Source organism: Stegostoma tigrinum, chromosome 41 (genome assembly GCF_030684315.1).
Source record: "Stegostoma tigrinum isolate sSteTig4 chromosome 41, sSteTig4.hap1, whole genome shotgun sequence".
NCBI lineage: Eukaryota > Metazoa > Chordata > Chondrichthyes > Orectolobiformes > Stegostomatidae > Stegostoma > Stegostoma tigrinum.
The window spans coordinates 7,102,550-7,174,638 of NC_081394.1; the positions used below are offsets into that span (position 1 = coordinate 7,102,550).

Below are 72,089 nucleotides of genomic sequence, written 5' to 3' on the forward strand. Positions count from 1 at the left end.
CAGAATTGGAACTGGCACTTTGGCTCACCATCCCTGTGCTGACCATGAGGCCATTCTAAACTAACCCGATATGTGGTCCATATCCCTCTATTTCCTGCCCATCCTTGTGTCTGACTAAATGCCTCTGAAACATTGTGACTGCATCTGCTCCTACTGCCTCCCCTGGCACTGAGTTCCAGGTTACTATCTACCACCTTCTGCATAAAAAACTTTCCTCGCACATATCTTTTAAAATTTACCCCTCTCACCTTAACCCCGTGCCTCCTGGCATTTGAAGTTGGAGTTGAATAACTACTTTGCATCAGTCTTCCTAGTAGAACATCACTATGTACACATCCCACCTCCCTGCACTAAACTCATCATCTTGACATTTAAGTTTTGAGATCAACTACCCTCCCAGGTAGTACATTCCAGATCATCATCATCCTCTGGGTCAAATTCCTTCTAAACCTGTCCCTCATGTTTAAATGATGTCCCCTTGTTATTGACCTTTTGATTTGGGGAACTGCTGGTTCATATCCACATTGTCTATGCCCTTCATATTCGCAAACGTCGCAAACAGACCTCCTCTGCCCCAAAGAAATCAACTCAAGCTAATCCAGCCTCTCTTCACCGCTAAACGACTCCATCCCAGGCAACAACCTGGTTCACTTCCTCTGCATTCCCCCACCCTAGTGCAATTACAATCACATTCAAATGGTAGCACAGTGACTTAGTGGTTAGCACCGCCTTACACTGCCAGGGATTTGCATTTGATTCCACCTGGAGTGAATAGCTGTACGGAGTTTGCAAGTTCTGCCCCTGTCTGGATCGAGTTCTTTTGGGTTCTCTGGTTCACATTGTTATGGAGGGGAATAAGTGAACTCCTCTGATAATTAAACCAAAACACACACCCCAACCTCTTATAATGAGTCGAGGTTCCCTTCTAATAATTATCCCTGAACAACCCAGAGAAGCCCACCTTTCCCCTCCTAATCTGTTAAAAGAAAGAAATCCCTGAGCTGCATTATAAATAACAAGAAACTGTTTATTTATTTAACCCTAGCAATGAACAAATTAACAGAATTACTAATAAACTGAACAATTCCCACCTAAGCACTAACTACTCCCTAAATGAACTAAAATCTACTGGAATGCTGGACAAATAAACACAAATCCCACTTATAGAAATACAATTAATAAGAGAACAATTAATTAAAACTCAATCCCTCCAAATTCGCACAGAACACTCTGCCTTCTCCATTACACCACGAACGTCTTCATTCTGCTGTCAGGGATGTTTTTTCCTCTGTGAGGACTTTTAGCTAGAAATGCCATGGAAACTTTTTCTCTAATACACAGATGACTGTGAGAGCCAAATTCAAGAGAGAGAGAGAGAGAGAGAGCTGAGAGTTCTTTACCTGGGCAAATCATAGTTAGCTCTGGAGTCTCTGTCCAAGTTGCCCCTTCTGTATACCTGTAATGACATAATAATATTTCTTATGTAGGATTCGTTCAATGTTGTCAACACCATCAGATTTAAATTTGATCGTTTTTTAGTACCTAAGGGCTTGGTTTGTTTTGATTGGCTAAATTTCAAAACTGTTGCCTTGGTAAAAAAAAATGCTGCTTGGTATTTCAATATAAATATTTCAATTTCGCATACTTTCTGTCTCGGCAACCTCTAACTGCTCCTCACAGATGTAAAAGTCTCTGAGCACACAAAAAAACTTACCTCTTAACGCACCCTTTCTCCCTTATTATTTTCATAAACACATTCTTGCTTCCTGCTGTCCAATTCATGGCCATTCTACACAGCTTTGTAATACCATCCACAGTCCAAACATGTGCAGGTATATGTGGATTGGCCGTGCTAAATTGTCCATAGATTCCAGGGATGTGAGATTATCCATGGAAAATGCAATATTATGAAGATAGGGTGGGCCTTGGATCGAATGATCTTTGGAGGATTTGTGTGGACTTGATGGTCTGAATGGCTTCTTTCGACATTTTTGGGATTATGTAATTCTTATCATGCTATGGCAAGAACTGGACATAGTACTCCATCAGTTACCTCATCAAAGTTCTGTACGGCTCCAACATAACCTCCCTGATCTTATAAATTATGCCACGACTGATAAAGGCAAGCAGCCCATATGTTTTCTTAAGTACTCAATTAATCTGTCCCGAAGCCTTCAGTGAAATGTGGACAAGCCTCAACATCCCTCTATTCCTCTGAGCTTCCTCATGACTTGTCAATCCTTGAGTGCACCCTTGCCTTGTTCCTTCTTCCAAAGTGCATCACCTCACACTTATTGGAGTGAAATTCCATCAGTCACTGACCTGCCCATCTGGCCAATGTGTTTATATCCTCCTGTAACCTAACCCCTTTCTGCTCACTGCCAATCACACAGCCAATCTTTGGGTCACACACAAACTTACTTATCAAGCCCAAATATTCTCATTGGTATTATTTATGAAGAGCACAGACGAAGAAGGGGTCCAGCACTGATCCCTGTGGTGCTGATCATTGCATACCAGGCTCCAGTCACGCAAGCAGCCTTCCACCACCAAGATCTGTCTCCTATCAGCAAGCCAATATTGGATCCAGCTTCCCAACTTACCCCCGATCCCATGAGTTTTAACTTTCTTTTCATCCTCCCGTGTGGGCTCTTTTCAAAGGCATTGCTGAAATCCACATAAACTACATCAACCTCCCTACCCTCATCCAAACACATGTTCAACTCCTTGAAAAGTTCCCCTAGATTTGTCAGGCATGGCCTCCCAATGACAACGCCATGTTGATTAGCTCTAACCAAACCTTGTTTGGCCAAATGGAGATTAATTTTCACTAATAGCTTTCCTATCATTGATGTGAGACACACAGATCTATAGCTCCCCGGTCTATCTTGAACACTGTTCTCATAAAAATTGAACTATATTCACTATCCTCCAGTCTTCAGTCACATCCCCTGTGGCCAGAGATGATCTAAAAATTTGGGTCATTGTCCCTGTGCTTTCCTCCGTTGTCTTCCACAACAGACTGGGATGTAACTCCTCTGGACCAGGGAATTTGTCCACTTTTAAATCTGCCAAAACCTCCAATACCTCCTCACTTCTTGTATCAATCTGGTCAAGAATTTCACAGTTCATCTTCTCCAATTCTGTACTTGCATCCTTCTTCTCCCAAATAAATACAGATGTGAAGCATTAATCTAACACTCTACCAATGTCCTGCAACATCACACGTAGTTTGCCCCCTTGGACCCGAAAATGCCCTTGTCTTTCCCTGGTTATTTTCTTCCCTTTGATATACATACAGGATATCTTGGAATTCTCCCTATTATCACCAGCCAATGTTTTGTCATTCTCCCTCTTTGCTCTCCTCATTGCTTTCTTGAGCTCCAACCTGCCCTTTTGATACACTACTCAAGTTGCTATTGATTTGGCCCTTCTGCTGCTGCTATGTGTGTCTCTTTTCCTTTTGATTCTGAATATTCTTAGAGACCCAGGGTTCTTGTTGCTCCTGCGTTTCATCCTCAGGAACATTTTGGGCCTGTTTCTCCTCTAGGATCTCTCACTGCTCTGCTCCAGATTTACACTCAAGTAACTGTTCCCAGTCTATTTTGGCCAGACTCTGGCTTGTTTTAACAGAATCTGGCTTCTACCAATCGAAAACCCTTTTTGGAGACAGTCTCTCTCAAATAACATAACAAACTCAAACTGTACATTGCTGTGATTGCTGCCATTAAAATGGTCCCCTACTGTCACCTCAATCATCTATTCAGTTTCATTTATTTAGAGAATCTATCTATTTTAGTGAGATGTGGGCATCTCTGGCTGGCCAGCATTTATTGCCTGTTCCTAGTGACCCTCCTGAAATTGGTGGCGAGTTTCCTTCTTGAATTACCAGAGTCCACCTTCTCTGGGTTGACCCAAAATGCCATTGGGGAGGAAATTCCAGGATTCTGACTCAGTGACAGTGAAGGTATGCCAATATATTTCCAGGTCAGGATAGTGAATGGATTGGAAGGGATTTTGAAGGTGGTGACACTCCCATACATCTGCTGCCCCCGGTTGTGGGTTTGGAAGGTGCTTTCTGAATTTCTGCAGTGTGCCTTGTCGATAAAACACATGGCTGTTTCTGAGTTTCGATGGAGGGAGTGGATGCTGGTGGATGTAATGCTAATCAAGCAGGCTGCTTTGTCCTGGATGGTGTCAAACTTCTTGAGTATTGTTGGGGCTGCACTCATCCAGGCAAGTGGGGAGTATTCCATCTACATTGTTAATCTCCTTTTGCAGCTTAAATACCTCAATTAGATCACATCCAGGCCTTCCAAACTACTGTGAATATTGGCCGAAACTGCTCAATATCACCTCAGAAGACAAACCCTTCGTCTCTGGAATTAATCCACAGCACCTTCTTGAAAATACCACCAATATAATAACATTCCATCCTGTCCAAATTCCATTGGTTGTTACCACAGGAGAATTATCCAGATGATTGACTAATTGCATATTTTCATTCACATTTGAGAAGAATGATGAGGTTGTTTGAGCTATATATCACATCACATGTCACGATTCTGTTTCAATATAAAGCAGACACTGGGTGAGTACCTGAGGAGTGGAGAGCTGTGATCAGGAAGACAGCAGCAACTCATTAACAGAGATGGAAGTGACTGCTCTGTGTACACAACAGCTGTGACCAAAGCTCAGCAATGAAGCTGTTTCTTGCCTTGGCTATTGTCTGCATATACATTTCTGGGATTTCACTGATGCTGAGCTCAATCCTCAGTTGCCCCCAAAACACTTAAAGTTTTCAACAAGTTGCTATTTACAGCACAGATGGGGGTGTCCAACACCCACTCTCTTCCTGGTGTCAGTTTGTTAACCAGTCAGCAGCAACAAACTGACATATAGAATCTCCATAGTGTGGGAGGGGGCCATTTTGCCCATTCAGTCTTGTACTGACTTTCCAAAGACCCAGACTCCTACCCTAATACTATAACCCCACATTTGTCAATGCTAATCCCCCTAACCTGCACACCCCTGGGTACTATGAGAAATTTAGCATGGTCAAGCCACCCAAATGGCACATCTTTGTAATTTGGGAGGAAACTGAAGCACCCAGAGGAAACACATGGAGACACAGGGAGAATTTTCAAACTCCACACAGACTGTCTGTCCAGGCTGGAATCCCACCTGGGTCCCTGGTGCTGAGAGGCCACAGTGCTAACCTCTGAGCCACTACGTCACCCCAAATGCCTTTCTGTTCAATGAAAAGGTCCCAAGGTGCTCCACAGAAGTATTACAAAGAAGAGGTGACTCCAAGCTCTGAAGAGATTTGGAGTCAGATATTCAAAAGCTAAGTTTTCAGAAGATCTTCAAGAAAAAAAAAGGAAAGTCAAGAGGCAAGGAGGTGGAGGGAGGGATTTCCAGCCCTCAGGGAGCTGAAGACACAGCTACTGTTTGCAGAATGATGACAATAGATCCTCCTCAGGATGTTCAGTGGAGTTTCGCCCGACACCTCTGAGGAGTCACAATCAGAACACAGAGTTCAGAACACCATCCACTCCCATTTGTGAGATGTACCCTGATTTGATGCTGATTCACATTTCCACCCAAATGATGTGCAGGAGTATGTGATTTCTTCTACAGCCTTCAGAGATGGTAGAAAGGTGGAAGTTTGAACAGACGTGAATCTGGGTGGAGTTGGGAAACACAGTTCCTTTCAGGACACTAGCCACTGCAAATTTAAATGAATGAATGAATAGGAAGGCGCATGTGGCAAATGGGGAAGTAGGCAGCTGGTTTGGGTAGGTAGCCACAGTTTTACAGTTATTATCACAGGCTTTTATAGAATAGAAAGAGGCCCTTTGACCCATAGAGTCCATGGTAGTCATCAAGCTACTCTACCCTAACCCTGTTTCCCAGTACTTGGCCCATAGCCTTGTAAGTTACAATACCTCAAGTGATCACCTAAATACTTCTTACAGATTGAAATGATTCTCATCCTCACTACAATGTCAAGGAATAAATGGCTCTTGGCCCATCAATAGTGTGGAAAGGAAAAAGTGAAGTCTGGAGAGTGACAACTCTGATGACCTTTGTTGCATTCCTTTTCTGGAAATAATACCTTTCCTTAGATAAGGGAATCTGAAATGCATATATGACGTAAGATCAAATATGAATTTCAATAATTCAGTTCATTAAAGTTGTGCTGATCAAACCCATCTGTTCTGCAGCCTTCTAATGTCTTTCACCATTTAAATAACATTCAGCTCCTCTATTCCTCTTGCCAAAAAGTGTAAACTCACATTTCTTCATATTATATTTCATCTGCCAAGCTTTTGTCCACACTCTCCACCTGTCTTTATCTCTTGGTATTTTTTTTTACTCTCTGTTAACCTCACCAGTTGTCTTCACCTATTTTTGCAACATCATAAACGTGACTATCTTGCATTTACTTTCCTCATCCATTTCATTCATACATATTGTAAATAATTGTGGCCCCAGCCCTGGTCCTTTTGGTGTTCTCGTGGTTACTGGCAGTCATCCTGTAAATCTCCCCCTTATCCTAACTCTCTGCCTTTTATGAATTAGTCAACTTTTTATCCATGGTAATATCCTGCAATACTGCAATATAGTTCTGGGGAAGGCGGGACCATTACAAATTGGATGGTCTACACCTGAACCGGACTGGAACCAATGTCCTTGGGGGTGCTTTTGCTAATGCTGTGGGGGAGGGTTTAAACTAATGTGGCAGGGGGATGGGAATCAAATATTGGACAGAAAAGAGATAGAAACGATAGCCTGTCGGGAACAAGATAATGGAGTCAGTGTGGCTAGAGGGAATAGTAGTCGGGGAGCAGATGATGAACACAAAGGGACAGGTGGTCTGAGGTGCATTTGTTTTAATGCGAGAAGTGTAGGAGACAAGGCAGATGAGCCTAGGGCTTGGATCGGTACCTGGAGGTATGATGTTATTGCTATTACTGAGACTTGGTTGAGGGAAGGGCATGAGTGGCAATTAGTTGTCCCAGGATATCGATGCTTCAGGCGGGATAGAGAGGGAGGTAAAAGGGGTGGAGGAGTTGCAGTAATGGTCACAGCTGCTCTGAAGGAGGGCCCCATGGAGGACTCAAGCAGTGAGGCAATATGGGTAGAACTCAGAAGTAGGAAGGATGCAGTAACAATGCTGGGGCTGTACTACAGGCCTCCCAACAGCGAGCGTGAGATAGAGGTACAAATATGTAAACAGATAATGGAAAGGTGTAGGAGAAACAGGGTGGTGGTGATGGGAGATTTTAATTTTCCCAACATTGACTGGGATTCACTCAGTGTTAGGGGTCAAGACAGAGCAGAATTTGTAAGGTGTGTCCAGGAGGGTTTTCTAGAGCAGTATGGATGTAGTCCAACTCAGGAAAGGGCCATACTGGACCTGGTGCTGGGGAATGAACCCAGCCAGGTGGTTGATATTACAGTTGGGGACTACTTTGGAAATAGCAACCATAATTCCGTAAGTTTTACAATACTCATGGACAAGGATAGGAGTGGTCCTAAAGGAAGAGTACTAAACTGCGGGAAGGCTGACTATACCAAGATTCGGCAGGATCTGAGGAATGTAGATTGGGCGAAACTGTTTGAAGGTAAATCCACATTTGATATGTGGGAGGCTTTTAAGGAGAGGTTGATTAGAGTGCAGGAGAGACATGTTCCTGTGAAAATGAGGAATAGAAAAGGCAAGATTAAGGAAACATGGATGACAGGTGAAATTGTGAGACTAGCCAAGAGGAAAAAGGAAGCATACATGAGGTCTAGGCGACTGAAGACAGACGAAGCTTTGCAAGAATATTGGGAATGTAGAGCGAATCTGAAAAAAGGGATTAAGAGGGCTAAGAGAGGACATGAGATATTGCTGGCAAACATGGTTAAGGAAAATCCCAAAGCCTTTTATTCATATATATAGAGCAAGAGGGTAACTAGAGAAAGGATTGGCCCACTTAAGGACAAAGAAGGAAAGTTATGCGCTGAGTCAGAGAAAATGGGTGACATTCTTAACGAGTACTTTGCATCGGTATTCACCAAGGAGAGGGACATGACGGATGTTGAGGTTAGGGATAGATGTTTGCTTAGTCTAGGTCAAGTTGACATATGGAAGGAGGAAGTGTTAGGTATCCTAAAAGACATTAAGGTGGACAAGTCCCCAGGTCCGGATGGGATCTATCCCAGGTTACTGGGGGAAGCAAGAGAGGAAATAGCCGGGGCCTTGACAGATATCTTTGCAATGTCCTTAGACACGGGTGAGGTCCCGAAGGACTGGAGACTTGCTAATGTTGTCCCCTTGTTTAAAAAGGGCAGCAAGGATAATCCAGGTAATTATCGACCGGTGAGCCTGCCGTCAGTGGTAGGGAAGCTACTGGAGAACATACTGAGGGATAGGATCTATTCCCATTTGGAAGAAAATAGGCTTATCAGTGATAGGCAACATGGTTTTATACAGGGAAGGTCATGTCTTACCAACTTAATAGAATTCTTTGAGGACGTGACAAAGTTGATTGATGAGGGAAAGGCTGTAGTTGTCATATACATGGACTTCAGTAAGGAGTTTGATAAGGTTCCCCATGGCAGGCTGACGGAGAAAGTGAAGTCACGTGGGGTCCAGGGTGTGCTAGCTAGATGGATAAAAAACTGCCTGGGCAACAGGAGACAGAGGGTGGTAGTAGAAGGGGGTTTCTCAAATTGGAGACCTGTGACCAGTGGTGTTCCACAGGGATCTGTGCTGGGACCACTGTTGTTTGTGACATATGTAAATGATCCGGAGGAAGGTGTAAGTGGTCTGATCAGCAAGTTTGCTGATGACACTAAGATTGGTGGAGTAGCTGACAGTGAAGGGGACTGTCAGAAATTACAGCAGAATATAGATGGACTGGAGAGTTGGGCATATAAATGGCAGATGGAGTTCAATCCGGGCAAATGCGAGGTGATGCATTTTGCAAGATCAAATTCAAGGGCAAACTATACAGTAAATGGAAAAGTCCGAGGGAAAATTGATGAACAGAGAGATCTGGGTGTTCAGGTCCATGTTTCCCTGAAGGTGACAACGCAGGTCAATAGGGTGATCAAGAAGGCATATGGCATGCTTTCTTTCATTGGGCGGGGTATTGAGTACAAGAGTTGGCAGGTCATGTTGCAGTTGTATAGGACTTTGGTTCGGCCACATTTGGAGTACTGTGTACAGTTCTGGTCACCACATGACCAAAAGGATGTGGATGCTTTGGAGAGGGTGCAGAGGAGGTTCACCAGGATGTTGCCGGTATGGAGGGTGCTAGCTATGAAGAGAGGTTGAACAGATTAGGATTATTGTCATTAGAAAGACGGAGATTGAGAGGGGACCTGATTGAGGTCTACAAAATCATGAGGGGTATAGACAGGGTGGATAGCAAAAAGCTTTTTCCCAGAGTGGGGGACTCAATTACTAGGGGTCATGAGTTCAAAGTGAGAGGAGGAAAGTTTAAGGGAGATATGCGTGGAAAGTTCTTTATACAGAGGGTGGTGGGCATCTGGAACGCGTTGCCAGCGCAGGTGGTAGACGCAGACACGTTAGCGTCTTTAAAGATATATTTGGACAGGTACATGGATGGGCAGGGAGCAAATGGACACAGACCGTTAGAAAATAGATGACAGGTTAGACAGAGGATCTTGATCGGCGCAGGCTTGGGGGACCGAATGGCCTGTTCCTGTGCTGTAGGTTTCTTTGTTTCTCTTTGTTTCTTTAGGCTCCCATCTTATGAAGACTCTAGCATGCTGTGCCTTATCAAACATGTTTTGGAAATTCCTGTTGAATCTTACAATCTTTCCTCATCAGAAACTGTATTTTGCTGCTTTCCTTGCCCTATTACAATCTCAGAGTCCAATCCTACACAACAATCAAGAAAGCATGTTGGTGATTAATTTCCCAAACAGTGATATTGGATGATTAAGTGTAAACTTGAGTCAGCTCTCACTGAGAAATGAGTGAATGTTTTGAAAACAAAGACCAAGAAACAATGTGGAACTATTGAAGCCAGAATAAGATTCTTATTTGATTTTCACTGCAGGACATGTTCAAGATTTGGAACTAGTCTGTACATTGTACCTGGGAATTTAGTGACATGCCACATAAAGCATTGACTGTATCAATTGGTATTGAAATTGTATTGTAAAGGAAGCTTGTCTCTGGTATTGCAAAGATATTTTATTTATTGCGTTATTTTCTTTTCTTCTCCACTTTTCTGTGATTGTTTGCTTCGGCGATGCCTCAACAATAGTAATGCTGACCAACACATCAACTGCAAATCCTCCAACTCCACCAAATTCAGACTCAAATGAGAACGATGAACAAACATCAGCTAAGCCTTCACCCAATTCTAGTGATGGGGGGTGTGGGGGGGCTGGTGTGGGAGTTCAAACTAAAAGGGAAACAGAGTTGGGGTCAGGTCTGTTCCAGTCAGTGATCATTGCTAGGTTAAGACAGCTAGGTTTTTTGAAGGAGCAAGGCAAAGGTTTATTGCTTTCCAGCCCTTTTAAACTGTCTTAACAAATGTATGCTTTCTTTATATATTAACGTGGTCTACAAGATTCCATCTTGGACTGCGCATTGATCTGTCCAGCAGAACATGCATGAATATTGTTATGCCTTCCTAACTGGCTTGTAACAACTTTAACCCGTAATGAGATAAGGAGAGCAGCAGGGGCAGTGTGGCGTCACTGTGGAAGTGGCCATTTGAATACAGTTGACATGGATATGCCAGGGAATGAATGCAAGTGCCTCAGCTGTGCAGTGAAATGTCCACAGACGACTTGAATTGGTAGATTCAGGGAAAGTAACAGGGTACTGCAAGCCTAATGGGGAATCTTTGAAAGGGTTTTCTGCTGGGGAATGGAACAAACTAACAAAGTCAATGAAGCAATGTCCAATACAATGGAGGCAGAGTGAAAAGGACACAACAACCTTAAAAATCAAGGAAATTAAGTGCACTGCCAACAAGATACCACACAACATGCATAGAGTTGACATTATGGAATAGTTCGTAGTGTTGGTAATGTTCAGAAGCCTGGAACAGAAGACCAGAGTTTGGCTCCCATCTGCTCTGCTCCAGATATGTGCCATATTACTTCTGAAATTGTTGCTTAAAATGATAATGTCCTTATGGTACAGGGGTCTAGCTCGAGGGCTGGAAGTCTAGGTTCGAGTCCTGCCCCTGTGTATCTGATGAGACTTGGAAACATCTACAGCAAAAATTGTTCTATTGATGTCAGCCTGAACTTTGCTTTTATGTCTCAACATTTTCTTTCATTCCCTTAAGAAGAGCACAAGTGAACTCTTAAAATCATCCTGTTGTTTGCAAGTTGATGAAATCTTGACCTGAACTCAAATAGTTTCCACTCATCTCTAATTTGTTCCTTTTGATTTTGTTTTCACTCATAATATCAAATAATACTGGAGTTTTGTTTGTTATCAAGAAAGGAGATGTAGCCCCTGAAGGGTAAGGGGTAGCCCCGAAGGGACCACAGTTGTTTCTCTATTTCATAGAGGGAAATAATCAGAAATGAGAAGCACCACTCCACATCGATGTGTGGGTGAAGGCTGGGAGGCAGAGCTGGCTGAACCAGCACAGCCAGGACGGGGATTGAACCAGTGCTGTTGGTATCAGTCTGCACTGCAATCCAGCCACAAACTGGTTTATCTGTAAAAGACACGCTGATTCTCTCAGAACCACAATGGCCTGAACTTCCCTGGTCAGAGACCTGATGCATGATGAGAGATGTTATTGGCATTCACCAGCACAGATCTTCTGACACATGAGAATTGTGCAGGTCATTTAAACATCAAATGAAGACAAGCTGCAGGTCCTTGCCAAAGAGATTCTAAATGAGAGTCAGAGACATCGAAATGTAACAGCTGGATACTAATGCTAGATGATAAAAATAAGCTTGTTTCACTATTGTTTCATGACTGACAGCCTGGTCACTCATACAGAATACTTCAGCCCCAATACTCTTCTTGACCCCACAGCAATTCCCACCCCTTGCCACCCTGAGCTCCCAACGCCCTCTACTGTTAACCTGATACTGCAGTTGATCTCCATCATATCTGCAGAAGTCCAGACTGCACCCTTTCAAACTGAAACATCATTGTAAGGCCCAACCATCTTTCCAGTGAGACATGACTTGCCCCACAGCCTAACTGACTAACTCTAGGTCGAGCTAATTAGCGCCAGACTTAACCAAGTCCTAACTATACTGTCACCTCACCTACCTGTCTATTGACCTATGTTGTCACTTAACACTCAAACTTGCCACCCACCTGCCCCTTGATCTTCCTACCAACTCACCCCATCTAAACATGTACTAACTCACTCACCTGCCAGCCTACCAGCCCTATCCAAGCACACATTCACTCATTGAAACCTTATAATGCAGATATAGACCCTCCAAATGGCATGCCCTCTTGAAAACCCAAGTTGAAACTGCCTGTTCTACATTTCTAGGCAATTGTGTTCCGCAGGCTAAATACTTGTGATTGAAAAATCTTCTTGCGTCACTCTTGCTTCTTTTGCTCATTATTTCGAAACAAAAATATTTATTTGATATATATTATATGGGGTCAATTTTCACTGTTATCAAATGTAACCTTATAAAAGTTATGAATAAAGTATATAGTGAACGATTGATTCTTATCCAAAATATGAACATTTTGAATGTAAGACATTTGAGAATTGGGAAATGATGGATTTCAGTGATTCTTAGGGTGAGGTGGGAGTGGGATTTAGCGAATCTGACCTCAAACAGCAGAGTTTTGGATCAATTGACATTGATGGGATATGGACAGAGGATAAGTGGCCAGTATTGAGAAAGAAAAACAGAGACAGGAGCTAAGAGAATTTTGATTTGACTGTAATAGCCTAAGTAGAATGAACAGGTGATCACTTTCAGAGAAACGGGCTTGAAAGGGAGGCCAAAAGGAAATCTGTCAAACTTTGCATAATACTCAACTATTACAGGCTGCAATACTAAATGTGGAGTTAATCTTTTTCAATGCAGGGAATCAGAATTGTGAATAGAGAAATACAGCACAAAGAGAAACACTAACGTTGGGGTCCCTGGTAAAGCTAAAGAGGGGAGAAATCTATAACATTAATAATTGAATCAACAATATTGAATTTACTCAGTATAGTTATATGTTATTGGAAAAAAGAAAGTGTTTATTGCTGTTCAGAACTTTTCAGCTTCATTCCTGAGATAGCCCCAAGCAATAGCTTCTGAACCGTGAAATGATTTATCCATCACACCACTTACATCTGAGACAAATCTGGTGAGGTAATGTGTTTGTTCAATTTCTTGTAAATATTCTCTGTGATTGGGGCACAACAATGTCAGTGGAGATTTATTTGCGATATAAAGACCTATCAGAATGAATCTTGTCAGAGTTTTGAATGCAAAGCAAGAGAGATCACTGTCTTTCACTGAAATGGATGAATCTCTACTATTGCAGATAAAACACATTTATTACCCTTTAATTTCAGCTGTTGGAGTTCCAGGTAAGAGATTATCACATTTGATAATAATGTAAAACAATTGTTTGCTCTTCCAGGCATTGTTTGAATGTGTTAGACAGCTACCTACTCTGGTTCTAGTCGGCGTACGATAACTTGTTTGTTGCTGCATCAGTTTTGACAGTACAGTGTAATATCTGAATTGATCTTTCCTGATCGAAAGCTGGTATTACTACAGAGTCATTCTGTTTCCTGTATGTACTGCAATTGGATGTCTGTGTTAAGAACAGGAATCGGAAAGTCAGGAAGTGTTAACAATTTCATTTTGTGGGATTAACTTGTCGGGTAATTTTTTTAAATAAACATTCATTTAGAGATTGATGATGTACCATGTGTTGCATGGATTTCCCAAAACTCTCATTGTCTGCAATAAAGTGCTTTGATAACTGAACCTTCTGCTGTTCATGATGGAGAAGGCGATCATGAGGCATTGTCTAGCTTGACATTTGATTGCAGAAATTCTGGGAAAATGTAGAAATATTTCACTAATTCGAAGGGAGAGGCCTGTCCTGATTTGTGGAGCTGCAGTGATAGATAACATTTCCATCACCCTTGATCATGAATTTTTTGAAGATTGTGGAGGTTGTGAATTATGTTGCAAGATTCACAGACCCGAGTGTGTAAGGGTTCAGAGCAAAGGGTGTAAAAATCCAGAGCTCCCATTCAAGGGAAAGATTATGAGGTGGATCCACAAAATTTGATTTTAATGAGAGATGATGATGGTGATGTTGAAAAATGAAAACCGAAGGATACATACTAGAGCGGGTGATAAGCGAATAGACGTTTTGCACAGTTCCTGTTACTTTAAAACAAATGAGTGCTGTGAATTGGCTCACAGCACACAATGTCTCTACTGACAGCTCAGATTAAGGAGGTCCCAACTGATATATGCAGCCCAGGATGAAGGGGAGGAGATATACCAGCTCTGTGAAATGCGACATTGTGTCAAAGAATGCAAACATGGAACACTATTTAATTTGCATCTGCGCTTTGACATGAATGGGAGGAAAGGAAAGGAGCTAGAATTACACCTGAGAGAAGTTGGAATCTTGACAGACATTATGTCTCTAATTGGTTGGCTATATGCTGAGTGGTCTGCCTTTAACTTAGAGGAATTTTCCATGAATTCATGTTTAATTTATGTCAACTTTGCTTAGACTGTTAGTGTACAAGTTATAAAAAGGAAACCTTGTCTCCTCGCCTTGTATTTTTTTAGGCGTTTTTTTTTGTTTTTGTTTCTTGGCAACAGAAAACATTTGAAAATTCAAGGACAGGGAGTTTATTGGGAGGATATCTTGAAGATACTTTAGATTTTTTTTCATTCCATGGCAGCACAGTTTAAGTGAAAAGTGTGCAGGAACAGGTGGAAACTTGAATTATCTGGAGAAACTCAACAATATTAACCGAGTCTTCACTGTGTTGGCTATGTTTCAATATTGAGCTGGTGAATAGGGTGCAGGATGGGAAGAATTCTTTAAAAATAATTAAATGTGCAGCTGCTGATTTAACCTCTTCTCTCTCTCCTTCACTCTGCTAGTAAACCTGGTGGCTATTGTGATCCTTTACCGAGGAAAGTGTGGCCTCTCGCAATGTATCACTTCCTACCTATTAGGAATGGCAGCCTCTGATCTTCTTGTCGTGATCACTGATCCTTTATTGAGGTGGTCAGCCTCAATTTATTTTGCAAATTCCTTCATATTCATTACTCCTGTGTGCATTGTCATTTATTTTTCGGCTGTGGCAGCCACTGTTGTTTCTGTGTGGCTCACAGTTGCTTTCACTGTGGATCGATTTGTGGCCATTTGTTGTGAGAAGCTGAAAACAAAATATTGCACCAAGAAAACTGCAACTGTGGTGATAGCAACAGTGAGCTTGCTGGGCTGTTTGGAGTCTGTCCCATGGTGCTTTGTAAAGGAACCAGAATATGTAATTAATAATGTTCCCTGGAATTGTGTAACAAAACAGAGCTTCCATACATCCCCTGGATGGGCTGCACTAGAAATGATTCATTACATTTTAACACCTTGCATCCCTTTCTTTTTAATTTTTGTATTCAACGTTTTAACAGTCAGACATATTTCTGTGGCAAGTAAAGTACGAAGAGGACTTCGGAGCAAAAGCTACACAGATGAACACAACGATCCAGAGATGAAGAGTCGCAGAAAATCAGTTATTTTACTCTTAAGCATTTCTGGCAGTTTCATCCTGTTATGGGTGTTACACATAGCGCATATCATCTACCGGCGAATTGCAGACATGCTAACATATTACACATACACTGACCCTAACTTCACCATATACCGCATCTCAAAGATGTTGCAAGTACTCAGCACCTGCACGAACACGGGTATTTATGTTGTAACCCAGAGTAAATTCAGAGAGGAGCTGAAGAATGGGGTGAAATACCCATTCAATCTCATTGTTAAACATCTGTCAACAGTCACACAGAAACACCTGTAACATTCTCAATTTTTTTGTCCCTCTCAGCATCAAACAGTCTCGACCAATACATGAATAATTTCTCTCGGTCGGAACCTCTCTGCACTGTGCACTGTGTATATGCACACACACACGCACAGGCGCGCGCGCGCACACACACACACACACACACACACACACACACACACACACACACACACACACACACACACACACACACACACACACACACATGGATTGAACAGTGGAGTAATATAAACACAGAAAGTAGGATTGGGGGTAGTGCATTCAGTGCTTCAAGCCCACTCTGCCATTCATCATCATTATGACTGCTCGTCAAGCTCAGTCCCCTGTGCCTGCTTTCTTCCCCATAGCACTTCTCCACAGTGTTGAAGAGATCTCTCTTTAATATCTTTAAAGTTCTATCTTTAAATCTATCCTCTTCCTGAAAACAGTCGATGTTTTCTTCTTGACAGTTTTCTGTGGCAAAGTACTCCACAGGCTTACCTATTACCTGGTTGAAGAAATTGCTCCTCATCTCAAAATGAAATTATGAAGGAAATGAGTAAAGTAAAGAGAATGCCCACGGAATATACTTATATTGAAAATTAAAGACAATGCCAAGATGTCTCCTCAACATAAATGACCAAGTCTTCCAGTTTTAAGATTGTTAGATAGGGCGTGGGCCACAGGTAGGAATTGGGATCCTGTGGGCACTCCTGATATTCATTTGGGGATCACTGCTGCTGCTGAGCAGATCCAGGTGATTGTCCCAAATCTTCTCACCTCGGGATCATTAGAAATCAGATCCATGGCTGAAAATTTGAATTGGATGACATTGGAATCATTTTCTGTCTCTCGGTCAATTTTTGAGAAGGCTGAAAAACAGCTGGTTGCTGCTTTTTTGTCACATCTCCTTTAAAACAATTGATTCAACCAAAGCTCAGAGAGTTCCTAAGTTCAATCACTGGTCTTGCCATTGTCCTTCTCTTTCCCCAAACTGCTCAAACACGGCATTGCTTCCTTTTCCCCTGCTGACACTCTCCATTTAAAAAGCAGGGAGATGCGTAGGGTTTGGCGAGGGATACTAAATGGTCCCCTAGAATTCCCTACTTTGGGAATACATTGACATTGGTCTTGAGTAGGACCACATCTAATTTCTGACTTGTTCCCCCGTTGGCTTCTGCTGTTGCTGATGTCTGATTTGGTTGTAAACTGGAAAAAGAGAGGCAGACCCTTGCGAAGGGAGTATGGAGAGTCTGTTCAGGCAGACAGCGAGAGAACAGGAGGACAGCCAGAGATTCAAGTACATAGTAGAAGCCCCTGATGCAGAAAGAGAGATAAAGAGCGATAGAAAGAAAAAGAAACACATAGCAGAACCAGTAAGGTAGAAGGGTGAAGAGGGATACCAGGCACAGAGACTGATAACGAGATGAAGACATATTGACTGATTTAGAGAGATGGAAAGGCAGACAAACAGACAGCGAGGGATAGAAAGGCAAAGAGACAGATAAAGTGAGATCAAAGCACATAGGCTGATAGAGAGGAAGAAAGAAAGATGGTTAAAGAGAAATAGGAAGGCAGAGAAACAGAAAAGAGAAATAGAAAAGCAGAGAGTCTCAGCAGGAGAGACAGAATGTCAGAGAGCCTGCTAAAGAGATAGAAAAGGCAGAGACAAGTAAAGAGATAAAAATGTGTGGAGCTGGAGGAACACAGCAGGCCAGGCAGCATCAGAAGAATTGGAAAGTTGACGTTTCAGGTCAGGACCCTTGTTCAGGTCCTACTCCTCTGATGCTGCCTGGCCTGCTGTGTTCCTCCAGCTCCACACTGTGTTATCTCTGATTCTAACATCTGCAGTTCTTAATATCTATAAGAGATAAGAATGTATGGGATTGGCGAAGAGGGATAGAAAGGTATAGAGACAGATAAAGATAGAAATACAGAGATATAGATAAATAGTCAGATAAATGTAGAGACAGGGAATACACAATATAATGGGATGCACAGAGAGAGAGAGATAGACAGAGAAGGCAAAAGCAGAAGTTGCTGAAGGGATGGAGAAACTTCTCAAACTTGCTTCTCTCCTGTTTTGGAAGTGCTTAAACACCGCGCTTTGTTGGCGACCGGACACACTACATGGGCAGCAGCGTCACCTCAACATCAACCCACAAAGGTGCATACATTAACACAGAATCAAGCCCAATGTGAACATTGAGAAATGAGCAGTGATTAGCAATCGGACGTGTTGTTGGAATTTTCGCATTGTCTCTGTCTCTCTCTCTCTCTCTCTGTGTAACTCACTGTCTCTCTTTCTCTCTCTGTGTGCTCACTATTTTTCACTCTCTGTCTGTGTAACTCAATCTCACTCTCTCCCTCTCCATGTAACTCACTGTCTTTCACAGTTGTGTCTGGAGACTTTCTTCCTAACTCAGTGTTTTCGATAGATTCCTCTTTTAAAAGTAAAAACCCTGCTGGGCCCAGAGGAGGCAGGTAGGAAACAGAACTCAGGCCGTTCAGCCCATCGAGGTGGTACCTACCATTCCCCAAGGATCACATGCTGATCTGATGATCACAGGCTCTGGGATTTCTCACCCTGTCCTATCAGTTGTTGTCATGGTGATGTGGTTGTCAATGGGGACCAAATTCTAACAAACCCCTCACGGGCAAAAGGTGTCACGCTCCTGTTTTTGGCAAGATTCAGATGCAGGCCAGAACAAAATAAATAAAGTAAAAGCAAGCAACATCCATTCCTAACCTCCTGTTGAGTGTTTTCATTCCACTGAGATGGTTCCTGTCATTTGGAATTGGGTCACACGCAGGTTTAAAGCCTATCGGCCACACTCTGTAATTAATAAATAAAACCATCACAGGTTCACTGACATCTGGGGCTTTCCTGACTAAATGGCAGGTCACTCACTTTAAAGGGTCACTCCGTGTCCTTTCGCTGCAGATGTTTGAGGCACCAGTTGAGGTATATTATGGCAAATTATTGCAGGTGCTGGAATCTGCACTGAAAACAACAAATGCTTGAGATCACAGCAGGTCAGGCATGGAGAGAGGATGAGCTGATGTTTTGAGTCTAGATGACATTTCTTCAGAGCTGGTGAAGTGCGGAGGGTACAACATTTATGCTGTGGCTGGGGGATCGAGTCAGAGTGCTGGGGGAGAAAGGATGCTGATAGTTCAGATTAAGAGATCAGAATGTGGGAATGGCAGAATAATGGCTTGTCCAACTACCAGGGTGGAAAGAACTGACAGTTCCACTGAGGTGGGGGAATGGGGAAAGAGGACATGATGACAGCGAATGCAACAAGTGAAGCGAAAAGAAAAGGTAGAAATGGGAGGTGGCTCACAATTTGAAGGTGGGGCAGCACAGTGGCTCAGTGGTTGGCACCGCTGCCTCACATCGCCAGGGACCCAGCAGCAATTCCACCCTCAGATAACTGTCTGTGTGGAGTTTGCACGTTCTCCCCATGTCTGCGTGCATTTCTGCCAGATGCTCAAAGATGAGCAGGCGAGGCAGATTGGCGACGCTCACTTACTCATAGTATCCAGAATTGTGTAAATTAGTTGGATGACCCATGGGAAATGCATGGGTTGCAGGGAAAATCTGGAGGGATGGGGATGGATCTGGGTGAGATGCTGTATTGAGGGGTGATGTGGACTTGTGGGCCAAATGGCCTCCTTTTCTACACTGCAAGGGATTCCATATAAAGTCCAGAAGTTGTAAAGTGTGTGTATGAAGAAGAGATGTTGTTCATCCAGTTTTCAGCGAAGGTTTGTAACATCAGACTTTCCAAGTTTCTCTCCCTCTGCTTGCGAGTTTATGATTGGTAGGCCAAGAGAGAGAGATAAAGAGAGACAGAAAAAGAGAGAGTGGACTGTTGGTTGAAGTCAGGTGTGACCAATAGAGAGAGTGGGACAGTGACTGAAGGCCGGTGTGACCAATAGAGAGAGTGGGCCAGTGACTAAAGTTCCGTGTGACCAATAGAGAGAGGGGCCCGGTGACTGAAGGCCGGTGTGACCAATAGAGATAGGGGCCCGGTGACTGAAGGCCGGCGTGACCAATAGAGAGATTGGGCCAGTGACTGAAGGCCCGTGTGACCATTAGAGAGAGGGGCCCGGTGACTAAAGGCCGGCGTAACCAATAGAGAGAGGGGCCCGGTGACTGAAGGCCGGTGTGACCAATAGAGAGTGTGACCGGTGACTGAAGGCGGGTCCAAACTAAACAGAGCGTCGGTGTGCAGGTGGCGAAAGGCAAGTTCAAGTCCCACCTGATCCACAGGTGTGTCATAACCTGTCTCGACAGGCAGTTAAAGTTACTTTAACAGGTAATCTGTGGAAATGCTGTAATTGAGCAGAGTTGAAGCACAAGTTGAACTTGAAACTTACCACTGTATTCATTCACTGGACATGGACATCACAAGCTGGGCCCAGCATTTATGACCCATCTCTAGTTGCATTATTCCTTGTTCCATAGTTACATTGAGAAGGTAATGAAGAGCTGCATCCTTGAACCACTGCAGGCCACTTGCTGTAGATTGATCTAAAATGCCATTCGGGAAAAAATTTCATCATTTTGGTCCAGCAACACTGAAGGAAAGGCGATATATTTTTGAATCAGGATGGTATTTCGAAAGGCAAACTGCATTTCTCTCTGCACAGATGCTGCCAGACCTGTTAAGATTCTCCGGTGGTCTGTCGCAGGTGTTTGGAGATCGTCACGATTCATTTTGACTTCTTTCACTATTGACAATGAACATCAAAATCGAAAATATTCTGCCCAACATTAATTGATAAACAGAGATGGAGGGAACTGCAGATGCTGGAGATTAACTGATAAACACACTGCTTTAATGCCTCTACGTCACTGCTACAGAAGTTGTAAACCCCGTTCTTCCTGTTTGCTTTCATCGGATTGGATTTGAATTTGGATTTGGATTTGGACTCGGGTACAGGAATATAGTGAAAGATGTACAAAGTCGCTGTCCTCCAATGACATCTTACTACACAAAGAACAGGATGAATAAACAGAGACAGAAATAAAAGTCACATAAACTGGACTTTACAGAGTGGTATTGGAAATCACAGATTCCTCACATTGAACATTCACACAGCAGGGTCCTGTCATAATATGTGAAGGCTCCGAGACTAATTTCTGGGATGGGTGAGGACGGGGGCCAGTGTTACATTGACACAATTGCTACATTGTCCTTCAGAGTGAGAGGATTGGAGGACAGGAGCAGGGATATCTTGCTGCAATTGTACAGGGCCTTGGTGAGACCACATTTGGAGTACTGTGTGCAGCTTTGACTTCCTTATCTGAGGAAGAATGTTCTGGCAATGGAGGGAGCGCAACAAAGATTTATCAGAGTGATTCCTGGAGTGGCAGGGCTGACTTATTAGGAGTGATTAGATCAGCTAGGATTATATTGACTGGAGTTAGAAGACTGTGATTTATAGGAGGTGGCTGAATGGGTTGGGACCTCTTTTCCTCTGGATCGTTAGATGCTGAGGGGTCAAATTGTAAAGGTTTATAAAATCATGAGGTGCATGGACAAGCTGAATAGCCAATGGCTTTTTCCGAGGACTGGGGGAATTCAGAACTGGAGGACATAGCTTTAAGTTGAGAGGGGAAAGACTTAAAAGGGATCTGAGGGGCAACTTTTTCACACAGAAGGTCATGCGTGTATTGAATGAGCTCCAGAGGAAGTGGTGAAGGCTGGTACAGTTACAGCATTTAAAAAGCATCTGGATGGGGACATGGATCGGAAGGGTTTAGATGGGTATGGGCCAAATGCTGGCAAGTGGGACTCGTCAGATTAGGGTGAGTATTCAGCGTGGGTGGATTGGAGAGAAGGGCCTGTTTCCATGCTGTGTGGCCCAATCTCATTGAAAATCCAAACAGGATGAGAACAAATAGATACAGGAAAGATATTTTTGATACACAAACAGAAATTGCTGAAAAATCTGAACAGGTCTGGCAGCATTCGTTGAGAGAAATCACAGTCAACTTTTCAGGTCGAGTGATCCTTCCTCAGACCTGAGCATTTTGGGTGCAGGTGAGGAGAAATGCCTTCACCCAGAGAGTGATGACCCTGTGCAATTCTCTGCCATAGAAAGCAGTTGAGATCAAAACATGGAACGTTTTCAAGAAGGGGCTGTATATAGTTCTTAGGGCAACATTGGATTAAAGGGAGGAAGTAGCAATAGGGAATTAATTTGGAAGATCAGATATGACCGCACTGCATGGTGGGATAACCAAGTCCCGTTCTTATAGTCAATGATTTTTCTATGAGGCAGGGTTGAGCAGATTGGTTTTATACACTCTGGTGTTTAAAAGATGATGTTATTACCTTATATAAGATCCGAACCAAGTGTGACAATGTAGATTCTGCGAGGATGCTTCCTCCCAGAAACTAGGGCAAGGGGGTGCAATTAAAAATGAGGGGACATCAATTGAAAACGTGGTCTTTCTCTGACATTCACTCACCTTTGCACTTCTGTTCCCCAAAGCGCTAGGCCATTGAACATATTCAAGGTTGAGTCAGGTTTATGATTTAGGTCAGGACGGTGGCTCAGTGGTTAGCACAGCTGCCTCATAGTGCAGGGAACTGGGTTTGATTCCAGCCTCAGGCAACTGTCTGTGTGGAGTCTTCCGGGAGCTTGTGTGGGTACCCCCTCCCCCCAGGTACTCCTGTTTCCTCCCACAGCCCGAAGATGGGCAGGCTGGGTGGATTGCTAAATTGTCCACAGTGCCCAGGGATAAATAGGCTGGCCATGATAAATCCAGGGTGGGCGTCTGCATGGGAGGGTCAGTGGGCTGGCCAACCTGATGGTCTAAATAGCCTCTTTCAACACTGTCAGGATTCTCTTGATTGTATGACAGAGTTCAGCCCATAATCAGGACTGACTGTGATTGGATCGAAGGGCAGAGCAGACCCGAGGCTGAATGGCCACCATCCTGTGGCTACATCCTGAATTTCCACATGGGGATTCCACCACGATTCTATAATGTGGAGGCGTGATCCAACCTTGTCCGTTTCCATCAGTGGAAAGGGATGTCCACTTGCGGTAATCGGACAATATCACCGACAACTGGGGACAGCCAATCATCATCTTGCTTTCGAAGAGCAGAACTTAACTCTGTTCTGTCTCTCCGCACAATATATTGTGAGGGGTGCAGGCTCAATACTCAACAAGTCGTCACACGCTGTGGGAATTGGCTGTTATTCTTCAATAGAACCATAGCTCCTCCGGCAATCTGAGAATGCGGACAAAGCATTGTTTTAACTTTTCATCCTCTTTTCCATCTCTCTTTTTCTGTTTATCTGCTCTTCTATACATCTACATCAATCTGTCTGCCTTTCTACCTTCCTCTGTCAGGCTTTCTGACTTTCCCTCTTGCCTTTCTTTCTCAGTTTACCTTTAGATGAGATTAGATTAGATTCTAGGCAGAGTGGAAACAGGCCCTTCAGCCCAACAATTCACTCACCGCCCCTTGGAGCATCCCACCCACACCCATTCCCCTATAACCCACACACCCCTGAACACTTTGGGCAATTTATCATGGCCGAACCACCTAGCCTGCACATCTTTGGACTGTGGGAAGAAACCAGAGCACCCGGAGGAAACCATCTCTTCCTCCATATATGTGTCACTCGGGCGGTCCTCTCTCTGTCCCCCACACAGCCGGAAAAAGACCATTGAGTCTGTCTTGGTCTACATGTGTCCCACTTTCCAGCACAAGGCCATAGCCTTAAATGCTGTGCAACTTCAACTGTTCATCCAAGTGTTATTTTAAAGACTAACAAATTGTGGAGCTGGATGAACACAGCAGGCCAAGCAGCATCTCAGGAGCACCAAAGCTGACGTTTCGGGCCTAGACCCTTCATCTGATGTCAGCTTTTGTGCTCCTGAGATGCTGCTTGGCCTGCTGTGTTCATCCAGCTCCACACTTTGTTATCCTGGATTCTCCAGCATCTGCAGTTCCTATTATCACTGATATTATTTTTAAGGTTGCCAGGTTTCCTGCTTCAACTAACTTCCCGCGGAGGGTCTGTGTCTGTCTGTGTGTGTGTGTGCGCGCACGTGTGTCTCTGTGTGTCTGTCTCTGTGTATCTGTGTGTGTGTCTCTGTATATGTGTCTCTGTGTGTCTGTGTGTGTGTGTGTCTCTGTGTCTATGTATGAGTGTCTGTGTGTGTGTTTGTGTGTCCGTGTGTGTGTGTGTGTGTGTGTGTGTATGAGTGTCTGTCTGTGTCTGTGTCCCCGTGTATGAGTGTGTGTGTGTGTGTGTGTGTGTGTGTGTGTGTGTGTCTGTGTGTGTGTCCGTGTATGAGTGTCTGCGTGTGTGGGTATGAGTGTCTCTGTGTCCGTGTCTGTGTGTGTGTGTGTGTGTGTGTGTGTGTGTGTCCCCATGTATGAGTGTCTGTGTGTGTGTGTATATAACATTTATAGCTCCAGCGTAGGCATACCATGCTGTCTCAGCCTGAGTTGTGAAACGTTGAGGAAACTTCTTAAGTTTGCTTCAGTCTTACTTTGCTTGTGTGGAAACACCGCCCTCTCTTGGCGACTGGACACATCTACACAAGCAGAGGACAGCGTCTCGTCGTGTTCCATCCGCAATGGGACATGCTGCTGCACAGCCTCAAGACCAATATGTACATTGAGAAATGAGAGATGATTAGCAAAAAGGCTACTGCCAGAATGTTGACATTGTTATTAAACATTTGCTTCTGTACATGGGCAGCTTCATTTTGATGAAGGATCTGGGCCCAAAACGTCAGCTTTTGCGCTCCGAATATGCTGCTGGGCCTGCTGTGTTCATCCAGCTCTACACCTTGTTATCTCAGATTCTGCAGCATCTGCAGTTCCCATCATCCCTGCTTCATTCAGCTGTTCTTTTTTTCTCCCTCCAGAACAAGAAGCTTTGCTTGTGTTAAGATGTGCAATGAAAGAATGATTGAAAATCTTCGGTACAATGTCATTTGAAATCCAAAACACCAATTTTGTTAAAAATGCTTAAATGTTTAAATTGCATTGATCATGGAAACATACAGTTTCTTTGGCTTCCCTTTTTCTCTCTCCCTGCCTTCCCGTCTATCTTTATCAGGCTGCCTGCTTTTCTGTATCTGTCAGGAGCCGAGTAGGCAGTGTTTAGACTCAGCCTGGAACTTGTCAATGCGCTCAGTTTCTCCACTCCCCTCCCCTCCTTTTTCTTCCTCTTTCGTCTTTTTTTATGATTTTAAAGTGTTTTCTTTTCCTGCCTGGAAAACTTAACTTGGAGCAGGTAAGATCCAAAATGAAGAGGTCTCGGAGCCTGGAGCAGTGCAGAGTCAGCTGGAAGGCCTGGAGCAGTGCAGAGTCAGCTGGAAGCCTGGAGCAGTGCAGAGTGGGCCAGAGGCCTGGAGCAGTGCAGAGTCAGTTGGGAGGCCTGAAGCTGTGCAGATTGGGCTAGAGGCCTGGAGCAGTGCGAAGTCAGCTGGAGGCCTCGAGCAGTGCAGTGTGGGTGGCGGCCTGGACCGGTGCGGTATGGGCTGGAGGACTGGAGCGGCGCAGAGTGGACTGGAGAATTGTTGGGCCGTCTGCGCTTGAGAGGCCAGTCAAACCCTGTTTGGAAATGCTGCACTGAGCTACTACAATGTAATGTTTATCTGTAATTTGTTTATCTGACTGTGATGTTCATCTTTTTAACTATGTTATAGATGATGCAAATATTTCAGCTAGGGGTCTTGTAATTTCCTCCCTGACTTCCAACAATGTTCTGGGATACATTACATCAGCTCCTGAAGATTTATCCACCTTTATATTCTCTGAAACTCCCCAAACTCCCTCTTCTGTAATGTGAACTGTTTTTAAAACATCAAAGTTTATTTCTCTGCATTGCCCAGAATCCATTCCTTTCTCCACAGTAAAATCTGTAGCAAAATATTCAGTTAATATCTCTCCCACTCCTGGGGATTAGCAGAAAGATGATCTGTTCGGTCTTTCAGAGGCCTTACCTTCTCTCGAGTTACCCTTTTGCTCTTAATTATTTGAAGACTCTCTTTGAATTATCCTTAACCATATCTACATTTTTCTTTTATTCATTAATGGAATAAGGATGTCACTGGCTGGGGAGTATTTATTGCCCATCCCTAATTTCCCAGAGGATAGTCGAGCATCAACTACATTGCTGTGGGCCTGGAGTCACATGTAGAGCAGACCAGGTAAGGATAGCAGTTCCCTTGTCTAAAGGACATGAATGAACCAGATGAGTTTATTTTTCCTGACACTTGGCAATGGATTCATGGTGATCATTAAATTCTTAATTCCAGACATTTTATTAAATTCAAATTCCACCATTTGCCACGGTGGGATTTCAACACGAGTCTAGAATGTTATCTGGGTCTCTGCACTAACAGACTCGCGATAATACCACTAGGCCATCGCTAATGCTATCTCACATACCGTTTCTATCCTCCTGATTTCTCTCTTAGGAATGTCCTTTCACCCTTTACATTGATTGAGATATTCAATTGAACCAAGTTGTCTCTTTTATTCTTAATGAGAACCTCAATATCCTTATTTATCCATTGTTTGGAGGGATATGAGCCAGGAGCTGGCAGATGGGACTAGTTTATTTGGGATTCTGTTCAGCATGGACTGGTTGGACAAAAGGGCCTGTTTCTGTGCTGTCTGTCTGAATGACTTTTTGTCTTATCTTCCAACTTGCACTATGAATCACTGAAAGGTAATATTACTTATTTTCTTTTTATTCCTCTTTTTATATCTACGATTTGTATCTCAGATGGTGCCCTGAGCGGTGACATTGTAAACTTTTCACAGTAGTCCTACTCTTGTACTTGAGTGCACATGATAATAAAGGATATTCTAATCCCTATTTACCTCTCTATTTCTATCTTTCTGACTTTCTATCTCTCCTTGTTAATTTCTCTGCCTTTCTGTCTTCCTTCATCAGTCTTTCCTTCATCGGTTTTTCTGCTTTTATTGTTCCTTCCACATATTTATCTCTCTCTCTCTCTCTCTCTCTCTCTCTCTCTCTCTCCCTCTCTCTCTCTCCCCCCGCCCCCTCCCTCTCTCTATCTAACTACGATCGGATCAGACCCGGATAGGATTTGGGCATAGAATAAGTGGCCAGTGTTGAGAAGGACAAGCAGAGGCGGGAGCTAAGAGCATTCTGATTTGACTGTAATAGTCTAAGTAGAATGAACAGGTGATTACTTTCAGAGAAACAGGCTTGAAAGGGAGGCCAAAAGGGAATCTGTCAAACTTCTAACATTGCACTCAACTGATACAGGCTGCAATACTGAATGTGGAGTTAATCTGTTTTCAATGCAGGGAATCAGAACTCTGAATGGAGAACTATAGCACGAAGAAAAACACTAATGTTGGGGTCCCTGGCAAAGCTAAAGAGGGGAGAAATCTGTACCATTAATAATTGTATCAACAATATTGAATTTCTCAGTATAATTATATGTCATTGGAAAAAGAAAGTGTTTATTGCTGTTCAGAACTTTACAGCTTCATTACTGAGATAACCCCAAGCAATAGCTTCTGAACCGTGAAATGATTTATCCACCACATCACTTACACCTGAGAGAAATCTGGTGAGGTCATGTGTTTGTTCAATTTCTTGCAAATATTCTCTATGATTGGGGCACAACAATGTCAGTGGAGACTTATTTGCGATATAAAGACCTATCAGAATGAATCTTGTCAGAGTTTTGAATGCAAAGCAAGAGAGATCACTGTCTTTCACTGAAATGGATGAACTTCTATTTTTGCAGATAAAGAGCATTTATTACCCTTTAATTTCAGCTGTTGGAGTTCCAGGTAAGAGATTATCACATTTGATAATAATGTAAAACAATTGTTTGCTCTTCCAGGCATTGTTTGAATGTGTTAGACAGCTACCTACTCTGGTTCTAGTCGGCGTACGATAACTTGTTTGTTGCTGCATCAGTTTTGACAGTACAGTGTAATATCCGAATTGATCTTTCCTGATCGAAAGCTGGTATTACCACAGAGTCATTCTGTTTCCTGTATGTACTGCAATTGGATGTCTGTGTGAAGAACAGGAATCGGAAAGTCAGGAAGTGTTAACAATTTCATTTTGTGGGATTAACTTGTCGGGTAATTTTTTAAAATAAACATTCATTTAGAGAGTGATAATGTACCATGTGTTGCATGGATTTCCCAAAACTCTCATTGTCTGCAATAAAGTGTTTTGATAACTGAACCTTCTGCTGTTCGTGATGGAGAAGGCGATCATGAGGCATTGTCTCGCTTGACATTTGATTGCAGAAATTCTGGGAAAATGTAGAAATATTTCACTAATTCGAAGGGAGAGGCCTGTCCTGATTTGTGGAGCTGCAGTGATAGATAACATTTCCATCACCCTTGACCATGGACTTTTTGAAGGTTGTGGAGGTTGTGAATTATGTTGCAAGATTCACAGGCCCGAGCGTGTATGAGTTCAGAGAAAAGGGTGTAAAAATCCAGAGCTCCCATTCAAGGGAGGGATTATGAGGTGGATCCATGAAATTTGATTTCCATGAGAGAAGAAGATGGTGATGTTGAAAAATGAAAACAGAAGGCTAGATATTGGAGTAGATGATATGCGAATAGAAGTTTTTCACTGTTCCTGTTACTTTAAAATGAATGAGTGCTGTGAATTGGCTCACAGCACACAATGCCTCTACTGCCAGTTCAGTTAAGGCAGGTCCCAACTGATATATGCAGCCCAGGATGAAAGAGAGGAGACACACGAGCCTCAGTGAAATGTGTCATTGTGTCAAAGAATGCACACATGGAATACTATTTAATTTGTATCTGCTCTTTCACACGAATGGGTACCATATCTTCCTAGGAATGGAGTTTGAATTACACCTGAGGGAAGTTGGAGTCTTGACAGACATTATGTCTCTAATCGATTGGCTATTTGCTGAGTGGTCTGCCTTTAACTTACAGGAATTTTCAACGAATTCATGTTTAGTTTATGTTGATTTTGCTTAGAATGTTAGTCTACACATTAGAAAAAGGAAACTTTGTCTATTGATTTCTTTTTCTCCCCCCTTGGATTTTTTTAGTAGGTTTGCTTTTTTTTTGTTTTTGTCTCTGGGCAACAGGAGTCATAACACAACACATTTCAAAATTCAAGGAGAGGGAACTTATTGGGAGAATATCCAGAAGATACTTTAGATTTTTTTCATTCCATGGCAGCACAGATTAAGTGAAAAGTGTGCAGGAACAGGTGGAAACTTGGAGTATCTGGAGAAACACAGCAGTACTAACAGAGTCTTCACTGTGTTGGCTATGTTTGGATGTTGAGCTGCTTGATAGGGTGCAGGATATGAAGAAATTTTTAAAAAAATGTATACACAGCTGTTGATTTACCTTCTCTCACCTTCACTCTGCTAGTAAACCTGGTGGCTATTGTGATCCTTTACCGAGGAAAGTGTGGCCTCTCGCAATGTATCACTTCCTACCTATTAGGAATGGCAGCCTCTGATCTTCTTGTCGTGATCACTGATCCTTTACTGAGGCGGTCAGTCGCAATTTATTTTGCAGATTCCTTCATATTCATTACTCCTGTTTGTATTGTTATTTATTTTTCATCGGTGGCAGCCACTGTTGTTTCTGTGTGGCTCACAGTTGCTTTCACTGTGGATCGATTTGTGGCCATTTGTTGTGAGAAGCTGAAAACAAAATATTGCACCAAGAAAACTGCAACTGTGGTGATAACAACAGTGAGCTTGCTGGGCTGTTTGGAGTCTGTCCCGTGGTGCTTTGTAAAGGAACCAGAATATGTAATTAATAATGTTCCCTGGAATTGTGTAACAAAACAGAGCTTCCATACATCCCCTGGATGGGCTGCACTAGAAATGATTCATTACATTTTAACACCTTGCATCCCTTTCTTCTTAATTTTTGTATTCAACGTTTTAACAATCAGACATATTTCTGTGGCAAGTAAAGTACGAAGAGCACTTCGGAGCAAAAGCTACACAGATGAACACAACGATCCAGAGATGAAGAATCGCAGAAAATCCGTTATTTTACTCTTGAGCATTTCTGGCAGTTTCATCCTGTTGTGGGTGTTACACATAGCGTATATCATTTATCGACGAATTGCAGACATGCTAACATATTACACATACACTGACTCTAACTTCACCATATACGGCATCTCAAAGATGTTGCAAGTACTCAGTACCTGCACTAACACGGGTATTTATGTTGTAACCCAGAGTAAATTCAGAGAGGAGCTGAAGAATGGGGTGAAATATCCTTTTAATCTCATCATTAAACTTCTGTCAACAGTCACACGGACACACTTGTAATGTTCTTCATTCTTTTTGTCCCTCTCAGCATAAACCCATATGCACAGGCACATATTCACACACACACACACACACACACACACACACACACACACACACAAATATCTTCCATTTGCAAGATTCTCGCAGCACTATCTCAGACTGCAGACCTACAACAGAAAACACATGGTTTACCAGAGACAAGCAGAACGCACAGCGCTGGAGAGACTCAGCGAGTCTGACAGCATTTTGGACACAGAAACAGAGCGACAGTTTTGAGTACACTATCCACCTTTATTCACTTTAAATTTGTTCAACTATATCTGTGTTATAATTACATGTCTTCATTGACTCTCTTTCCGTCTCACTCTCTCACACACACATGGGCTTAAGAATATTGCATGGTCCATTCACACAAACTTTCAATATTCTTTCCTCCGGTTGACTCTCTGCATCAGACATTCTGTCTGTGCATACTCTGAGCCAGGAATGAAAAGACAATTAGATGTACACTATTACACACACACACACACACACACACACACACACACACTCCATATGGATTGAGCAGAGGAGTCATATAAACACAGAAAGTAGGATTGGGGGTAGGCATTCAGTGCTTCAAGCCTGGTCTGCAATTCATCATCATGATGGCTGATAATCAAACTCAGTCCCCTGTTCCTGCTTTCTTCCCCATAGCACTTCCCCACGGTGCTAAAGATGGATCTCTTTAGCTCTAAGGACTATATCTATCCTCTTCCTGAAAACAGTCGATGTTCTCTTCTTGACAGTTTTCTGTGGCAATGCGCAGCGCATTGGCTTCTGCTGTTGCTGATGTCTGATTTGGTTGTAAACTGGCAAAAGAGAGGCAGACGCTTGCGAAGGGAGTATGGAGAGTCTGTTCAGGCAGACAACGAGAGAACAAGAGGACAGCCAGAGCTACAAATACATAGAAGCCCATGAGGCAGAAAGAGATATAAAGAGCGATAGAAAGCAAAGAAACACATAGCAGAACCAGTAAGGTAGAAGGGTGAAGAGGGATACCAGGCACAGAGACTGATAACGAGATGAAGACATATTGACTGATTTAGAGAGATGGAAAGGCAGACAAACAGACAGCGAGGGATAGAAAGGGAAAGAGACAGATAAAGTGAGATAAAAGCACATAGGCTGATAGAGAGGAAGAAAGAAAGATGGTTAAAGAGAAATAGGAATGCAGAGAAACAGAAAAGAGAAATAGAAAAGCAGAGAGACTCAGCAGGAGAGACAGAATGTCAGAGAGCCTGCTAAAGAGATAGAAAAGGCAGAGACAAGTAAAGAGATAACACAGTGTGGAGCTGGAGGAACACAGCAGGCCAGGCAGCATCAGAAGAATAGGAAAGTTGACGTTTCAGGTCAGGACCCTTCTTCAGGTCCTACTCCTCTGATGCTGCCTGGCCTGCTGTGTTCCTCCAGCTCCACACTGTGTTATCTCTGATTCTAACATCGGCAGTTCTTAATATCTATAAGAGATAAGAATGTATGGGATTGGCGAAGAGAGATAGAAAGGTATAGAGACAGATAAAGATAGAAATACAGAGATATAGATAAATAGTCAGATAAATTTAGAGACAGGGAATACACAATATAATGGGATGCACAAAGAGAGAGAGATAGACAGAGAAGGCAAAAGCAGAAGTTGCTGAAGTGATGGAGAAACTTCTCAAACTTGCTTCTCTCCTGTTTTGGAAGTGCTGAAACACCACGCTCTGTTGGCGACCGGACACACTACATGGGCAGCAGCGTCACCTCAACTTCAATCCACAACGGTGCATACATTAACACAGAATCAAGCCCAATGTGAACACTGAGAAATGAGCAGTGATTAGCAATTGGATGTGTTGTTGGAATTTTAGCATTGTTTTTAAATATTTACTTTTGCACACGGGCAGCTTCAAGCATCTGGTTTTTCCTTCTCTTCCAGAAATGAGAAGCTTTTGGAAATCTAAAACTTCCATTTTCTTAAAGAAGCTTAATTGTTTAAATGTTGCAGTGATTATTGAAATATACATAATAGAGGACACCCTTTGGTTTCTGTTTTTCTATCTCTCTTTATGTATCTCTCTCTGCTTTGCTTTCTCTCTTATCAGTCTGCCTGTCTTTATTTCTCTTCTCTTTACCTGTTATTCTGCCTGCCTTTCTGTCTATCCATATTTATCCATCTGCCTTTCTATCTTCCTTTGTCAGTATTTTTGCCATTCTATCTCTCCTTTCTATCTCAGTTCATCAGTTTTGCTGCCTCTGGTTCTCCTTCCATATATCTATCACTCAGTCTGTCCTTTCTTTCTCTCTCTGTAACTGCTGGAACAGATCATTGATTCAGTCCTGACAAAAATACATGATTACCTACATTAGTGCCACTTTCCAGCACTAGGCCCATAGCTTTCAATGTTGCGCCACTTCAAGTGCTCACCTAAGTATAAATTTAATCTGTTCCAAGTCGTGAAATGGTTCCTGATCATTGTCTTCAGAAAGAAGGGAGGAAGGCACTCTCCCATCCCAACAAAGGTTGAGGAGAGTGGAGAGTGTCATGTTGTTAGGATTAACGATAACCAACAGTCTGCCCTGGACCTACCACGTGGATGTGATGGTCAAGAAGGCACAACAGCGCCCCTTCTTCCTCCGGCAACTCAGGAAATTTGGCATCTCCGTAAAGCCCCTTGCCAACATTCACAGATGCACATAGAAAGCATACTATTCGGCTGCATAATGGCCTGGCATGGCATCTGTCTGCCCAGGAAACCATAGAAGGTGGTGTGCCCAGCCCAGACTGTCACGGAAGCCAACATTACATCCATGGACTGCATTTACACTTCTTATTGTCATGGAAAAGCTGCCAACTCGGTAATGCTGTCCTACAAGCCCTTCTGTCAGGCAGAAGATATAAAGGATTGTGCAGATGCACCAACACCTTCAAGAACAGCTTCTTCTCTGCCAATATTAGACTGATGAATGGACCTCTCTAACTACAAATAATGTTGATTTTGCTTTGTGCATCTCCTGGGCTGTGGAACCTGCAAGCCTCACTTTGTCTAAGCATCTTGTGATCTATATGTCTCTGTTTGTTATGATCTGCCTGTACTGTTTGCAAGATAAAGCTGTACTTGTTTACATGTGACTACAATGAATTAAATCAATTCAAGGTATCTTAGGTTTACACACTGTCTCTTTCTGTGTAACTCATTGTCTCTCTTCCTCTCTGTGTAACACACTGTCTCTCTCGCTCTGTGTAACTCACTGTCTCTCTTTCTCTCTGTGAAACATGCCTTGTCTCTCTTGCCCTGTGTAACTCATTGTCTCTCTCTCTCTCTCTCTCTCTGTCTGTGTAACTCAATGTCTCTCTTTCACTCTCTGTCTGTGTAACTCAATCTCACTCTCTCTCTCCATGTAACTCTCTGTCTTTCTCAGTTGTGTCTGGAGACTTTCTTCCTAACTCAGTGTTTTCGATAGATTCATCTTTTAAAAGTAAAAATCCTGCTGGGCCCAGAGAAGGCAGGTAGGAAACAGAACTCAGGCCATTCAGCTCCTCGAGGTGGTGCCTACCATTCCCCAAGGATCACATGCTGATCTGATGATCACAGGCTCTGGGATTTCTCACCCTGTCCTATCAGTTGTTGTCATGGTGATGTGGTTGTCAATGGGGACCAGATTCTAACAAACCCCTCACGGGCAGCAGGTGTCACGCTCCTGTTTTTGGCAAGATTCAGATGCAGGCCTGAATAAAATAAATAAAGTAAAAGCAAGCAACATCCATGATTTGATGCCTCTCTGGACATTTCCTAACCTCCTGTTGAGTGTTTTCATTTCACTGAGATGGTTCTTGTCATTTGGAATTGGGTCGCAGGCAGATTTAAAGCCTATCGGCCACACTCTGTAATTAATAAATAAAACCATCACAGGTTCACTGACATCTGGGGCTTCCTGACTAAATGGCAGGTCACTCACTTTAAAGGGTCACTCCGTGTCCTTTCGCTGCAGTTGTTTGAGGCACCAGTTGAGGTATATAATGGCAAATTATTGCGGGTGCTGGAATCTGCACTGAAAACAACAAATGCTTGAGATCACAGCAGGTCAGGCATGGAGAGAGGATGAGCTGATGTTTTGAGTCTAGATGACATTTCTTCAGAGCTGGTGAAGTGCCAAGGGGACAACATTTATGCTGTGGCTGGGGGATCGAGTCAGAGTGCTGGGGGAGAAAGGATGCTGATAGTTCAGATTAAGAGATCAGAATGTGGGAATGGCAGAATAATGGCTTGTCCAACTACCAGGGTGGAAGGAACTGACAGTCCCACTGGGGTGGGGGAATGGGGAAAGAGGACATGATGACAGCGAATGTAACAAGTGAAGCTAAAAGAAAAGGTAGAAATGGGAGTTGGCTCACAATTTGAAGGTGGGGCAGCACAGTGGCTCAGTGGTTGGCACCGCTGCCTCATATCGCCAGGGACCCAGCAGCAATTCCACCCTCAGATAACTGTCTGTGTGGAGTTTGCACGTTCTCCCCATGTCTGCGTGCATTTCTGCCAGATGCTCAAAGATGAGCAGGCGAGGCAGATTGGCGACGCTCACTTACTCATAGTATCCAGAATTGTGTAATTTAGTTGGATTAGCCATGGGAAATGCATGGGTTGCAGGGAAAATCTGGAGGGATGGGGATGGATCTGGGTGAGATGCTGTATTGAGGGGTGATGTGGACTTGTGGACCAAACGGCCTCCTTTTCTACACTGCAAGGGATTCCATATTAAGTCCAGAAGTTGTAAAGTGTGTGTATGAAGAAGAGATGTTGTTCATCCAGTTTTCAGCGAAGGTTTGTAACATCAAAACTTGCCAAGTTTCTCTCCCTCTGCTTGCGAGTTTATGATTGGTAGGCCAAGGGAGAGAGATAAAGAGAGACAGAAAAAGAGAAAGAGAGTGGACTGTTGGTTGAAGGCAGGTGTGACCAATAGAGAGAGTGGGACGGTGACTGAAGGTCCGTGTGACCAATAGAGAGAGGGGCCCGGTGACTGATGGACGGTATGGCCAATAGAGAGAGGGGCCCGGTGACTGAAGGCCGGTGTGACCAATAGCGAGTGTGACCGGTGACTGAAGGCGGGTCCAAACTAAACAGAGCGTTCGGTGTGCAGGTGGCTAAAGGCAAGTTCAAGTCCCACCTGATCCACAGGTGTGTCATAACCTGTCTCGACAGGTAGTTAAAGTTACTTTAACAGGTAATCTGTGGAAATGCTATAATTGAGCAGAGTTGAAGCACAAGTTGAACTTGAAACTTACCACTGTATTCATTCACTGGACATGGACATCACAAGCTGGGCCCAGCATTTATTACCCATCTCTAGTTGCATTATTCCTTGTTCCATAGTTACATTGAGAAGGTAATGAAGAGCTGCATCCTTGAACCACTGCAGTCCACTTGCTGTAGATTGATCCAAAATGCCATTCGGGAAAAAATTTCATCATTTTGGTCCAGCGACACTGAAGGAAAGGCGATATATTTTTGAATCAGGATGGTATTTTGAAACGCGAACTGCATTTCTCTCTGCACAGATGCTGCCAGACCTGCTAAGTTTCTCCAGTGGTCTGTCGCAGGTGTTTGGAGATCGTCACGATCATTTTTGACTTCTTTCACTATTGACAATGAACATCAAAATCGAAAATATTCTGCCCAACATTAATTGATAAACAGAGATGGTGGGAACAGCAGATGCTGGAGATTAACTGATAAACACACTGCTTTAATGCCTCTACGTCACTGCTACAGAAGTTGTAAACCCCGTTCTCCCTGTTTGCTTTCATCGGATTGGATTTGAATTTGGATTTGGATTTGGACTCGGGTACAGGAATATAGTGAAAGATGTACAAAGTCACTGTCCTCCAATGACATCTTACTACACAAAGAACAGGATGAATAAACAGAGACAGAAATAAAAGTCACATAAACTGGACTTTACAGAGTGGTATTGGAAATCACAGATTCCTCACATTGAACATTCACACAGCAGGGTCCTGTCATAATATGTGAAGGCTCCTAGACTAATTTCTGGGATGGGTGAGGACGGGGGCCAGTGTTACATTGACACAATTGCTACATTGTCCTTCAGAGTGAGAGGATTGGAGGACAGGAGCAGGGATATCTTGCTGCAATTGTACAGGGCCTTGGTGAGACCACATTTGGAGTACTGTGTGCAGCTTTGACTTCCTTATCTGAGGAAGAATGTTCTGGCAATGGAGGGAGCGCAACAAAGATTTATCAGAGTGATTCCTGGGGTGGCAGGGCTGACTTATTAGGAGTGATTAGATCAGCTAGGATTATATTGACTGGAGTGAGAAGAATGTGATTTATAGGAGGTGGCTGAATGGGTTGGGACCTCTTTTCCCCTGGATCGTTAGATGTTGAGGGGTCAAATTGTAAAGGTTTATAAACTCATGAGGTGCATGGACAAGCTGAATAGCCAATGGCTTTTTCCGAGGACTGGGGGAGTTCAGAACTGGAGGACATAGCTTTAAGGTGAGAGGGGAAAGACTTAAAAGGGAGCTGAGGTGCAACCTTTTCACACACAAGGTCATGCGTGTATTGAATGAGCTCCAGAGGAAGTGGTGGAGGCTGGTACAGTTACAGCATTTAAAAAGCATCTGGATGGGGACATGGATCGGAAGGGTTTAGATGGGTATGGGCCAAATGCTGGCAAGTGGGACTAGTCAGATTAGGATGAGTATTCAGCGTGGGTGGATTGGAGAGAAGGGTCTGTTTCCATGCTGTGTGGCCCCAATCGCATTGAAAATCCAAACAGGATGAGAACAAATAGATACAGGAAAGATGTTTTTGATACGCAAACAGAAATTGCTGAAAAATCTGAGCAGGTCTGGCAGCATTCGTTGAGAGAAATCACAGTCAACTTTTCAGGTCGAGTGATCCTTCCTCAGACCTGAGCATTTTGGGTGCAGGTGAGGAGAAATGCCTTCACCCAGAGAGTGATGACCCTGTGCAATTCTCTGCCATAGAAAGCAGTTGAGATCAAAACATGGAACGTTTTCAAGAAGGGGCTGTATATAGTTCTTAGGGCAACATTGGATTAAAGGGAGGAAGTAGCAATAGGGAATTAATTTGGAAGATCAGATATGACCGCACTGCATGGTGGGATAACCAAGTCCCGTTCTTATAGTCAATGATTTTTCTATGAGGCAGGGTTGAGCAGATTGGTTTTATACACTCTGGTGTTTAAAAGATGATGTTATGACCTTATATAAGATCCGAACCAAGTGTGACAGTGTAGATTCTGCGAGGATGCTTCCTTCGAGAAACTAGGGCAAGGGGGTGCAATTAAAAATGAGGGGACATCAATTGAAAACGTGGTCTTTCTCTGACATTCACTCACCTTTGCACTTCTGTTCCCCAAAGCGCTAGGCCATTGAACATATTCAAGGTTGAGTCAGGTTTATGATTTGGGTCAGCACGGTGGCTCAGTGGTTAGCACAGCTGCCTCATAGTGCAGGGAACTGGGTTTGATTCCAGCCTCAGGCAACTGTCTGTGTGGAGTCTTCCTGTAGCTTGTGTGGGTACCCCCTCCCCCCAGGTACTCCTGTTTCCTCCCACAGCCCGAAGATAGGCAGGCTGGGTGGATTGCTAAATTGTCCATAGTGCTCAGGGATAAATAGGCTGGCCATGATAAATCCAAGGTGGGCGTCTGCATGGGAGGGTCAGTGGGCTGGCCAACCTGATGGGCTAAATGGCCTCTTTCAACACTGTCAGGATTCTCTTGATTGTATGACAGAGTTCAGCCCATAATCAGGACTGACTGTGATTGGATCGAAGGGCAGAGCAGACCCGAGGCTGAATGGCCACCATCCTGTGGCTACATCTTGAATTTCCACATGGGGATTCCACCACGATTCTATAATGTGGAGGCGTGATCCAACCTTGTCCGTTTCCATCAGTGGAAAGGGATGTCCACTTGCGGTAATCGGACAATATCACCGACAACTGGGGACAGCCAATCATCATCTTGCTTTCGAAGAGCAGAACTTAACTCTGTTCTGTCTCTCCACACAATATATTGTGAGGGGTGCAGGCTCAGTACTCAACAAGTCGTCACACGCTGTGGGAATTGGCTGTTATTCTTCAATCGAACCATAGCTCCTTCAGCAATCTGAGAGTGCGGACAAAGCATTGTTTTAACTTTTCATCCTCTTCTCCATCTCTCTTTTTCTGTTTATCTGCTCTTCTATACATCTACATCAATCTGTCTGCCTTTCTACCTTCCTCTGTCAGTCTTTCTGACTTTCCCTCTTGCCTTTCTTTCTCAGTTTACCTTTAGATGAGATTAGATTAGATTCTAGGCAGAGTGGAAACAGGCCCTTCAGCCCAACAATTCACTCACCGCCCCTTGGAGCATCCCACCCACACCCATTCCCTTATAACCCGCACACCCCTGAACATTATGGGCAATTTATCATGGTCAATCCACCTAGCCTGCACATCTTTGGACTGTGGGAGGAAACCAGAGCACCCGAGGAAACCATCTCTTCCTCCATGTATGTGTCACTCGGGCGGTCCTCTCTCTGTCCCCCACACAGCCGGAAAAAGACCATTGAGTCTGTCCTGGTCTACATGTGTCCCACTTTCCAGCACAAGGCCATAGCCTTAAATGCTGTGCAACTTCAACTGTTCATCCAAGTGTTATTTTAAAGACTAACAAATTGTGGAGCTGGATGAACACAGCAGGCCAAGCAGCATCTCAGGAGCACAAAAGCTGAAGTTTCGGGCCGAGACAATTCATCTGATGTCAGCTTTTGTGCTCCTGAGATTCTGCTTGGCCTGCTGTGTTCATCCAGCTCCACACTTTGTTATCTTGGATTCTCCAGCATCTGCAGTTCCTATTATCACTGATATTATTTTAAAGGTTGCCAGGTTTCCTGATTCAACTAACCTCCCTCGGAGGGTCTGTGTCTGTGTGTGTGTGTGCGCGCACGTGTGTCTCTGTGTGTCTGTGTTAAGATGTGCAATGAAAGAATGATTGAAAATCTTAGGTACAATGTCATTGGAAATCCAAAACACCAATTTTGTTCAAAATGCTTAAATGTTTAAATTGCATTGATCATGGAAACATACAGTTTCTTTGGCTTCCCTTTTCCTCTCTCCCTGCCTTCCCGTCTATCTTTATCAGGCTGCCTGCTTTTCTGTATCTGTCAGGAGCCGAGTAGGCAGTGTTTAGACTCCTCAGCCTGGAACTTGTCAATGCGCTCAGTTTCTCCACTCCCCTCCCCTCCTTTTTCTTCCCCTTTCATCTTTTTTAAACATTTTAAAATGTTTTTTTTCCTGCTGGGAAAACTTAACTTGGAGCAGTTAAGATCCAAAGTGAAGAGGGCTCGAAGCCTGGAGCAGTGCAGAGTTCTGGAGGCCTGGAGCAGTGCAGATTGGGCTAGAGGCCTGGAGCAGTGCAAAATCAGCTGGAGGCCTCGAGCAGTGCAGATTGGGCCAGAGGCCTGGAGCAGTGCAGAGTCAGCTGGAGGCCTGGAGCAGTGCAGAGTCAGCTGGAGGCCTGGAGCAGTGCAGATTGGGCCAGAGGCTTGGAGCAGTGCAGAGTCAGCTGGAGACCTGGAGCAGTGCAGGGTCAGGTGGGAGGCCTGGTGTGGTGCGCTGTGGGCTTGAGGCCTCGAGCAGTGCAGCGTGGGTGGCAGCCTGGACCGGTGCGGTGTGTGCTGGAGGACTGGAACGGCGCAGAGTGGACTGGGGACTTTTAGGGCAGTGTGCGCTTGTGAGGCCTGTCAGACCCTGTTTGGAAATGCAGCACTGAGCTACTACAATGTAATGTTTATCTGTAATTTGTTCATCTGACTGTGATGTTCATCTTTGTTATAGATGATGCAAATATTTCAGCTGGGGGTCTTGTAATTTCCTCCCTGACTTCCAACAATGTTCTGGGATACGTTACATCAGCTCCTGAAGATTTATCCACCTTTATATTCTCTGAGACTCCCCAAACTTCCTCTTCTGTAATGTGAACTGTTTTTAAAACATCAATGTTTATTTCTCTGCATTGCCCAGTATCCATTCCTTTCTCCACAGTAAAATCTGTTGCAAAACATTCAGCTAATATCTCTCCCATCTCCTGGGGATCATCACAAAGATGATCTGTTCAGTCTTTCAGAGGCTTTACCTTCTCTCGAGTTACTCTTTTGCTCCTAATGTATTTGTAGAATCTCTTTGAATTATCCTTAACCATATCTACATTTCTCTTTTATTCATTAATGGAATCAGGATGTCACTGGCTGGGGAGTATTTATTGCCCATCCCTAATTGCCCAGAGGATAGTCGAGCATCAACTACATTGCTATGGGCCTGGAGTCACATGTAAAGCAGACCAGGTAAGGATAGCAGTTCCCTTGTCTAAAGGACATTAATGAACCAGATGAGTTTATTTTTCCTGACACTTGGCAGTGGATTCATGGTGATCATTAGATTCTTAATTCCAGACATTTTATTGAATTCAAATTCCACCATTTGCCACGGTGGGATTTCAACACGAGTCTAGAATGTTATCTGGGTCTCTGCACTAACAGACTCGCGATAATACCACTAGGCCATCGCTAATGCTATCTCACATACCGTTTCTACTCTCCTGATTTCTCTCTTAGGAATGTCCTTTCACCCTTTACATTGATTGAGATATTCAATTGAACCAAGTTGTCTCTTTTATTCTTAATGAGAACATCAATATCCTTATTTATCCATTGTTTGGAGGGATATGTGCCAGGAGCTGGCAGATGGGACTAGTTTATTTGGGATTCTGTTCAGCATGGACTGGTTGGACCGAAGGGCCTGTTTCTGTGCTGTCTGTCTGAATGACTTTATGTCTTATCTTCCAACTTGCACTATGAATCACTGAAAGGTAATATTACTTATTTTCTTTTTATTCCTCTTTTTATATCTACGATTTGTATCTCAGATGGTGCCCTGAGCGGTGACATTGTAAACTTTTCACAGTAGTCCTACTCCTGTACTTGAGTGCACATGATAATAAAGGATATTCTAATCCCTATTTACCTCTCTTTTTCTATCTCTCTGACTTTCTATCTCTCCTTGTTAATCTCTCTGCCTTTCTCTCTTCCTTCATCAGTCTTTCTGCTGTTCTCTCTCTTCTTCATATCTCAGTTTATCAGTTTTTCTGCTTTTATTGTTCCTTCCATATATTTATCACCCAGCTGTCTCTCTCTGTCTCTAACTACCAGAAAAGACCATCGAGTCTGTCCTGACCAAAATACATGGTTACCTACATTGGTCCCACTTTTCAGCACAAGGCCAATAGCGTTGAATGTTGTGCCAATTGAAGTGGCTCATCTAAATGTTATTTTAAAGGTTGTGACATTTCCTGCCTCAACCCACCTCTCAGGCAGTGCACTCTGTACCATCCCGCCTCCTGACCTTTGGGTGAAAAATATTATCAAAGCTTTCTTCCCACTCCCTTTCAAACTTACACTTGAATTTAGGATTCCCACAATGAGATTTTACCATGTTAACTATCAATAAAAGATGAACATTCCAATAACACTTTCAGTTCAATAACGTTTCTGTCCCAAGTCGTGAAACTACTTGCTTTCAGCTCTGGATGAGATGCATTTCTGTTAATTAGGTGAATCCACTTTGATCTCATCTCCATTTAATTGCAGCATATTCACTGTGTTCCTCTTCCTGGGCTGGAAGACCAGGTTTGCAAACATTGAAGACACAGACAGAACCTCCTCACTGTCATCTGACCTGGCCTATGACAGAAAACCATGTGTTAGATATGGATCTGGTGGGACAGATAGGAACCTGGACCAGGAGTGTATCTTGCAAATGTTACAACCAACACAAGGAGCGACCAGAAATCTCCAAGACCAACTGCAGCTACTCACCGAAGCTCCCCTGGCAACACTTCCAAACCCATGGTGTCTACCGTCCAGAAGGACAAGGGCATGTGAAGCATGTGAACACCATCCCTTGCAAGCTCCCTGCTGAGCAACACACAATCCTGACTTGCAATTACATCACCATTCCTTCCTTGTGTTTGGATCAAAAGTCTGGCTCTGCCTTCTTCATAGCATTGTCCGTCACTCCAAAGACTGTAATGGCTCAGGAAGAAAGCACCTCGCCACATTATCCAGGGCAACTGGAATGGGCAATAATTGCCAGCTGGCCAAACTAAGTGATGCCCAAAGGCCTGAACAAATTGATAAAAAGTAAGGCACAGTACAATGTGACATAACTATGCAGCTCAGCAAAGAGGCAAATGTTGGACGGTGGCACAAAAGACAATGTATTTCAATAGGTGAATGAAGGGGTCGTAGGAATTTGTACATGAATGAAGGAAGGGCAGGAGAGATGGCTGATACCGTTGGATGGTTCCATCCGCAGATGTCAACGTCCCTTTGCCAGCATCGCCTCATTGTTGGAAGTTTAAGATCAGCTCCAAGGAATAGCATGGGTGGTAAGAAGAACAGCTTTTGAGAGGTCCTACTAATATGTCTGGAGTAACACCCACTCAGCACAGTGCTGTGTGGTGCCTGCAGTTAGGAATAAATCACTGCTCTCCTCCGTGTCCCCATCTACAGCCCTAAGCTTCTGCAATTAGGTTGCAAGTCAGATTTAATGATAGATGTGATGGTTTTTATCATCCTGATTCTGGGCTATATGGGCAGATCCAAAGAACAAACACTGCAATAAATGTCAGAGATAATGGGAACTGCAGATGCTGGAGAATCCAAGATAACAAAGTGTGGAGCTGGATGAACACAGCAGGCCCAGCAGCATCTCAGGAGCACAAAAGCTGACGTTTCGGGCCAAGACCCTTCATCAGAGAGGGGGATGGGGAGAGGGTTCTGGAATAAATAGGGAGAGAGGGGGAGGCGGACCGAAGATGGAGAGTAAAGAAGATAGGTGGAGAGGAGAGTATAGGTGGGGATGTAGGGAGGGGATAGGTCAGTCCAGGGAAGACGGACAGGTCAAGGAGGTGGGATGAGGTTAGTAGGTAGGAAATGGAGGTGCGGCTTGAGATGGGAGGAAGGGATGGGTGAGAGGAAGAACAGGTTAGGGAGGCAGAGACAGGTTGGACTGGTTTTGGGATGCAGTGGGTGGAGGGGATGAGCTGGGCTGGTTGTGTGATGCAGTGGGGGGGAGGGGACGAACTGGGTTGGTTTTGGGATGCAGTGGGGGAAGGGGAGATTTTGAAGCTGATGAAGTCCACATTGATACCATTGGGATGCAGGGTTCCCAGGCGGAATATGAGTTGCTGTTCCTGCAACCTTCAGGTGGCATCATTGTTGTGCTGCAGAAGGCCCATGATGGACATGTCATCAAGAGAATGGGAGGGGGAGTGGAAATGGTTCGCGACTGGGAGGTGCAGTTGTTTGTTGCAAACCGAGCGGAGGTGTTCTGCCAAGCGGTCCCCAAGCCTCCGCTTGGTTTCCCCAATGTAGAGGAAGCCGCACCGGGTACAGTGGATGCAGTATACCACATTGGCGGATGTGCAGGTGAACCTCTGCTTAATATGGAAAGTCATCTTGGGGCCTGGGATAGGGGCGAGGGAGGAGGTGTGGGGGCAAGTGTAGCACTTCCTGCGGTTACAGGGGAAGGTGCCGGGTGTGGTGGGGTTGGAGGGCAGAGTGGAGCGAACAAGGGAGTCACGGAGAGAGTGGTCTCTCCGGAAGGCAGACAAGGGTGGGGATGGAAAAATGTCTTGGGTGGTGGGGTCGGATTGTAGATGGCGGAAGTGTTGGAGGATGATGCGTTGTATCCGGAGGTTGGTGGGGTGGTGTGTGAGAATGAGGGGGATCCTCTTTGGGCAGTTGTGGCGGGGGCGGAGTGTGAGGGATGTGTTGCAGGAAATGCGGGAGATGCGGTCAAGGGCGTTCTCGACCACTGTGGGGGGAAAGTTGCAGTCCTTGAAGAACTTGGACATCTGGGATGTGCGGGAGTGGAATGCCTCACCCTGGGAGCAGATGCGGCGGAGGCGGTGGAATTGGGAGTAGGGGATGGAATTTTTGCAGGAGGGTGAGTGGGAGGGGGTGTATTCTAGGTAGCTGTGGAAGTCAATTGGCTTGAAATGGACATCAGTAACTGCCTGAGATGGAGACTGAGAGGTCCAGGAAGGTGAGGGATGTGTCTGCCTTCCGGAGAGACCACTCTTTCTGTGACTCCCTTGTTCGCTCCACACTGCCCTCCAACCCCACCACACCCGGCACCTTCCCCTGCAACCGCAGGAAGTGCTACACTTGCCCCCACACCTCCTCCCTCACCCCCATCCCAGATCCCAAGATGACTTTCCATATCAAGCAGATGTTCACCTGCACATCTGCCAATGTGGTATACTGCATCCATTGTACCTGGTGTGGCTTCCTCTACATTGGGGAAACCAAGCGGAGGCTTGGGGGCCGCTTTGCAGAACACCTCCGCTCGGTTCGCAACAAACAACTGCACCTCCCAGTCGCGAACCATTTTAACTTACCCTCCCATTCTTTAGATGACATGTCCATCATGGGCCTCCTGCAGTGCCTCAATGATGCCATCCGAAGGTTGCAGGAACAGCAACTCATATTCCGCTTGGGAACGCTGCATCCCAATGGTATCAATGTGGACTTCACCAGCTTCAAAATCTCCCCTTCCCCCACTGCATCCCAAAACCAGCCCAGCCTGTCTCTGCCTCCCTAAACTGTTCTTCCTCTCACCCATCCCTTCCTCCCATCTCAAGCCGCACCTCCATTTCCCACCTACTAACCTCGTCCCACCTCCTTGACCTGTCCGTCTTCCCTGGACTGACCTATCCCCTCCCTACGTCCCCACCTATACTCTCCTCTCCACCTATCTTCTTTTCTCTCCATCTTCGGTCCGCCTCCCCCTCTCTCCCTATTTATTCCAGAACCCTCTCCCCATCCCCCTCTCTGATGAAGGGTCTCGGCCCGAAACATCAGCTTTTGTGCTCCTGAGATGCTGCTTGGCTCACTGCAATAAATGTCAACTGCTATTGGAGGATGATCTATTTAGTGAGACCTGCCCTTTGAACTGCACAAACTCAATGGTCCTTCAGTGCAAACAGTTGTTGACTGTTGCAGGCCGTTTCATTCCAAGTTTCAGGACCGATGTGCTGAGAGACACGTCTTGAGAAGGATTATACAATTATACAATTATACAATGCAGAGTATTGACATTTTATAGGAATATTTTAGATTGGAACATGCACTATGCAGACAAGTTGTATCTTATTCTCCTTTTCATAAATTTCAAGTCAAAAAATGATGCGACAAACTTTTACAAATTTCACCAACATTTTTGAACATGAAAAACATCCCTATCTGTTCTGCGACATGTTCTTTTAATTCCAAACAATGTAAGGACCTCCTAGTTTTGATATCGGAATGTGCACTGAAAATGGGAAAATGGACACCACCTTGGGAAAAAAAAATGAAGTGTGTAAGGAATCTGTTTCAACTTGTAAAATTCAAGTGAATCAAACTGATGTTCTTAAGACAATGTAACTTTTTTTTGGCACAGTGACTCCAGACAAATTGGTACCACGTGTTGAGGGTTCAGGAGAGCTGAGCACAGTAACTGCTTTCTGATTGTTCTGACTGCAGCTTGACTTAGCCCCTGTCAGTGAAATGCCAAGAGAGATCCATGAGAGTCGGCCACAACAGCGTCTCTCTGTCTCTTTTTGCTGTAAAATTTCTCTCTCCAGCTCTCTGTCAAAGAACCAGGAAAAAGACAATAGCTTTCAGAGATGCTGACGGAAATAATTCAAAAACATCGTGCAAAAGGAAATACTCTGGGTCCAACTGATCTACCTGAAGTAAAGACTACCTAATGCTTTGCAAACAATGTTGAATCGTCACCAATAACAACCGAAAGAATCGTAAGAACAGGCCATTTTACTTCTGTGGTTCTGGAATTTGGGACAGAATGGTGCTTCCTGTGCTGTGACGATATTCCCCCCCCCCACCAATTGTATTTTATGCAAGAGATAGTAGGAACTACAGATGCTGGAGAATCTGAGATAACAAGGTGTAGAGCTGATGAACACAGTAGGCCAACTGATGTTTTGGGCCTAGACCCTTTTTCAGAAAAGGCCCTTTTTCTGAAGAAGGCTCTAGGCCTGAAACGTTGGCCTTCCTGCTCCTCCGATGCTGCTTGGCCTCCTGTGTTCATCCAGCTCCACACTTTGTTATCTTGGATTCTACAGCATCTGCAGCTCCCATTATCTCTGATACAGAGTTATTTGTCCTGTTCATGGTGAAATTTAAGTGTACATTCTGTTGGGGTTTCTGAACTGTAGTAAGTCAGGTAAGTTGGTTTTTGTGGTATATACACTAAACACACATGTCCTTGTTTGTCTAATTGAGTCATGAAAAAAACGGAAAACATTTTTTTAGATTAGATTCCCTACAGTGTGGAAACAGGTCCTTCGGCCCAACAAGTCCACACCGACCCTTGAAGCATCCCACCTAGACTCATTCCCCCTATAACCCACACATCCCTGGACACTACGGGCAATTTAGCATGGCCAATCCACCTAGCCTGCACATCTTTGGACTGTGGGAGGAAACCGGAGCACCTGGAGGAAACCCACGCAGGCACGGGGAGAATGTGCAAACTCCACGCAGACAGTCGCCCGAGGCTGGAATCGAACCCGGGTTCCCTGGTGCTGTGAGGCTGCAGTGCTAACCACTGTATATGATATCCACAGGGATAAGAGAACCACATCACAAGGCTAACTTGCTTGTCAGTGCCTTGAAGTACTGCAGGGCATTGCAGACTGGAGGCCAGGCAACTGAGCAACATTTACACTTTCTGTGATGTTAAACTGGGACTATTGTAAAGCACATGTTGGAGAATGCTGTAATTTTCTTTTGAAATTAAAATAAAAGTTCAGCCTTGTTCTTATGTGCATGTGCATGATAAATCTATACTTGGGTCATTTTTATGTTTGCAACATAGAAAACGTCTGTGACTCATTTCCTAGAACAAGAGGTCAGTGAGTCACCTCCAATCTATGGATTGAGTTGGACAGTCCCTGATGCATAAACTCCATCAAACAGGGGCAACACCCATTGGCTTTTTCACTGACTTGGCCAGAACCAGAATCTAAAGTGATGTGATAGCTACTTCTGAATCGGGTACCTTCCATGTTCTCACTTACCTCCGTGTCCAATGGGTGCTGAGTCAAATTGGCTGTGGGAATGGCAACTGGTCTCTTTTCTTCTTCCTGACAATGACAAAAATTGTTAAAGATTTCCAAATAGCATTTTTCTTAAAAATCAGTAGAAGTGATTCCTACAGGCACCTGGCATTCTGTGCGGATGGCCAGCCTGAACAAATTGCAGATTGTAACCAGGCTACAAGTCAGGAACAAATGTTTCTGGGTGAAGGAGGTTATCTTATGAGGAAAGACCTGGACAATTTTGCCTGAACCCATTGGAGTTTAGGAAAATAAGCAGTGATTTTATTGAAGCACGTAAGATCCTGAGGAGACTTGAGTGAGTGGACAATGAGAAGACATGGCAAAAGTGATTGGAACAAGGTAGGCCAGGTGGACCTCACAGAATATAAGTTCCTTGTTTAGAGCTGTTAACCTAGCCCAATCAGGGAGCCCTAGCTGACAGAAACAGGAGCGTCAGAGGTTCTGCTCACTCCAGGGCCTGGCTCTGAGCTAGCTGGATCAGTGTCATGAGCTTTGTAAATAAAGAGTGAATTCGTGACGGGATACCAACATTTATGGAGTTATTTCAATAACCCCTTGAGGAAGAATCTAGAACAGAAGATACTGTGGACCTGTATTAATATTAAAAGCCCTTCCATATGACAGACTTCTCCTTCAGTAAAGAATGAATACAATTCCCTTTTGAAAACAAAAAGAAAATCATCATTCACTTTCTGTTTCTATTTTTCTTCTGGGACTCCCAGTGAACCTCTAGATGGCGCACTGCAGGAATTCACCAAGCCACCTCAGACAGCACCATCCAAACCCATCTAGAAAGACTATGGCAGCAGAGACATGGGAACATCACTGCCTGCATGTTCCCCTCTGAGCCGCTCACCATCCTGACTTGGAAATATATGACTTCAGTGTCGCTGAGTCAAAATTCTTGGAATTCCCTATCCAAACTCCATTGGGAGTCTACCTAGAGCACATGGACTGCAGCCGCTCGAGGCAGCTCACCACCACTATCTTAAAGGGCAATAAAATGCTGGCCCAGCCAAATGCTGCAAATGCAAACTCTTTAAGAAAGGGCACTACAACAATGCAAATTGGTGTTTCACTATGAAGGTCAAAACCAAAAAGATTGAATCTACATTTAAATCTCAATCCTACTTCAGGATTCCTGGGCAATTAACGAATTCGGAAGCTGTTCTTGGGACAGAAGCTTTGAATGACAGAAGACAACACACAATGAGAATCTAAATGTGATCTTTCTATTCTGCCTGTACAGACACTCAGCATTTTACCTCGCGTGCTTGTTGTGAGAGACAGCTTTTCTCTCACAAATTCCCACTGCTGGGCTGCATTCTCTTGGCTTTCTGTGGGGAATAGATCTTTGTGAAGCCAACAAGACAACATCTGAAAGACAATTATTCTCACCTGTTACTGTGAGAGAAGTGATAGATCAGCAATTGGCCAGTGATATGCCCACCAGGGGGCATCAGTTTCTGACAACTCCCTATTGTCAGCAGTAGGAATATGGGCTTCTGTCATCTCGTCACTGTGTCCCTACCATTGGGTGAGAGGATTTGAGATTCAAGTCCGACCTATGCTTAGAGTTGAGGACAATACACTGGAAGAAGTTATTTAACCTGTAACCTATGCACTCACAAATTGTGCCACGCCTTCTTTATGGGGCCCTATGACTGATGTGGTAATGTCCCTACCTTTGGGGTGGAAGGCTGAGGGCTCAAATCGCTTCTTTTCCAGAGATATGTAAAAATAGGTTGATTTGAAATATTGAGAAATAATCTCTCCTCCATTAAATTGCCCCCTTCTTAATTCTCGACCCAGTTGCAGTCTCAGGAATCTCAGAGCAAATCATGTTGACTGATAGCTCCATATATGTAGCCATCTGATGCTTTTAGCCTTAAAGGGCAGACTATGAAAACTGAGTTTAAACATATCATAGGATAAACACACACCTCTGCGCTTTCACTGCAATCAGAATCACACTGATAATGACCAAAGCTGTTCCTACAGGGATTCCCTTTGTCCAGGGAAGCGTTCCGAGGATTTTCAAAACAGGCATTGCTCTAAGATTATGAGATTGGTCGTGACATAACATTTATTTGAATGAAAATACACCTTCCTATATATTGACATTAAAAACACATGGTTAAAGTTGTTGTTTTACAAATGTGAGATAACCTAGCAATCCCAAGATAATAGATAATACTTTGGAGACATGAATTAAAATCCCAATTAAGCTGCTGGTGGAATTCAAATGAAAATATTATGTTTGGAATTGAAATGTAGTCTCAGTAACTTTGAGCATGACAGCCCCATAGAGAGTTGAAGAAAAGAGACAGGAATGAAATCATAGAATCCCTACAGTGTGGAAACAGACCATTCGGCCCAACAAGCTCACACCCATGCTCAGTGCATCCGACCCTGATCCATCCCCTAATCTACACAATGGCAATTTAACATGGCCAATCCTCTTAGCCTGCAGAGCTTTGGGCTGTGGGCAGAAACTGCAGTACCCAGAGGAAAGAAATGCAGACACAGGGAGAACATTCTAACTCTACACAGACGACCATCTGTGGCTGGAATTGAACCTGGGTCCCTGGTGCTGTGAGGCAGCAGCGCGAACCACTGAGCCACCACAATGAATAAACTGCACCTGGTATTTCCAGGCAGTCTCCCATCTGAGTATGAACCAGGCCTGAGTTTGCTTAGCTTTATAAAAGCAGATGAGATCAGACATTTCCAAACTAGTACAGCTGAAGGGCTTCAGTCACAACCCTGTCTTATGACTGCAGACCCACAGTAATACGTTTAATTCTTGTCTTCCCTCTGAAATAGACCAATAGGGGTCACCCCTTTCAGTTCAAGGGTTTAAATTCAGTTAGGAGTGGGGTAACAAGAGTGGGGGAACAGCTTTGGTCATTATCAGTGTGATTCTGATTGCAGTGAAAGCGCAGAGGTGTGTGTTTATCCTATGATATGTTTAAACTCAGTTTTCATAGTCGGCCCTTTAAGGCTGATAGCATCAGATGGCTACATATATGGAGCTATCAGTCAACATGATTTGCTCTGAGATTCCTGAGACTGCAACTGGGTCGAGAATTAAGAAGGGGGCAACTTAATGGAGGAGAGATTATTTCTCAATATTTCAAATCAACCTATTTTTACATATCTCTGGAAAAGAAGCGATTTGAGCCCTCAGCCTTCCACCCCAAAGGTAGGGACATTACCACATCAGTCATAGGGCCCCATAAAGAAGGCGTGGCACAATTTGTGAGTGCATAGGTTACAGGTTAATGAAGTTGTTAGGAGTATGGTCACTGAACTTTAGAAGAATGAGGTGCGTGGGGGAGGTCCAACAGAATCCTATAAAATTTTAACATGGTTAGACAGGGCAAATTTAAGAAGAATGTTTCCCTGACTGGGGTGTCCAGAACCTGGGGAGGTCATTGTTTAAGGTTGCAGGCTAGGCTACAGAGGACTGAAATGAGGAGATATGTCTTCACATAAAGAATGGTGATCCTGTAGAATTTCTGCCAAAGAAGTGCTTGTGGCCAAACATTGAGTGTTTTCAAGAAGAAGCCAGATATGGTTCTTTGGGATAAAGGGATCAACTGATATGGGTAGGATATCAGCAGAGACTGAGCAACTTCTTCTCTCTCTATCTCTCGAAGGATAGGCAATCTTTTGAACACTCTTCCCCAGAGGGTAGTGGATGCAAGCCCTTGAATGAATTACAGGGGTTTGATAAATTTTTGCTCAATAAGAGAGATATGGTCCATGGGGTGGAAGGAAAGAAAGGCAGATTTCAGTCCAGAACAACACTGTTTAATTAAATGGTATGATGGGCAAAATGGCCTACCCCTGCTCTAATTTATAAACTGAATCACAACCAAGAACGTAGTCTGTAAAATTAAGAGTGTCTGACATCAAAAATAACCAAATTAGCACAATGATTCCTGTCATTTTAATGGTCATATGAGCCTTCTCCTACTTCATATATATTCATTTTGGTCACAGCCAATAAAAGTTACAATGTGCACAGCCACACCTTCAGAGAAGACATTGAACAGGGCACTAGATGTGAATTAACATACCTGCAGAAAGCGGTAGAAGCCAAAACATTGACTGTTTTCATGAGGGAGATTGATAATCTGGTTAAAGGGATCAGAGATCATGAGGAGAAAGGGGGAACAAGGGTCTGATGATCAGCGATGATCATATTGCATGTTGGAACAGACTGGAAGGACCAAATGGCCTACTCCAGCTCCTATTTTCTATATTCCATGTTTAGCAAACACTTTGATAGTGTTTGGTTGGGGCTGGACAACGGCATACCTGCCCCAGAGATGTGGAGCAAGATGTCTCAACAGGTTGATCGAAAAATATCAACACTGGATTTAATGATTGATTCAGTGAATCATTGTATATAGCTTTGGTTTGTTGTGCTGGGTGGAAAAAAGATGCAGATGAATACCCGAGTTGACTTTGTGATGGAGTAAGCTGTTTCCAATAATTACATGTGAGAACATTCGGAGATGTACCAGTGGAACAGAGTTGGTACCTGCTGACGCTGCCACCCTGCTCGTTCTCAGCTATGCACGAGAATAGCTGTTCAAAGCCAGTGAGATGAATCAGTGTGGGGGAGCTCTGGATCAGGCCATTATTCACTGTCCAGGAATAGACTATAATGTCTGAAGTATTTCCTGCAATCTTTCTCCTATGAGGGTCCGTGTGACATTTACTGAAGGATTGGCTCTGACTCTACAGGTATAAGTGAAGCTAATTGGGGAACTCATGCAGGTCATACCAGATAGTATGATGGGTTTCCCTACAAAAAGGAACAACAGTGTTCAAGTGATGATCCTTTTAATAATGCAGTTGTAACATTTACATTGGAGAGTTCCTTTATATTGATTAACTAGAAGATATAGTGAAATTAAGTTACAGAATCCCTACAGTGCAGAAGGAGGCCATTGGGCCCACCTTGCCTGCACCAACCCTCTTAAAAACATCCCATCCCTTCACTCTCTCCCATACCCCGCATTTCCCATGGCTAGCCCACCTAATCTTACATTCCCGGGCAATACAGAGCCATTTTGCACGGCCAATCAACCAAGCCTGCACATCTCTAGGAGGAAACCGGAACATCCAGAAGAAATCCACACAGACGCAGGGAGAATGTGCAAAATCCACACATCAAACCCAGGTCCCAGCAGGGATGCTACCCACTGAACCACCGTGCCATCCTACTCACTGATAACAATTTATTGTTAAAAGTTACTAGAGTAAAATGCCCCAAACCATTTCAGATCGATGTTGATCAGTCGAATTTGAGATCAGCTTCAGAGGATACTGGGGCACTAGGTTACATTCGCAGCTAACCCGACACAGAAGACTATATTTAAATCATTTTTTTTTGATGCCAGACAATCTTACAGATTATGAAAGAAAGAGGCATTCATCCCTCCACTGGCATACAGACAAGTTACCCCTGTTTAGCACTTTAATACTGTTCCATGCTGACATCACTGATATCCTAACTTTAAAACAGAATCAGATAGCACCATTCTCAGTTTTTGATTTATTCCCTTTTGCCAGTTGAGCTCTTACTATGATGAAATTAAAGACTGAAGCTGTCTGCTGCCAGGATGGTTAAGTCAAGAGGAGAGTAAATACTTATGCAGACAGCATAGTGTGGAGCTGGAGGAAAACAACAGGCCAGGCAGCATCTGAGGAGCAGAAATGTTGACGCTTCACGTTGGGACACTGCTTCATTTTTTGATGAAGGGTCCCGACCTGAAATGTCAGCTTTCCTGATCCTCTGATGCTGCCTGCCTGCTGCGTTCCTCCAGCTCCAGGCTGTGTTATCTCTGACCCCAGTATCTGCAGTTCTTGCTGTCTCTGAGATACCTACACAGTGTGTATAACCAGCATGCAATAAGTGGATGGAGACTGTTGAGAAGCATTCAAGATGCAAGCTCAACATCAAATGTGAGGCAGGGAGAATTTTATGGCATTTTTTTTTCATTTTCAAGGAGAAATGTTTTGTTATTCACTAATTTTGTCAGCAAACTGCATCTTTGGAAAGTAATGTCAGTCTCAGTGGAAGATGTATTAGCAGTGAAAGACAGAGTTGATTTAATGATGGAGTAAATTATGGCAGTGGAGTAGGACGCCCCTCTCCTTCTGTTTCCCTCTCATTTTTATTCTTCTCCTCCCACTCAGCAGCTCTCAGCCTGGCCCCACAGCAGCTCATGTCAGGTCCCAGCCTGGTCTCTTGGCTTCTCTCAGCTTTTCTCTCTCAGCGGCTCGTGATGGGTCCGGGGCCAGGTCACTTGGCGGTATTTCAGCTGATCTTTCAGAGGGTCATGGCAGTGTCTCCAGTCAGAATATCAGTGGGCCCTGCCCAGTGGCACTGGAGGAGAGGCAGCAGCGACAGTATCTTTGACAGCAGTGTCGAGAATAGACAGTGACACAAAATATGTGGAGGAATCATCAAAGACTGTTGAACTTTTAACTCAGTCCTTTATTTTCCTTGTTTAAACTATGAAATATTTACTATAAACTATTACCTATTTCTATATTTTTCTACTATTCAATGAAAGAATGCTTAACTTTTAACCTTTGTTTCCAGGTACTGAAGCTGAGCTTTTTTTTGTAAGATGGTGCCATGTGCGACAATATTTTACACTTTTCACCGTACTCCTGTACTTAAAATCTAAAATATAAATCTAAAATCATTTCACAGACAGTCAATGTCAAAATGACATCCAGACTTAAGATGACAAGTGTGGGAAACAATCATGCCACACAAATGACAGGCAATGACCATCTCTGACAAGAAACAATATAACCATTGCCTTTTGACAATTGATGGCATCACCTTAACTAAATTGCCACCTGTTAACATTTTGGGGGTTACCATTGACCAGATATTTAACTGGACTTGCCAGATGAATACAGAGGCTACAAGGGTAGTCAAGAGGCTGGGAATACTGCAGCGAGTAGCTCATCTCCTGACTTGTCAAAGCCTGCCCTTATCTACGAGATACAAGTCAGTCAGGACTATGATGGAACACTCCCCACTTGCCTGGATGAGTACTGATCCAACAATAATCAAGAAGTTTGACACCATCCAGGACAAAGCAGCCCGATTGACAGGCATGACATCCACAAGCTTCCACTCGCACCACCTCCGATGTTGAGTAGCAGCAGTGTGTATCTTCGACAAGATGTGCCGCAGAAATTCAGCAACGCTCCTTCGACAGCACCTTCAAAACCTACGACCACTTCCATCTGGAAGGGCAACAGAGCAGATTCACGGGAACATCACTGCTTTCAAGCTCCCTCACAATCTTAACTTGACAAGATATCACCATTCTTCCAGTGTTGCTGTGTCAAAGATCTAGAAGTCCCTCCTACATGGGATTCAGGGTGTATAGCACAGGGGCTGCAGTGGTTCAAGAAAGCAGCTTACCATCACCTTCTCAAGTGCAACTAGGGATGGGTAAAAAGAGAAATGCTGGCCCAGCCAGCGACACCCACATCCAACAAATTAAAAATAAAATTGCATTGTACCTGTTGAATTTAGCTGAGATTTAATGACAGTAACGCCATTCTCGTTCCCTGCCCTGCATATGATCTGCTCTTCAGATCCACTTAGGTGAGTCAGTGTTAGCGAGCTCTGAATCAGGCCGTTATTCACTGCCCAGGAATAGACTGTAACATCGGAAGTGTTCCCCGTGATGTTTTTCCCACTGATGTTCCATGTGATGGTGACTGGAGGATTGGCTTTGACGATGCAGGTACAAGAAGCCTCATTCCTGGAACTGGTGCAGTTCAGACCAATGACTAAAATGGGTTCATCTAAAGAAAAGCAGCAGATAAACATTGTCATGATTGCAATCATACAGATACAATGTCGAGATTGTAGAGTGTATTCTACTTAACTAACTGGATAAGTTGATGAAATTGCCACTGTCAGCAATTTAAATATCAAGAGGTAATAACTGCGGTGTTCACCACCAGTAGGGTGCCGTTGTCAAGCTAAAGTTAAGCATTGTATGATATCAGATCTAATATAACCTGTTGTCCCGTTGGTTCTCGGTCTCAAAAACATTTTATGATTGCTTCATTTTGACTATCTTTTTCCATCTGATGTTAGCAATCTATATATGAAATCTTCCATGATTATCACTGTACCTTTCTAGGCACATATTTCTTTAGTTATGCTGTAACGTACCATCTTTGTACAGTTCAGGGGGCTATCTATGAATACCAGAAGTAATTCTCATGTCAATATCATTTCACATACGTACCAAAATTTACTTCCGCCAGTTGATTTTCTGAACTTAGGCCATCCCTGTCTATTGTGCTAATGTCATTATTAGCTAACAAAGCCACCCAAGAGTTAGCATTGAGTGAAATTATATTTGGAGGGAAAAGGCATGGATCCACAAATATTTCATTGCCCAATGAGAAAGTACATGATCTAATTGACAAGAAATTTCTGAGCATTGATTGATAGATTTACAAAGAGACAGGCCTTTTGCTGCTCAAATCAGTACGATGCTTCGATGTTGTAATCATTTATCCAATATTATCATTCATACCCTCCCCAAAGACCAAATGGAAGGTATCAATTCCAGTTTGGAAATGGTCCCTTTTCCAGGTTAGCTGAATGATAGAGACAAAATCTGAAACTGTTTACTGTTGGGATGGTTTGGTAAAGTGAAAAAGCAGCTACTTACATTTTACATCCAGTCTAAGAGTTTGTTGACCAGTCACCACTCCATCAGCCTTTATAAGCTCATAGATCAGGGTCTGTCCATGATGGTCAGCGGATGGAGTGAAGGAGAAAGTTGATAAAAGAGTCCAGGAATTCTCAAAATTGTTCCTGCTTTAATGTGAAGTTTCAGAAGCTGGCAGAATAGGAGTTAAACCTGGCCCTTGTGTCCATTTCAGCTCAAAATTACAAGTTGAACATTTGTAGGTGACTGAACAGTTCAGATGTGTTGGCTTTCCAGCAATGAATTGCCTAGATGCTGCGATTTGAGGCTTCTCTGTCAGTGGAAAGAAAACAAATTCACAATTAGAGATTCTAAGGCCTATATTTAGGAAGGATGTGGAAACAATGACAAATAAATGCATGACCACACTTTATTCTTGATGTCTGCTACAGTCTAAGCTTCATTGGAGTGACAGATTTAAGAAGAACATCCTTGTTATTTGTCCCACTTTTTCTGGTTAACTTACAATGTTGATCATTCAATATCCTTGTTTAGGCAATAGAATTTGACATTTACAGACAGTTCCTTCATTGGCACCTTGCGTTAATTCATAGGGGTGGCTGAAGGGTTGGGGGTGGTGCAAAAATGGGACACACACAGTGTGAGGAAAATGATCTCATTTTGACAAGAATTAATTACACTCCAAGCATGGTTCCTCTATCCAGAATGTCTCACACCTTGTGAGCACTACATTAGCATTACACTAAGTTTTCCGAAGGCTGTTTGAAAGTTGCAGTGACCTTTTTGCATCGCACTGAGGCCAGAAACAGTCTTTAGGTCTGCACTGAGAATGTAACTGATCAAACAAAGCTCCAGTGACCAGCAATTGACTGGCCCAACCATAAAAATAGTACAGCTACAAGTGCAGGTCAGAAACTAGGAATACTGCAGCAACAACTAGTCTCCTGGCTCTCCCGATCTTGTCCACCATTTAAAAGGCACAATTGTGGAATTTTATAGGTGGCAGTCTGCTTCCCTGCATTGGTGCAGGTCCAATAGCCCTCAGAAAGTTTCACACCACCCTGGATAAATCAGCCTATTTGATCCACACTCCTTTTCCACTTTCACTCTCTCCACTGCCAATGAATTCTGGTAGCAGTGTGTCCCACTGGCAAGTCATGATTCCCCAAAGTTCCTCTGACTGCACCTTCCCAACCCATCACCTCTGTCATCGAGAAGGACAGGAGCTGCAGGGACATGGGAATACCCCCAGCCCCCACAAGTTCCGTTCAAAGCCAGGCACCATCCAGACTTGGAAGGATGTCGCCACTGGAGCTCAGGCAAAGCACTGGAAATCCCTCCCTAGCTGCACTGTGGGTGCTCTAAGATCCAGGAATTGCCATAGCTCAGGAAGGCAGATCACTCACTCCTTTAGCAGCAAAATTATGACTAGTCAATAAATGTTGGTCCAGTTAGCAATGATTACATCACATGCACAGGTACAATAATACATTTTACAGGCCCTGAAATTAATGAACTACTTACCCAGAACACGGAGAGATACAGGAATACTGTTGGAGTAGGAATCTGATGCATTCCTGTTGTTAGTAATCTTCACCTTGATATAATACTCTCCTTCATCTCTCTTCCTGACATGTTTTATCAGTAATGAACATTGTTTCTTTGTCAGGTTCCCACTCAATTCTGTTCTCCCTTCATATTCATGGTTCACACTGACTGGATCTCGGCCACTGTAGATAATACTAACCCCTGGGGCTCTTGGTTTGGAATCTCCTTTTAACCAGAGAACCCGTGGATTTCTGCCACTGGTGGGGTAATCAAACATACATGGGATCTCCACAATTGACCCGCTTACTGCCAAGGCATTCCAGGGAACCTTCACAGCCCATCGTTAACTATGGACAGCTGAAAAAGGAAAATCGGCTAGATTTCCAGTGAACTCTGTGACAAGAATCAAATTAAACTATTCCATTAAATGACAGTCAAAAACTGTGAACTCAATTTTCTCAAACATTTGCAATTACATAGATACCAATAACAACAACATACATATCAAATTATGGTTGAGAATCTACAGACATGATGAAAGGTCCTTCTGAAGAAATTGAAGTAGGTACTAACAATTAATAAACTCCAATGAAAACACAGAATGAGGTTCACAGTGAAAGTGTCTGTTCATTAACTCAGACATCTATCCATGAATATTTATATACTCAACTAATGCAATATTCTTACCCAGAATTTCCAACAACAGCTTCAGACATGGATAAATTTTTCCAAAGTTCAGTAACTCTGAAAGATAATGTCGTACCTTTGTCAAGTAACAGAACGAGAGAAAGGAACACTGCAAACTGCGTCACCGTGGAAGATGGTGAACTGTTATCTCAGGTGGATTGAAGATGAAACCAATCCCAGGAAGATTCTGCTCTCTGGTAATAGATCACTTATTGATCAGAATCGAATCCGAGTACGGGGAGATCAGCTGCTAGGCAGACTGGAGGAATGGGAATCATGTTCCGTCTGAAAGCTCACTCACCTTTAGAGACCCCCAGGGCTGCTGCTAATCCTGTCAAGCAGATACAGTATGATGCTGGGAGTGAGAGCATCCCCCACTTTACAGGGCACCATGCCAAAAACAAAGACAAAGATCTGGACCAATAAACTGGCATTTTCCTGTCATCAGTCATAAGGCAGGAACTGAACTTCAGATTCAGTTACTAAGAATAAACCTGACCACAAAGTTTAGTCATCGATCTCATAAGTTATATCTGTTTGCCTGTCAATGCGTTATAAATGTTCTGTTGCGGTTGATGGTGACACAGAGCACTCTTTTCACACCTTCAGCTGTCCAGGCAAAAGGCTGTAGCTCAAATGCCAGTGATATAAGAGGTGTGTGTTTCTTTTTACAGGAAACAGTTTAACCCAGTCTATGTGCTATATTTTTAGGTATGGCGTTCGGTCTTCACAGCTTGACTGTCACCTTAGAAATTGGGTCAGGTCAACAGGTCCGAGCTGCTGCAATCACAGTTTTGTGCTTTTTTTTCGATTTGGAGACATTGCTTTGTGTTTTTCGTTTCCAAAGTATCACCGGATGTAACTGGGGAAACGATAGCAATGGTGAGTGGAAGTGAGAAGCAATTGAGAGATCTGTCGGCACCTTCCAGTTACTCCTATCTGGTGTAACTTGCATTTCCCAACGTTCCGGTCTCTGAGACGCTGGATGAGCTCCAATGGGAGTGTTTGATCCCAGTCCGAGCTCAGTGTACGGGAGATATAGGTTCAATCCTCACTAAGACGGTGTGTTCGAAATTTAATTTGAAAAATGCTAGAATTGAACACTCACCTCCGTGACCATGAAACAACTTTTCTTTTTTTTCCTTTTGTAATTACTATCTGTTTGATGGTTAATCAGGAAAACTCCCGTCAATAGTAATTCTGACCCGCAGTTGTGTGACCGAGTCTTATCAAATTTCTGAAATGACCGGAAAAATCGGTCAGATTAGAAACGATTCACGCTGGGTGCATCAGCGAGTCAACAGTCTGTAAAATACTTTCAGAGACAGGAGGAACTGCAGAAGTTGGAGAATCTGAGATAACAAGGTGTAGAGCTGGATGGACACAGCAGGTCCAGCAGCATCAGAGGAGCAGGAAGGCTGACCTTTCGGGCCTAGACCCTTCTTCAGAAATGAATTCTGAATTCTTCCGAATTGCATTCTCCCTTTCTTATAGGAAGAACTGGAGAAGGAAATCAAAATTTTCTGAGCTGAAAAGTCCGTAAGCGGGAATGAAACACATAATGACAGGGATAATTTGAGAATTGAAGAGGTAAGGCAATTGTCTCATGAAAATCAGGGGCACTTGAAGCAGAAAAGGGAAATGCAACTTGTGTAAAGTGTGAGATAACAAAGTGTGGAGCTGGATGACCACAGCAGGCCAAGCAGCATCTTAGGAGCATGATGCTTGGCCTGCTGTGTTCATCCAGCTCCACACTTTGTTATCTCGGATTCTCCAGCATCCGCAGTTCCCATTATCTCTTGTATGAAGTGTGCTTCACTTTGATCAATTAAATAAGGAATGGAGTGTTCATTGACTCTGCTCCGAAGCAACGTTAATTCGAGATCCTCACTGTCTTATCGCGTGGGACTGATTCAGATCCGCCATTTGTTTTTCTCTTCGTTGGTCTAATTTGCTTCCCATAACATTGGGTGACAGGTACCACCATTTCTACCTGTCCTGCTGATTCTTACACATTTCCCTTTGGATAACCGCCACAAGTCTGTTATATTCCTCATCCACTTTTAGTTCTTCTCCCCTTCCCTCTTGTGTCCATCAAGCTTCACGTTCAAATGACGGTCTAATTTAATTTCAGGGAATTGATTGCACCAGCTTCCACCACACTCTCAGGCAGTTCATTCCACATCCTAATGGAGCATGCTCTGAGGGATATTCTCCAATGTTGCTTCTGCCTCTCTTCCCAGGACGTCAGGACAGATGTATGAAGAAGGAATGGATCATTTAGCACTGTATTCACTGGAGCTTAGAAGAATGAGAGGGAGACCGAATAGAAACCAATACCATTCTAAAAGGGCTGGACAGTGTAATTTCAGGAGGAACGTCCAGCACCAGGGGATCTAAGATACGGGGTAGGCCATTTAGGACTGAGATGAGGAGAATTTTTTTCACCCAGAAGCTGTGGAATTCTCTGCTACAAAAAGGGCTTGAGGCCAAGACATTGAATATTTTCAAGAAGGAGATAAATATTGTTCTAAGGGCTAAAGGGATCAAAGGGTACTTTGAGATAAACTGGGATCCAGGAACTGAGTTGAATGACCAGCCACGTTCATCTTGAATTGTGGAGCAGACTCTAAGGGCTGAATGGCCTCCTCCTGTTCCTATTTTTACTGTTTCCCAGTGGTTCTAAACATGGTCCCTCTGCTTCTCATTCCCTTAAGCAATAGAACTCATTCATCCTCTTTGTTCTCCCCGACACCCCATGATACTGAATACCACCCTCTTCTCAAGGAGGAAAATGAATACTTGTTTCGCCAGTGATGCTCATGTCCCACAAGTGAATAGTAGTAGTTTTATTTAAAAAAAACAAATTTCATGTTTTATTCTTTATATCTGATATCCTCCATTATAATGCTTGTATAACTGCCCTTATAATCAGCAAGCAGGAGCTTTTTATTCTCTTTGTCTGCCTTTTCAAAATGTTACATAGATTTGAAAATTAAGTTACCAGTCTTGGTTATGCTGCAGTCGTTTTTCCATAACTGAAATTACATCTTACCAACTCACAGATTCCCTGAAATCATCTGCTGAATTGTGATAATTGCATGCATTCATGGGCAGTGTTCCAAATAGATTTTTTTTGGTATTATTCTGTATTGTAATATTAACTGACGCTCCCCTTTGTTTTTCCAACTTTCTAACTTTATTTCCCACCTTCACACTTCTTGTTAGTTCTTGTTCGCCAAAATTAGGAAATTGGTTGAGTGCCAGGCAACAGCCGATCAGGATGACAGGTAGGTACTCAAATTAGCAGGAGGTAACTGGGGTCCCACAAGGATCTGTATAAGGGCCTCAGTCATTCCTATTTCCAAATTTGCTGATTGCACAGTTAGGTGACATTGTAGACAGTGTAGTTCATAGCATATAATTACAAAGACATATTGATATTCAATGTAAATGGACAAGCAGTTGTGGAAGCAAGGTCATTGGGGTCATTTAAGAGACTGCTGGACATGTATATGGTCACAGAAATTTGAGGGTGCATACATGAGGATCAATGGTCGGCACAACATTGTGGGCTGAAGGGCCTGTTCTGTGCTGTACTGTTCTATGTTCTATGTTCTAAGAATGTGGTAGATGGACTTTAATAGAAATATTGCCCTCATTAGTATTCAAAGTGGAAATTCGGTTAGAGACCAATAAACTCCTGTGGGGCATGACTGTTTTTTTAATTTATTCACAGATGTAAGTGTTACTGACTACACCACTATTATTGCTCATTCCTAATTGCCCAAGTGGAAGTTAAGAGTCAATCACATTGCTGTGCATTTGGAGTCATAACTCGCCAAGATCAGATGAGGATGGTGGATTTCCTTTACAGAAAGATATCGGTGAGCCAGATATTTTACCCAGCTCCAGCTTCTTCCAATGGCTTCATTGTCATCAATAGACTATTATTTCCAGAAGACAGTTAAAAAAATAAATTAAAATTCCAACTAGTGTCTTAGATAGCTGGTTGGCCATCCTTCTTTACTGTACCTGCATTTGCCTTATGTGTGATTTGGATACCTCCATAATCATGATATCAATGTAATTCTTTATATCATGGATGCAGAATGGTGGTTACACCCATTGATCCAGCTCTGAAATATGGGAGCTGAAACCTGTTAAGCCAGTGGCATTCCCTTCATTTAGCTAGGACACATATTGCATCCATGACTCCACACATATTGCGAGATATAGCTGCCACATGATCAAGCTGACCTACCATATAACAACTTTTAAAGCAACTTATTACAATAAGGGTACTGCAGAATAATTTCCTGTTTGTGCACCAGTTTCTTCTCCTGCACAAAGCTAAAAGTCAAATACCTTCAAACTCCATCTTGCTCTCCAAGTTTACACTCCCTATACTCAAAGCGGTGCTCAGTTCACTCCAATTACTTTCGCTGACTTGTTTGGCTCGACTTGTCTCCAACAATTTTGACAGTGGAACCTACAAGAACAAATCTATTGTCCCAGGTCAATGCTCTTCCTTTTTGCAGGGGTGGCTTCAATGGGCATTCCAGCATCCAACATGAACAAAAACAAAGTTGTTGGAAAAGCTCAGCCGGTCTGGCAGCATCTGTGGAGGAAAAAAACAGAATTAACATTTTGGGTCTGGTGAACCTTCCTCAGAACTGAGCATCTGTCATTACCAGTTTTCCTGGGTCCAACATGAACAAAAACAAAGTTGTTGGAAAAGCTCAGCAGGTCTGGCAGCATCTGTGGAGGAAAAAAACAGAATTAACATTTTGGGTCCGGTGAACCTTCCTCAGAACTGAGCATCCGTCATTACCAGTTTTCCTGGGTCATTTCAGATGGCTGTTAATGGTCAAAGATATTTCTCTCTGTTTGTGGTGACTTGGTGGACAGGCCACTTTATGACCACAGTTTGCCTTCCTTAAGATACAGTGGGGAATCAGAAAATGGTTCCATGGGCAACATTAGAATAGATATTAATTTTAGATTTCATTCAAAATTGAGTCCATGAGGCGACTCAATCTCATGTCTCCAGAATATTAACTTAGTTTTCTAGATGAGCAGCCCAGTGACCCAATGGTGAAAGCAGGAATTCAAGACCTGACCTCATTATTCCAAGCATTAGGACGAGAATGAATTAATTTGACTTAATTTGAAATAGTCAAAGCGTGACTAAACAATTGAGGTTAAGTCGAAAATAGGACCTGAACTGCTTCAAACTGTTGACCATGTGAAAAAAAGACCGTACCTACCACTGATATTTTAAAATGTAGTTTTCGATCATGGTAACTAAAGGTGAGAAAGCCATTTGTGTGTAGGGGTGGGTGCGCAGTTGACCACAGGCCATTTGCAGCATGTTGTTAGGCCACTAGTAAAGACTGGTAAATTATGTAACTAACTATTGTAATTAGGATTGTTTTTCTAATCCAACCTGACGTTTAGATCCTGTATTGTAATGTAAACCTGTTAATCAGGTGGCTGTAAACTATTGTCACGACTTGGGCATCATTATTCTCCACAGGATAGATACAGGGGAGTCTAGGACCGGACCTTACAGTCTAGGCATACGTAATTTAGTTCTTAGATGTGAAGGAACTTCTTCACTCAGAGAGTGGTGAGACTGTGGAATTCATTACTGAGGCCAAAACATTACAGATTTTCACGAAGATATGCAGACATGATTCTTAGAACAAGAAGTATCATGGGGAATGGGGAGAAAGTAGGAGCATGGCACTGAGTTGCAAGCTCAACAGTAATCATATTGAATGGCAGAGAAGGCTCAAAGGGACAAATGACCTACCCCTGCCTCAATATTCTATGTTGCTGTCTCCAGTAAATGTTGAAACCTGCTCAGATTCACATTGCTGCTGATTGTAAGGGTTAGCATTGCTTCTTGTCACAAAGTCTGAATGTATTAGAGCGAAATAAGACTTCCTTTTACCCGGGTGTCCAGCAGATACTTTAACAACGTTCAGATTTGATTAAAATCAACAAGCAATTAATTCCCTTTGAGCAGAAGCTGAAATCTTAACCATGGTAGATGCAACCTTTAACATTTTTTCAATTTGTGCCTTGTGTATAATGGAGATTGCAATGTTGCTTGATCTACAGCGCCTATCAAAACATTTATGGTTCGCTAAATGTGTTGCTAAATAAGTTGATGAGCAGGTTATTTCATGTATACTATATTGGAAAGCTCAAACCTCTCAAAATAAGATTTGCCAATTTGTTAATATGTATTCCAATTTGTTTGGAATGGTGTTTTTTAATTGGGATTTGAAGTTTCAATAGGATTTTGATGGCTCTTTTGTTTAGTGATATATCTATTAGGGATAGTTGCAAATTAAGTTCATGATACTTGACAGGAAATCTATGGGCTGTTTGAATTGATTTATTGTTGCAGAATTTTCTTGTTATGTTACTCCGTTTGCTTACTGAGTCTGCACACAGCTCCCAATTCTCTGTGAATTGGTAAATCGTACCTGGGGATTTTCAGCAGAGTGTAATTGATGTGTAGACATCCTTTGCACATTTGGTTCTCCCACTCCTATCAATATTCCCAGAATTTATGCATTTAAATTGGGGAAGGAATGATGGTTTCCAAAAGGGGATGTCATATGTTTTCTTCTTTCTTCGATGTCTAAACAGCAAAACTTTACAATATCAAAAGAAAACAGAATTGCATAGTAATATGGCATACATATGGTAAAATGATAAAATACATGGAATGTGAACATTAAGTCCAGGAGAAAATCATTAGCCGACTGAACATTGCAAACCAGTGCTGTCAGAGGATTCTTGACTCCTCCCAGTCCTTAGCAGGTCAGTTTTACATTCTCATGCCTCTCGGCTTTCTGATAAGAATATTGTAAATGAAGACATGATAGTCCCAGAGGATCAGTCTCTTGTCAGACAGGCAACTAGTGACCGATTTAACCTGAGGGGTACCTCTAGCAAGAGGCAATGTTGAAAAGGTGACTTTCATAATAACCTCAGTCAACTGTGGGAATAGAAACGGCACTGTTGTTCTTTATTCAACACCTCACACCAGACAATCCAACTGCTGTGTGTTGTACTGTTCTTGAGAAAGTGATAGAATTCCTACAGTTTGGAATCAACTCATTTGGTCCATAGAACCTGCACCGATCTTCTGAAGAGCATCCCACCGAGACCCATCCTATCCTTGTAACCCTGCATTTCCCATGGCTAATCCACTTACCTTGCATACGATGGGCAACTTCCAGTGACAAGACTGTGAGGGTCTCACTTCCAAACTCCACTCTCTAGAGTGAGCAGCCAAAGACCCAACAGGACCATAACAACTAAATTAAAAGTGTCTTGGGGTTTGTTCCTATTTCTGCTGAAAGCAGTCAACAGAAATCAACTACTGATAGCCTTGGCAAGATATATTTGCCTCTAGAATTTGCCTGCTTTGGAATATAAGAACTTGAGCTCCATTAACTCACTGCTTCATAAACTATAATTTGTTTTCAAGGTCAGTAAGCTCAGAACAAGCCATTTGAAGGTACAGTTCCACATATGGAGAACAATTTATTCCACAAACCCTTTCATTTCTGCCTGGTACATATGTGTTTATGTATTTATGGAGCACACATACCTCTGAACCTTCACCACAATCAGAACAATAAAAATCACGGGTTTTCCTTTCTGACGAGGATCACAAATTACCAGATAAATATTCCTAAAATATTGTAAAAGATATTTTTCACATTCTTGCTCTGATCCCACAAACTGGTAGCAAAATTGTGGTTATCTGGAGCAAAAGAGAACTTTCCTTTATTTTGACATCAGAAAAAATACAAATTATCTCCTTATGGCTTGTGTAGGATTGGAATTTTGCTGGGTTTATGATGTGGTGTGGTAATCTACCTGAACAGGTTAGTGCTTTCAGTATACAAGTTCAAATCCCAGTACTGAATTTGTAATATTAGAGATAATCGGTTAAATATGTTAATTAAAATATTTATTGGCAATTTTGAGCATGTAACTATCATCAGTTATTGTATAATAGTAGATTTCTAAATGAGATGATATCTACAGGATTAACTGCCACGTGTGTGCGTACATATTAAATGCAAAGCGGACCATTTCCTACTCTTTATATCAATTGCCTGTAAACAATTTTATTCCATTTGCAATGATATTCTGGTTCAAATTTCTTGCTAGATGCTGTTAGAGTGCATCAGTATGGGAGAGAATATCAAAATTCCAGGCCCAACAGTTAGGACTAAGGTAGACAATGTCTTTATTCAGAGCATAGCGAGAATTTTGAATTCTAATTTCTCCAGAGAGGTGTGAATGGTCATTCTTTTACTCCATTCAAAAATAAACTGGAAATTCAAGAGTTCGGGAGAATCTGGTGAGATGATGCAGTTGACGTCAAAGATCAACCATGATATTATTGAATGTCAGAGTAAAATCAATTTTGAATATGAATATGGCCAGTAAAGACAATCTATAATAGATTGAAATTATACAAAAGATTGTTTATTTCTGCTGCTAAAGAATAGAAAGGAGGAATTTCAGGATGAGTGAACCTATAGATAGGGGGCTTTGTACGAACAAAAGGGGTCTTCCATTAAGATAGAGATGTGGAGGAATTTTTCTCCCTGAAGTTAATTTCTCTTTGGAATTCCCTTATCAAGCGATCAGCAGAAGCTCATGTTGAACCAGTTCAAACTAAATTTCTAATTAACCTGCTCAGAGATGTTATTCCACACCTCTAGAGCAGGTGGGACTTGAACCCATCTTTCCAGTCCAGAGATAAGGATACTACCACTGAACCATTAGAGTTTTCTTTTATTGACAGTACTTAAGGGGAAACAGGTGGGAATGTGGATTGAGGTGAAAAAGGATCAAATTAATCAACATATTGAATGCCGGTGCCAGCTCAAGGAGCCAAAAGGCCTATTCTTGCTCCTAATGTGAACAGCTAAATGATAACTCGGAAGCAGGGAATGCTGTATTGAGGGGAAATCTGACTTCATGGCAGGGGTAATTAACCCAAACATTGTAGTCTTTTTAAAGGTCAGGAACTGGTTCTACATTTCAAAGCCATTTCAAAATTGACAAATAAAAATAATAATTAACACACATAGGCTAAAGATGCAATGTATACAATATTGTGTCCAGTCTCCAACTGGGCACAGGTACGGCTGAAATTACTTATGGACTATGTCCAATATATTGGGACATTTTGGCATTTTATGCGGACTGCGGGACCAATGAAATCGTCAGTCACACGCTTCTCTCACTGTTGGGGAAATCTGTCACCTGATATTAAAAGCTGTGACATTTCATGACAAAATTGTTCAATGCAATTGTTTTTATTTCCTAGACACTAACTAACAAATGTTGACTGCTCCTTTTGTCCAGATGCTGCCTGGCCTGCTGTGTTCTTCCAGCCTCCTGTTTGTCTGTTGGATCATCTTCAGATCCATTTGGCTGAGTGAGTGTCAGCGAGCTCTGCAGTGAGCGATTATTCACTGTCCAGGAATAGACTGTAACATTTGAAGCATTCACCATGATATTTCTGCCACTGAGACCCCATATGATTGTTCCTGGGTGATTAGCTCTGACTGTACCATTGCAAGAGAGGTCTATCTTCGAACTGGTGCAGCTCGGACCTAACAGCACTATAGAATAATCTATAAAAAATAGAGAAAGAAAGAGTTTTCCAGTGAAAATATGGGTAATCATATGTTTGCTTCATTTAATTTGGTAAATCTGTTGTGTGTGAACATGGATGATAATTTGAATTTCGTGTTTGCATTCACAATGCTATACACAACACACCATTCGCGGTAGCAGTACAGATCAGACCTGGTACTATAGTTTTATCTGCATACAAATAGTGGATTCAAATTGTCACCTATTTAAAATGTACATTTGATAAACCGTTCACAGACTGTTTGACCAACTGCAACAGTTAATTAAAAGGCCCGCCATGAGTTTGATTTATTTATGAACAGATAAAACAGAGTGAAAAGTCACATAGAGAAACGCTTCTGAAGGATCTCAATGTTCTGAATGTAGACATTGTCACATTTGGGAACAAACTGGGAAGGCCTGAATGTGGACTGTAGTCCATTGGGTATAATCTGGTTCTGTAGGCAGGTGCTGAGGAAGGTGATGTGGCTGTAGTGCCTGGTTTGCTTCAGGATGTGGTCGAGCAGTTTCAAGGTCAAAGAGATTACAAGCGAGTTGCAGTGGGAGAGAGATCCACCGAGGTTTTTTTCCGGATGGAGGAGGGTAACTTCTTCAAGGTAGGCATCCTTAGAAGAGGCTTCGCAGTGGGGTTAAAATTGATTCAGAGATAGTAGGAACTGCAGATGCTGGAGAATCTGAGATAACGAGGTGTAGATCTGGATCAACACAGCAGGCCAAGCAGCATCAGAGGAGCAGGAAGGCTGTCGTTTTGGGCCTAGACCCTACTTCAGAAAAAAAGAAGGGCCTAGGCCCGAAACAACAGCCTTCCTACTCCTCTGATGCTGCTTGGCCTGTTGTGTTCATTCAGCTCTACACGTTGTCATCTCAGATTCTCCAGCATCTGCAGTTCCTACTATCTCTGAAAAGTCACAAATCATTTCTCTTCACCATGCAGTGCGTGTATTGACTGGAGATATGAGGATGAGAGGAGTACTCCTCGGAGCATGTAGAATTCTGACTGGGCTTGACAGACTGAACACAGGGACAATCCAGAACAAGGGGTCATGGTCTCAGAGTCTGGGTGAGCATGGAATTCTCTCTTATAAAGGTTGGACATGCAAAGTAATGGAATATGTTTAAAAGCGAAACAGCTTTCTAGAGGCTTCAAGCGTTAAGGGTAGTTAATGTGATTGAAAAAAAAAGTAGCTTGACAAATTATGGGAACATTAGACCTTCAAACCTACCAACTATGTTCAGCTATTCAAGTAAGTTGTATCTTAGCATTTTAACATTGTTGCACCAATGTAATCCTTATTATCATCACTCTAAAAAGAATCTGCCCCGCTCGGTTTAGAAAGTTCATTTTTCCAGGTGACCTCATACTTCACTGAACTTTAAGACAAAATCTGAAACAGTTTCCTGACCGAACTAGTGTACAAAACAGAAAGAAGGTATGTTATAGTCTGAGAGCTCCCAGGGTCTGCAAACTGTGTAGAATGGTCGGGTGGAAGACTGCCATGCAATTCATATTGTGAGCACCAAAAATTTGCATTGATCTGTTCCCTTGAACTTTATTTATGACATAGAATGTACATAGTAAAAATACGGCATATTACATATTTTATTAATTTGCTTACAGTATGTGGGTTCTACCAGCCAGGCTACATTTGTTTCCTGTCCACAACTGATCCTCAGGGAGGTCGGTGGTGAGCTGCTTTCTCGAGCTGCTACATTCCATGTGCCGTAGGTAGTCCCACATTGCTACGAGGGGGAAAGCTCTGGGTTTTTGAGACAACATTAAGAAAGTTAATGTATTTCCAAAACAGGTGAGTACCTTGGAGGGGAACTTGCGGCTGGTGATGTTCCCATGTATCTGTTCTCCTTACTTTTTAAAATGGCAGTGGAAGGAATCCTGGCGAATTTCTGCAGTGCATCTTGCAGATGGTACATCAAGCTGCCTCTGAATATCTGAAGGAGAGTGAGTGAATTCTTGGGTGTGTGGTGTCAAACATGTGGGCTGCTTTGTCCTGAATAGTATTAAATCTGTTGAGTGTTGTTGGCGCTGCACTCAACCAGGCAACGGGGGAGGATGTCGTCATAATCCTGATATGCTTTGCAGTCGGTGGATGTGCTTTGAGGAGTCAGGAGGTGAGGTATTCACTGGAGCAGTACCAGCCTCTTGACTGCTCTTGTAGCCACTGTGTTTTTATGGCGAATCCAATTGAGTTTCTGGTCAATGCTAACCCTCTGTACATGGGGAATTCAGTTTGATTCAGGCCACAAATAGTTAAACTCATGGAAACAAACAAATTGCAGGAGGTAGTAGGAACTGCAGATGCTGCATAATCTGAGACAACAAGGTGTAGAGCTGGATGAACACAGCAGGCCAAGCAGCATCAGAGGAGCAGGAAGGCCGATGTTTCAGGCCTTAGAGAGCCACTGCAGCTGCACTTGAAGGTCAGTTAGAGCGGTTAATACTCCTCTATCTTATGAGGTTACTGCTGTATTCTGAAAGGCGCATTGTCTACTAATCTTCCTGTGCAGCAGAGTGAGGATGAGTGATTTATGTAGCTCTAGCAGAATAATAAAGTTCGCAGCCTAGAAGCCATTTGTTGCTAATTTGCATTGAGAAGCCATCGTGTGCCTGTATCCAAGTTTCTTATTTATTACTACATCTGCCACAATGGTCCTTCGCCTCGGCTTGACCCCATTAAGTCATGCTAGGCCTTAATTCTATGTTACATGCTTTAATTAACCTAATTAAGCTGCCGTTAATAACTCACCTAGGTGTCCTACCTTAGTTTTACAGGCCAATTGATAACTTTCTTACATTCCAATGAGACATTGTGAAGCTAATGTCTAAACGCTCACAAGCTATAGCTCAGCCCCAAAGCCCTTTAAATTCCCTTCGATCTTATGCAAATTGCAGCAAATATTGTATGTGAATTCACAAAAAATCAATGTAAGGACTCAACAATTTTTTTAATCAAACCGCAGAAATAGCCTGTTTAAAACCTTACCAATCTTCAACTACCCGCAAATATTGCGTGTAAAAAATATGTATTTACCCACGCGCTGACATTAACTTAGATATATTATTTTAGAAAAATCACTACACCTTATTAAGTTTCAGGATGAGACAGATTAACATTATCATGTCCATGATTTGAACAGTTTCACCATGTAAGATGCCCTGGAAAACGAGAATAAAATAGCTGTGGTTATCTTTGAGTGGTACCGAAAGGTTATTTTCTCGGCGCCGTAGATATCTCTGACTCCAGAAATAACAATGATCTCTTGCAGAAGCTGCACCAGATTTATCTTCCAAAGAGTGGGCACATTTCACGTTGAAGAGGAAGTAAAAGATAATTGCGACTATCCTCCCCCCTCTCTCTCTCACACACACACACACACACACACACACACACACACACACACACACACACCTGCAATGTACAGAAATCCACATGGCTTTGATTACAGAGCCCGGGTTTCAGATTAGGGTATGGTGGACCACTGGTAATGTGAAGGAGACAAACTGGACAGGCAGGCTAATGTGAGGGACTAAGACAGAAATCCATGGAGAAACTCAGCAGATCTGGCACCAAGTCTGAAGAAGAGTCACGCTAGACTCCGAATGTTAAGCTGTTTCTCTCTGCACAGATACTATTCTGGAGAAAACCTATCTGATTCATCTCTGAACAGTCAAAGCAAGATCGAAATGTTAACTATTTCTCTGTCCGCAGGTGCTGATAGATCTGCTGAGTTTCCTCCACCTTTCACTGTAAAGGGACTGAATCTTTTACCAAACCACCTCAAACAGACTGAAACACAAAACCAT

The 72,089-nt window shown here is 43.1% G+C and overlaps 3 protein-coding genes across 3 annotated transcripts; 2 read left to right on the forward strand and 1 right to left on the reverse strand.

Annotated features, from left to right (window-relative positions):
- The first annotated feature begins 13,459 nt into the window (after positions 1-13,459).
- Positions 13,460-17,700, forward strand: LOC125448421 (probable G-protein coupled receptor 139). The gene is made up of 2 exons (XM_048523738.2): positions 13,460-13,565; positions 15,118-17,700. Exons 1-2 carry the CDS (start codon positions 13,496-13,498, stop codon positions 16,038-16,040), a joined length of 993 nt encoding a protein of 330 aa, XP_048379695.1. The 5' UTR covers positions 13,460-13,495; the 3' UTR covers positions 16,041-17,700.
- Positions 17,701-27,684: 9,984 nt separating this feature from the next.
- LOC125448420 (probable G-protein coupled receptor 139) lies at positions 27,685-30,376 on the forward strand. Its single transcript, XM_048523737.2, has 2 exons — positions 27,685-27,855; positions 29,443-30,376. The coding sequence occupies exons 1-2, from the start codon at positions 27,729-27,731 to the stop codon at positions 30,363-30,365; spliced, it is 1,050 nt and encodes a 349-aa protein (XP_048379694.1). The 5' UTR covers positions 27,685-27,728; the 3' UTR covers positions 30,366-30,376.
- Positions 30,377-31,080: 704 nt separating this feature from the next.
- On the reverse strand, positions 31,081-58,211 carry LOC132206688 (sialoadhesin-like; the record flags this gene model as incomplete). The annotated part of the gene is made up of 8 exons (XM_059641298.1): positions 31,081-31,242; positions 47,544-47,609; positions 51,912-52,337; positions 54,266-54,294; positions 55,155-55,442; positions 56,327-56,475; positions 56,614-56,638; positions 57,851-58,211. Coding segments are annotated over 8 exons (1,506 nt in total), but the record flags the coding sequence as incomplete, so codon positions are not given.
- Between the last annotated feature and the right edge of the window lie 13,878 nt (positions 58,212-72,089).

Coding starts and splice junctions, on each gene's coding strand:
- LOC125448420 (XM_048523737.2), top strand. CDS start 27,729: ATGAATCTTGTCAGAGTTTTGAATGCAAAGCAAGAGAGATCACTGTCT. Junction 27,856..29,442: donor TTCAGCTGTTGGAGTTCCAG/GTAAGAGATTAT, acceptor TCACTCTGCTAG/TAAACCTGGTGGCTATTGTG.
- LOC125448421 (XM_048523738.2), top strand. CDS start 13,496: ATGGATGAATCTCTACTATTGCAGATAAAACACATTTATTACCCTTTA. Junction 13,566..15,117: donor TTCAGCTGTTGGAGTTCCAG/GTAAGAGATTAT, acceptor TCACTCTGCTAG/TAAACCTGGTGGCTATTGTG.